The 71,054-nt window shown below is 45.8% G+C and overlaps 2 protein-coding genes across 3 annotated transcripts in view; both read left to right on the forward strand.

Moving 5' to 3' along the window:
* The first annotated feature begins 2,766 nt into the window (after positions 1-2,766).
* On the forward strand, positions 2,767-41,257 carry RPH3AL (rabphilin 3A like (without C2 domains)). Of its 2 annotated transcripts, XM_087925015.1 has the most exons (10): positions 2,767-3,057; positions 3,406-3,493; positions 12,726-12,842; positions 14,612-14,755; positions 17,216-17,345; positions 23,189-23,278; positions 29,409-29,595; positions 35,958-36,071; positions 37,717-37,878; positions 39,891-41,257. In XM_087925015.1, the coding sequence occupies exons 3-10, from the start codon at positions 12,766-12,768 to the stop codon at positions 39,923-39,925; spliced, it is 939 nt and encodes a 312-aa protein (XP_087781141.1). In that variant the 5' UTR covers positions 2,767-3,057; positions 3,406-3,493; positions 12,726-12,765; the 3' UTR covers positions 39,926-41,257. The 2 variants fall into 2 exon arrangements, with proteins under 2 accessions (XP_087781141.1, XP_087781135.1); XM_087925009.1 differs by lacking the exon at positions 3,406-3,493.
* A 19,814-nt stretch (positions 41,258-61,071) lies between these two features.
* The window catches only part of DOC2B (double C2 domain beta), a 138,335-nt gene continuing 128,352 nt past the window's right edge, over positions 61,072-71,054 (forward strand). The window contains exon 1 of the mRNA XM_087924972.1: positions 61,072-61,673. Within this exon, the coding sequence (XP_087781098.1) occupies positions 61,199-61,673 (475 nt within the window). The 5' untranslated portion in view covers positions 61,072-61,198. The remainder of the gene's footprint in view (positions 61,674-71,054) is intronic.

Consider the following 71,054-nt stretch of genomic DNA (forward strand, 5'->3'; position numbering starts at 1 on the left):
ACAAACAAGCCATGCCCACCCAGTTACATGATCACCAGACCACACCCACAAATTAGACCATGCCCACAGAACCAGTTGTTAAGAAATTTGAAGCCCACAGAACCGGTTGTTGAGAAATTTGAAGCCCACCCCTGTTGCAAGGTCCCTGGGTTGATGAATTGATCCTCAGGGAAAGTGCCGTGTGTTTAATGAACTGGAGTTTGAGCTGTGGAGATCTATGGCCCAATTAAAAAGTCAAATCTTTTAAAAGTTAAAACTTGATAACAGATGCTTTTCCCCTCGAGCTCCGTTGGAGTGCAAATCCCTGCATTTTGAATTCCCCCCAGGGGGTCCTTTATAATAAGAACAGACATTTGGGAGACATTTGTAAACTGTCTGCATATGAGGAACATTGGGATTCAGCAAGCGAAAATTTGCAACCGCACAATTGCTGTGTAGGGCAGCTGTCTCAATAAGATTCACGGAGTGGACAAAATGAACCCAAATCTGGCTTTCTGTTGGTGCCCTAACATGAATGTGGGTTAAATGCATAACAAGTTAGCTACGTGCCCAGAAACCTTTGATATATATTTATTTATTGAATTTATATTGCCACCTATTCGCCCATGGTGAGTCGAGGCGGCTTACACAATGTAAAATCATATTTAAAATAATGAATAAATAAATAAAACAATAAAACCTAACAAAAAGAATCAAATAAATTAATAAAAGTACAATAGAACAAAATCTGGAAAAAATAAAATATACAGGTAGTCCTCAATTTACAAAAGTTTCCAGTAGTGGATTTCCATTTTTTTTAACTTACGGGTTCTGTGGGCGTGGCTTGGTGGTCATGGCAGGGGAAGGAAAATCTCCATTCCCTCCCCACCCCACTTAACCTGCTTTCCAGCTCCGTTCTCCTGTGCAAATCAACCAAAGAAGACCCAGCCAATCAGCTGGGACTTGGGAGGCAGAGAATAGATGGGGCGGGGCCACTCAGAGGTGGTATTTGCCAGTTCTCCGAACTACTCAAAATTTCCTCTACCGGTTCTCCAGAATCACTCATAACTGGCTGAATTCACCGCCTCTGAACCGTTTGTTTAGTGATTACGTTCAAAATTAAGACGGCACTGAAAAATGTGGCTTCGGATCGTTTTTCAGAGTTACGACCATTGCAGCATTCCCACACGGTCAATGGGTTCAAAATTCGGATGCTTGGCAACTAACTCACATTTATCACTCTTGTGGTTAAGGTTATGTGATCCATTTTTGCGACCTCCTGACCAGCAAATCAGTGGGGAAAATTAGATTCATTTCACAAGCGGCTTACTAAACTAACCATCTTCAGGGATTCACTTAACAATTGTTGCAAAATGGGGCAAAACTCACTTAACAAACTGTAGTAGCTATGGAGATCCTATAGATGGCGCCAGATGCTAGCAGCAAACTGCAGTGTTTAAAACTTATATAGGCTCCCTTGGCTACTTTCAGGATCTCATTCCCTATATCTTGGTGAAGGTGGAAAGTCCCTGACTTTCCAGACATATATATAGGTGATCTCATTTTACTAACATCACCACTAGTCTTAAGGATTGTTTGGGAGGTTGTGCCAATGTGGTTGAGAGGTTTCACCCATGTGAGATCTATTCTCCAATCCTAACGCTGTATCTATGTTATTCTTCCTTGCGTGTAAAAATGGTATAAAAGAATAAACGCTGCCCAAGCAGTCAGACATCTTGGCGCCTTGCACAACGACTGATCTTTGAAATCCGTCAACAAACCTGTCTTACTTAACAACAGGAATTTTGGACTCAGTTGTGGTCATAAGTCAAGGACTACCTGTATTTACTTTCAACCATAAATCGTATGTGAGAGGACGTGAGAGATTAGGAAACCTGGGGAAATGTGCTCCCGTTTTTGGTTTTAATTTTAAAAGGAACAACTAGATTAAAATAGCTACTTCTTCCTTTTAAAATTAAAACTAGATTTTTTTTTGTGTGAGTTCCAATAGAAGAGAATATACAGAAACATCTTGAAAGCTTCACAATATTTTTCCTTCTCTTTTTCTAATACCAAAAAAAAAGTCAAAGAGAGGCAATCTTGATTTTCTTTCTCACTATTTCCTGTTTTCCTGGGTTAGTCTTCAGTTTTTATAATTTGTTTTATTTCTACTGTAGATTTTCTCCCAAGGTCATCTCTAAAAATAAATTGTACCTAGTAAGCGGTTAATACAGGGTAGTCCTCGACTTACAATTTTGTTTAGTGACCATTCAAAGTTACAATGGCCCTGAAGCAAGTAACTTACGACCATTCTTCACACTTACGACCCTTGGAGCGTTTCCCCATGGTCATGTGATCAAAATCCATCCGTTTATCAGTTGGCTCGTATTTACAGCAGTTGCAGTGTCCCGGAGTCATGTGATTCCCTTTTGCGACAAGCCAAGTCCATGCAGAAGCCAGGTTCACTTAACAACTGTGTTACTCATTTAATGACCGCACTGGTTGACAACTTTTGCAAAAAAAAGGTCCTTAAAAAACTCACTTACAAATTGTCTTGCTTAGCAACGGAAATTTGGGGGCTCCATTGTGATAATAAGTCGAGGACTCCCTGTGAAATATGATATTTATTTTCTTCCCTTGCAAGGAAAGGATTTAGCACCTCCATGAACTTATTTACAATAAGAGGAAAAAGAAAATGGAAGTCCACCCCTTTGAGTCACTTTTCCTTCTTTCTGCCCGGCCGGATCTGGCCTCTTCCTTTTTGGCCCCTCTGCACAGCTGTCACACACTCGCAACAACACACAACTGGGCTGGGTAAGCCGACCTATCTCACCTGGCCTTTCCTGACAGCTGCAATCCGTTCCGGGAATCCAGCCCGGAGTTTGCCACCCGCCCAGCCACTGTCCGCCTTTTGGACGGTTGGCCCCTGTATTTATTTAATGGTTAGCAGCCTTGGTTATTACTTTTTCTTTTGCTTTTTGCGAAGCGTTGCTGTCGTGTGTGTGTGGGGGGGTCTTGCACGCTCCTGGTGCTCCTGGACGACACCCTCCCTCAGGCAAACAACTCTCCAGCCTTCAGGTGAGTGTGCAATGCGTGAGAGCGTCAGGACGTTGCAAAATTCCAACTTTCCGCCCCTTTTCCTTTTCCAAAAGGCACTTTTCTCTCTTCCACATCTGGCGGGACGCCCCCTCCTCTAAATGGTGGGGGGGGCGCCACCTCAGAAAGCCGCCCCCTCAGGCTTAGGTGGTGCAGATGGGAGTGTCAGGCGTGCACCTTTGGCTTTTCCGGTTCTTTTGAAAAGGCACCCCCACCCGTCTCTTGGGGGGGGGGTGGGCTCACCAGCCTTCAGGTTGAGTGTGCTATACATGCGTGTGTTAGGGCCGTGCCAAATTCCTACTTTTCTCCCTCTCTGTCCTTTTCCAAAAGGCACTTTTCTCTCTCCCACATCTGGCGGGACGCCCCCTCCTCTAAATGGCCCGGTGCGGGTTGTAATGCACTCCTCTCCAGCCTTCAGGTGAGCGTGCAATACGTGTGTCAGGGCCATGCAAAATTCCTACTTCTCGCCCCCTCCCCGTCCTTTTTGCAAAAGGCACTTCTCCAAAATGTGGCGGGAGGACGGGACGCCCCCACCTTAAATCACCCAGGGATTTATTTATTTTTTTGTGCACTCTTTGTGCAAAGCGCCCCAAAAACCCTCTTCCTGCCTCTTGCTTTTCTCTCTTAATTTTAATTTTAAAAATAATATTTTAATAAGCAAGAGAAAGTAACGAAAGCTTCGCTTTGCCTTTTTTGCTTCCTTTCGGGACTCTTTCCCCCGTAAATAAAAGGCCCGAATAAAACTCGGGTTTTTATTTGCTCGCTTTTTGTTTTTCCAAAAGTCAAATTTCCTTGTTGGGAAGCAAAGCTTCTCTCTCTCTCTCTCTCTCTCTCCCTCTCCGCCTTTGCAAACCTGTTGCTGCAGGAAAACAAGCCAGGAGGCGGCTGGAGCAACTGAGCTTCAGTAGAGTCGATCAAAGTTCAGCCTTGCAAAGATTATGCAGCTAAACTGATGGGGACAGGAGTCCTTGGGTTACGACCAGGAGTAAGTGTCCCAAGATTTCTGGTGTTAAGCGGGACAGCTGTGAAGCGAGTTTTGCCCCATTGGATGCCTTTCCTTGCCATAAGTTCAGGGAATTGCAGCAGTCGTTCAGTGAGTCCCATGCTTGTTAAGCCAATCGGGTTTCCCTCATGGCTTGTCGGAAGAACACCGAAGGGGATTGCATGACCCCGTCGTAAATATGAGTTGGTTTGCATCTGGATTTCAATCACGCGTTCACGAGGATGCTGAGTTTAGTCCCGTTTGATGATTTTTCTTGCCACAGTTGTTAAGTGGGTCACGGCAGTCATTAAGTTAGTCCCATGGTTGTTAAAGCGAACCGGACTTCCACCATTTCTAAGGAAGGCGTTGGCTAAGTGAGTTGTGCCGCATTTTATGGCGATTCTTGTCACAGTGGTTGAGCAAATCACAGTTCTGAAGCAAATCATGGTTCCTCAGTGAGCTGTCGCCCCATTTTATGACCACAGTTGTGAAACAAATCACCGCAGTCGATAAGTTAGTCACACGGTTGTTAAGTGAATCTGGCTTCCCCATTGTCAGGAGGTTGCAAAAGGGGATCGCACAACCCCGTCATAAATATGAGTCGGTCTGCGTCTGGATTTCAATCACGTGGCCACGAGGATGCTGAGTTTGGTCCCGTTTGATGGTTTTTCTTGCCATGGTTGTTAAGCGGGTCGTGGTGGTTAAATTAGTCCCATGGTTGTTAAAGCGAATCGGGCTTCCACCATTGCTGGGGAGGGGGCTGGCTAAGTGAGTTGTGCCACATTTCACGACGTTTCTTGTCACAGTGGTTGAGCAATTCACAGTTCTTAAGGAAATCACGGTTGCTCAGTGAGGTGTCCCCCATTTTACGACCATAGTTGTGAAGCGAATCACTGCAGTCGTTAAGTGAGTCCCACGGTTGTTAAGCAAATCCAGCTTTCCCATTGTCAGGAGGTCGCAAAAGGGGATACACTGTGACTGTCGTAAATACGAGTCAGTTGCCAAGTGTCTGTGATGGATTTCAAAGACCAGTCATTGGGCAGGGTGCCAAGATGTCTGACTGACATTTTATAGGGTTTTTACAAGTAGCAAAAGGCAACATAGATACAGCATAAGGATTGGAGAATAGATACCACATGGGTGAAACCTCCCAACCAATCCTTAAGAATAGTGGCGGTGTTAGTAAAATGAGATCACCTATAAGTTTGGAAAGTCCGGAAAGTTCCGACCCAAGATGGAGAATGAGATCGTACAAAAAGCAAAGAAGCCCATATAGGTAGACTCCGCAGTGTGCTGCTCATGCCATCTACAGGATCTTAATGGCTACTACAAATTACTACATGTCTGAATTTTGATCAAGCAAAGAGGGTGTTATGCTGTGACGGTCCTAAAAAACAATCCTAAGCTACTTTTTTTCAGCACCGTTATAACTAAATGAATGATTGTAAGGCAGGACCACTTGTAGCTAAATAAATTATAAAATAAAACACGTTCAGGAGGTGGTGGTGGGGGCGGCAGCAAGGCTGTAGTCATGCAAAAGCCAATGAAGAGACAGAATAAAAATGGCAGTGCCGGGTTTTATCTCTGTGACCATGTTTTTCTACTCTCCTTAGAGCTATGCTTCTGAAAGTGAGCCTCTGGGACTGCAACTCCCAGAATCCCTAGCTTTCCATTTCTTGGAGATTCTGGGAATTGCGGTCCAAGCACCTGGAGATACCATTTCATGGGGGTGGGGTGAGGATGAATGTCTGGTCCTTCACTCTAATCTCCTGGCTGCTTGTTGCTGTGGCCTCTTCCTAGCAACCAGGGCTTGTTTGTCCAGGTTGCCATGGTTACTTCCTGGCATAATCATAGTTGCCCAGGTATTGGCAAGGAAGCTGGGATGGGTAGGTGCAAAACCAGGCCTGGAATTTAGTCTGGGTAGATTCAAGTTTTCCATTTGGTATTACCTTACCTGTCTTCCTGTCCTGGCTTCCCTCCCTCCTTTTTCCATATTTATTCTTCCTTTTTTCTGACCTCTATCTCTTCCTGTCCTTCTTTCCTCCCTATTTCATCTTCTTTCCTTCCTTCCTTCCTATTCCTTTTTTTCTATTTTTGTTTCTTTTCCTTCATTCTTGTCTTTCCTCCCTCCCTCTTTCCTTTTATTGGCTTCCTCTATTCCTCTCTCCCTGCCTGTCATTTTCTTTCTTTCTTTCTTTCTTTCTTTCTTTCTTTCTTTCTTTCTTTCTTTCTTTCTTTCTTTCTTTCTTTCTTTCTCTTTCTTTCTTTCTTTCTTTCTTCCTCCCTTCCTTCCTTTTCCTCTCTTTCTTATTTCCTTCCTTCTTTGTTTTTTCATTTTCTTTTTTCTCTTTCTTTGTCTCCCTTTTTCTTATATCTTTCGCTTTCTTTCTTTTCTTCTCTTTCCTTCCTGCCTTCCTTCTTTTTCTTTATTTTTTCCTTTTGCTTCCTTCTTTCTTCCTTCTTTTCTTTCTCCCTCTTTCTTTCTTGTCTTATATTTCTTTTTTCTTCCTCCCTCCCTCCCTCTTTCTTTTTTTCTTTTTTCCTTTTCTTTCTTTCCTTCCTTCCTTCCTTTCCTTCCTTCCCTCCCTCCCGTCACCTGCTTTAAAAAGCAAAAGATAATTCAATGAAGAGAATTATAAGGTCTCCCCAGTCAAAGATGGGGACGTCTAATATCTCAAAACTAATATATTCTACACCAATGCAGGATAGAGACAAACCATGCAAAATTAATTTGATGGGTTCCCTTTCTCCACTGCGTGACTAAAGCTGCTTGATTTTCTGGCTGGTGTGTCTGTCCTGCGAGACTCTTGGCTTTTATTCCAAGTAATAAAAGGTCAACATCTCCTTTACTCTGGCCTCAGTTTCTACTAACTTCCCTTTGAGTTTAAAAGCCAGAGGAAGCTAGTTTGCTAAACTCTGTCCTTTGGCATCCTGTTTATTTCCAAGAAGGCCTCCTACTCATCCTTTGGGAATATAAAACCCCTTTCTGCCCCCTAAAAAATAAATAATGGTAGGGTGAGGCTGCAAAAAGATGAAAAAAGGCCATTTTGAGGTCATATTTAGGAGGAGGGATATTTGCTGAGAAAGGTGAGCCCCATGGGACGTTGTGACGAAGCAGGTCATAACAATTTATTTATATGCCACCCATCTTGACCACAAGGTGACTCTGGGCAGCTTAAAGTGGTAAAATTGGTGGTAAAATAACGAAAGTAATAAGCTGAGGAGAATTCTGCCAGTTTCTCCCGTCAAGATGAAACCACATAAGCCCCGCGGCCTCTTAAACCTGCACTGCACTCTCATGAGGACTACAGCCTTACGCAGTTTTATTTTCCACAGGGTTTTTAGGGAAATAAGCATGCCGGCTGAGGAATTCTGGGAGTAGAAGTCCAGCCATCTTAAAGCATGCCGGCTGAGGAATTCTGGGAGTAGAAGTCCAGCCATCTTAAAGCATTCCGTCTGAGGAATTCTGGGAGTAGAAGTCCAGCCATCTTAAAGCAGGCCGGCTGGGGAATTCTGGGAGTAGAAGTCCAGCCATCTTAGAGCATGCCGGCTGAGGAATTCTGGGAGTAGAAGTCCAGCCATCTTAAAGCATTCGTCTGAGGAATTCTGGGGAGTAGAAGTCCAGCCATCTTAAAGCAGGCCGGCTGGGGAATTCTGGGAGTAGAAGTCCAGCCATCTTAAAGCATTACGGCTGAGGAATTCTGGGAGTAGAAGTCCAGCCATCTTAAAGCATGCCGGCTGAGGAATTCTGGGAGTAGAAGTCCAGCCATCTTAAAGCATGCCGGCTGAGGGATTCTGGGAGTAGAAGTCCAGCCATCTTAAAGCATGCCGGCTGAGGAATTCTGGGAGTAGAAGTCCAGCCATCTTAAAGCATGCCGGCTGAGGAATTCTGGGAATAGAAGTCCAGCCATCTTAAAGCATGCCGGCTGAGGAATTCTGGGAGTAGAAGTCCAGCCATCTTAAAGCATGCCGGCTGAGGGATTCTGGGAGTAGAAGTCCAGCCATCTTAAAGCATGCCGGCTGAGGGATTCTGGGAGTAGAAGTCCAGCCATCTTAAAGCAAGCCGGCTGAGGAATTCTGGGAATAGAAGTCCAGCCATCTTAAAGCAGGCTGGCTGGGGAATTCTAGGAATGGATGTCCACACATCTTAAAGTTGCCAAATTTGTAAAACCCTGTTTTAAATTTAAACATTGTAAGTAGCACAGTCCTCCTGTTTTGGTCTTGTGTGATGGAAGGGTGCATTTTTGGTGCTGGGAATCAGGGGCTAAGATTCTCTCTCCTCACTTCCTTCTGACTGCCAGAATGGAGCCTTTTTCAGCCTGGGAACAGAATAGTCTGGAAAATGTGTTTTTTCCTGTCTGCAAAAGAAACCAAGGACAAACTATTTGTAGTTTCAATGCTGCTCGGGTGAGGCAGTTGGGCAGAAACCGGCCTTGGCCATTTGGAAGAGGAAGGAAAGCTGGCTTTTGAATATTATTTGCCTTTTCCTTGTCAAAAAAGAAAGAATGTGTGAGAATATATTTTTCCACAGGCAAAAATCAGACACCTGAACGAACAAAACAATAAAGTATTTCACGGATACATCTATGTTGGATTTGTGGTAACAATACAGGAAGTGTTCAACTTGCAAACATTCGTTTACTGACTGTTTGAAGTTACAACGGCACTGAAAAAAGTGATTTATGACCATTTATCCCACTTGCAATTCTTGCAGCATCCCTGTGGTGGTGTGATCAAAATTCAGATGCTTGACAACTTTTCCTTCCTTCCTATCTTCCTTCCTCCCTCCCCGCCCTTCCTTCTTTTTTCTGTTCTCCCTCCCTCTGTTTCTCCCTCTCTTCTTCACTTTTCCTTCCTTCCTTCCTTCCTTCCTTCCTTCCTTCCTTCCTTCCTTCCTTTTTTCTTCATTCTCCCTCCCTCCTTTTCTCCTGCTCTTCCTCTTCACTTTTCCTTCCTTCTTCCATTTTTGTTTCTTTCTTTACTTCCTTACACTCTTATCTTTCCTTTATTCCCCCCTCTCCTTTTATCACCTCCCTCTATTCCTCCCTCCCTGCCTCCCATTTTCCTTCCTTCCTAACTTCCATCTTCCTTCCTTCCTGCCTGCCTGCCTTCCTTCCTTCCTTCCTTCCTTCCTTCCTTCCTTCCTTCCTTCCTTCCTTCCTTCCTTCCTTCCTTCCTTCCTTCCTTCCTCTTGCAACTCTTGCCAGGATCCCTATGGTCGTGTGTGATCAAAATTCAGATGTTTGACAACTGACTCACATGTATGACAGTTGCAGTGCCCCGGGGTTACGTGTTCCATTTTTGTGACCTTCTGACAAGCAAAATCAATGGAGAAGCCAAATTCACTTAACTGTGTTATTAACTTAACAACCGCAGTGATTCACTTAACAACTGTGGCAAGATGGGTTGTAAAACCCCTTTAACTGTCTCGCTTAACAACAGAAATGTTGGGGGGGGGCAATGATGGTCGTAAGTTGAGGACTACCTGTTCCCTGCTCTAATGGTGTAAAATCACCCCCTTTTAGGGAAAAAATTATCAAGAAACTGAGGTAAAATTTACTCCGTGCTTATTCCTCCAAACTGTTTTCTTATACAGCTAATCCTCAATTTACAACATTTAGTGACCGTTCAAAGTTACCATGGCACTAAAAAAAGTGACTTACGACCATTTTTCACACTTACGACTTGCAGCATTCCCTTGCTCATTTGATCAAAATCTAGATGCTTGGCCATTGACTCACATTTATGACGTTCACTGCGTCCCAGGGGTCACGTGATCCCCTTTTGCGACCTTCTGACAAGCAAAGGGGAAAAGCCAGATTCACTTAACAACCAGGTTACTAACTTAACAACTACAGGGCTTCGCTGAACAATGGTGGCAAGAAAGGTCATAACATGGGACAAAACTCACTTAACTGTCTTGCTTAGCACCATAAATTTCGGGCTCAATTTTGGTTGTATGTCAAGAACTGCCTGTACTTGTGTGAAAACTTGGTTTATTACAGGGGTCTTTAAACTTGACAGCTTTAAAGACTTGTGGACTTCAACTCCCAGAATTCTTCCTCCAGTCATGTTAGCTCAGGAATTCTGGGAGTTGAAGTCCACAAGTCTTAAAGTTGCCAAGTTTGGAAGACCCTTGGTTTATTGAAATGTTAAAAAAGTGATTGACTCTAGACTCATCACTGGGTATTTTTAAGAAGAGTCTACACCAGGGGTCTCCAAACTTGGCAACTTTAAGACTTGTGGACTTCAACTCCCCAGAATTCCTCCTCCATTCATCTTAGATCAGGAATTCTAGGAGTTGAAGTCCACAAGTCTTAAAGTTGCTAAGGTTGGAGACCCTTGGTCTAGATCAGTGGTCCCCAACCTTTTTTGTGCCGCGGCCCGGTACCGGCATCACAAAATCATCCATGGCCCGGTACCGGCATCAGCACGCATGGCAAGGCGAGCCGAGCGACCGGCCAGCCAGCCGTCCTCCACTTCTCCCCGCCACCTTCAACTCCTCCTTTGTACCTGTGTTGATGGGCTTTGGGACGGTCGCTCGGCTCGCCTTGCCATGCGTGCTGAAAGAATCCTCGCACCTTAGTTTTGTTCGAAGCCACCCCCCCTCGATGAAACTAAGGCGCGAGGATTCCTTCAGCACCCAAACGCCGCTTTCTATCCGGAAAAGCTCACCGGAAGCACTTTTTCATCAAAACAAGATGGCGGCGCCCAGCAAACCGGCGGCCTGGTAGAAATTGTTCCACGGACCGGTACCAGTCCGGGACCGGTGGTTGGGGACCTCTGCTCTAGATAATCACTTTTCTGAAATGGTATAGGTTCTCCTGCTTGAGTAGGGCGCTGGGCTAGAAGACCTCCAAGGTCCCTTCCAGCTCATTCTACTTCTATTGTACTCCATTCTATTCTATTCTATTCTATTCTATTCTATGCTATGCTATTCTAAAAATAACTTTTTCTAAGGTATATATAATTGAATTTAGAAAGGAGCGAGATAATTAAGAGTAAGATTGAGAAAACTAAGGGAAGGGAAAAATTATTGAGAAAATGTTAAATTAGTAATAAGATATGGAACAGAACACAAAGATGAATATGAAATTGAATTTGTGTCTGTATGGAGAAGTGATAACCCGGGACCATGCTATTCTCAAAAAAGAAATTTTACTTGTATTATGTTTTGTGAAAACCCAAATAAAATTTTTATAAAAATAAAAATGACTTTTTCTCTAAAATAATTTATTTCTCTCTCCCTCTCTCTCTCCCCCTCCCTCCCTCTCTCTCTCCCTCCCTCCCTCCTTCTCTCCTCTCTCTCTCCTCTCTCTCCCCCTCCCTCCTCTCTCTCCCCCTCTCTCTCCCTCTCTCTCCCTCTCCCTCCCTCCTTCTCTCCTCTCCCTCTCTCCCCCTCCCTCCTTCTCTCCCCCTCTCTCCCCTCTCTCCCTCTCTCCCTCCTCCCTCTCTCTCTCTCCCCTCTCCCTCTCTCTCTCCCTCTCTCCCTTTTCTCTCCCTCTCTCTCCCCTCTCTCCTCTACCTTTCCCTCTCCCTCTCCCCTCCCTCCCTCTCTCTCTCCCCCTCTCTCTCTCTCCTCTTTCTCTCCCCTCCTCCTCCTTCTCTCCCTCTCCCTCTCCCTCTCTCCCCCTCCTCCTTCTCTCCCCTCTCTCCCCCTCTCTCCTCTACCTTTCCCTCTCCCTCTCTCTCTCCCCTCCCTCCCTCTCTCCCTCTCCTCTCTCTCTCCCCCTCCCTCTCTCTCTCTCCCTCTCCCCTCCCCCTCCTCCTTCTCTCCTCTCCCTCTCCCTCTCTCCCCCTCCCTCCTTCTCTCCCCTCTCTCTCCCCCTCTCTCTCTCTACCTTTCCCTCTCCCTCTCTCTCTCCCCTCTCTCCCTCTCCCTCCCTCCCCTCTCCCTCCCCCTCCTTCTCTCCTCTCTCTCTCCCCCTCTCTCCTCTCCCTCTCCCTCTCTCCCTCCCTCCCTCTCTCTCCCTCCCCTCTCCTCCTTCTCTCCCTCTCTCTCTCCCTCTCTCCTTTTTCTCTCCCTCTCTCTCCCCTCTCTCCCTCTACCTTTCCCTCTCCCTCTCTCTCTCCCCTCCCTCCCTCTCTCCCTCTCCCTCTCTCTCCCCCTCCCTCCCTCTCTCTCTCCCTCCCCTCTCCCCTCCCCCTTCTCTCCCTCTCCCTCTCTCCCCCCTCCCTCCTTCTATCCCCTCTCTCTCTCCCCTCTCTCTCCTCTACCTTTCCCTCTCCCTCTCTCCCCCTCCTCCCTCTCTCCCTCTCCCTCTCCTCCCCTCTTCTCCCCCTCCTTCCTCCCTCTCTCTCTCCCCTCTCTTCCTCTCCCTCCCCTCTCTCCCTCCTCCCTCTCTCTCTCCCTCCCCTCTCCCTCCTTCTCTCCCTCTCTCTCTCTCCTCTCCCTCTCTCTCCCCCTCTCCCTCTCCTTTCCCTCTCTCTCTCTCTCCTCTCTCTCTCTCCCTCCCTCTCTCCCTCCCTCTCTCCCTCTCCCCTCCCTCCTTCTCTCCCTCTCCCTCTCTCCCTCCCTCCCCTCCCTCCCTCTCCTCTCTCTCTCTCCCCCTCCCTCTCTCTCTCTCCCCTCCCTCCCTCTCTCTCTCCTCCTCCCCCTCTCTCCCTCTCCCTCTCTCTCTCCCTCCCTCTCTCTCTCTCCTCCCTCTCCCTCTCCCTCTCTCTGCAGGTTTAACTCCATTTTCCGCAGGCCCAGGGCTGACTGATCCATGGCAGAAACCATTTTTGGCAATGGGAATGACCAGTGGGTTTGTCCCAATGACCGACACCTGGCCCTTCGCGCCAAGTAGGTGGATCTGTAATTTTCTCCCATCCTTTAATCAAATCGTGATCATAATTGGAATTTTTTTCCCCTCATTCCTTCATGGAAACGTGCTCAATCTTGCTTGTAAGGCGTGATGGGGGCGTCTCGGAGACGATCTGCACGTCGTCCTTGAGTTACACCAGCAATTGAGCCCAAAATATCCGCTGCTAAGCGAGATTGTGAGTTTTGCCCCCATTTTACGACCTTTCTGGCCACAGTCGTTGAATGAATCTGGCTTCCCCATTGGCTTTGCTTGTCAGAAGGTCGCAAAATGGATTGTTGTGGTTCGCCGGCAGCCGGTGCGGACGGCAGAGGTATCGGATAGTGAGGACGAAAGGAAACCCGTCAGGGAGTCTGGGGAGGACTCAGATGAGGGTCCTGCATCCTATGCAGGGGGGGGGCCAGGACCATCTGGGAGTGGGGTGCTGCCTTCAGAGCCTTCGGAGTCTGGCAGCAGCGAGGCAGAGGAAGAAGGGGAGCCTGTTCCCAGTGTGCGTATGCGCAGAGCTGCTAGAAGGCAAGAGCAGCTGAAGCAGAAGGAGTGACTCAGGAATAAGGCTGAGAGGTGATTGCCCCTCCCATCAGGGATAAAAGTCAGTCCCCAATGACGAAGAGCTTTGCAGGAAGCAAGGTAGTTCAGTAATCTCCGAGTCCTTCGTGAAGCTCTTCTGAGTTTTTGGGTTTATGTTATGTTGTTATCAATTGTTTATTGATTTGATTTGTCAATTGCTTACAAGATAATAGGTATAAGTATAAACATGAGTAAGAATACAGGAAAGAGGTACGAATAAATGGGGACAATAGGACAGGGACAGCTGGCACGATGGTGCACTTATGCACGCCCCTTTCAGACCTCTTAGGAATGGGATGAGGTCAACAGTCAACAGAGGTTAAAGTTTTGGGGGTTTAAGGATATAACAATAGAGTCAGGTAGTGCATTCCAGGCATTGACTACTCTGTTGCTGAAGTCGTACTTTCTGCAATCAAGTTTTGAGCGGTTGACATTGAGTTTGTATCTGTTGCGTGCTCTTGTATTGTTGCGGTTGAAGCTGAAGTAGTCATTGACTGGTAGGACATTGTAGCAGATAATTTTGTGTACTACGCTTAAGTCCAACCGTAGGCGGCGTAATTCAAGGTTGTCCAAGCCCAACATCTCAAGCCTGGTGATATAAGATATTCTGTTTTGAGCAGAGGAGTGTAGTAATTCTTCTCGCGAAATAATTCTGGACGTCTGTTTCTTGGCAGCATTCAACAGCACTGAACAGCGTGCTCTTATCTGGAAGAACTGTGTTTTATGTGTTTTGGCTAGGAATGCAAATAATTCCCAGCGTGGCATTAAAAAAAGGTTTTACTTTTAAATTCAGTTTGTGTTTTATTAAGTTTGACGAAGCCAGGGTCAGAACGGGGATCACATGACCCTGGGACATTGCGACCATCATAAATATGAGACAGTTGCAAAGCGTCCGAATTTTAGTCATGATGCGACCATCGTTGGGGATGCTGCAGTGGTTTTAATAGAATCACAAGAGTTGGAAGGGACCTTGGAGGTCTTCTAGTCCAACCCCCTGCTCGAACAGGAGAACCCTACGCCACTTCCGACAAATGGTTCTTCAATCTCTTATAGAAATTTAAAAAATGGTCGTAAATTCGAGCCAACCCGCATTTAGGTATGCAAACGCTGCCTTTAAAGAAACAGAAACCCCGATTGGCTGGGGAAAAAAAAATTCAAAACTAGTTTGTTTCCTTTGCAGGCTTCACACCGGTTGGTCGGTGCACACTTTCCAAACGGACCGTCAGAGGAAGATGCAAGCTCTGGATTCGAAAGAAATGGAGGTCATTCTGGCGGTCATCCAAAGAGCAGAGAAGCTGGACATAATCGAGCAGAAGAGAATAGGGTATTTGCCTGCTTGCTTGCCTGCCTGCCTGTCTGTTTTCTTTCTTTCTTTCTTTCTTTCTTTCTTTCTTTCTTTCTTTCTTTCTTTCTTTCTTTCTTTCTTTCTTTCTTTCTCTCTCTCTCTCTCTCTTTCTGTCTCTCTCTCTCTTTCTTTCTGTCTTTCTTTCTCCATCTTTCTTTCTGCTTCTTTATCTATCCTTCTCTGTCTAGTCTATCTATTTATCTATCTTATCTATCTGTATCTATTATCTGTCTCCATCTATCTCTGCCTTTCTCTATCCATCCTTCCTTCTGTCTGTCTGTCTCTGTCTGTCTATCTATCTATCTATCTATCTATCTATCTATCTATTCCTCTCTGCCTCGTCATCCATCCATCCATCTCTCTCTCTACTTCTTCTTCCTCTTATCTCTGCTTATCTATCTATCTATCTATCTATCTATCTATCTATCTATCTATCTAGTCTATCTAGTGTCTATCTGGTGTATATAAATACATATACTTACGCATATATGCGCACCTGCACATAAACATGCATACATGTATGTATGTATGTATGTTTGTATGTATATGTATGTATGTATGTACATTCTACCTAACCAATTCTAACTGTTCATTCTAGTCACGTCGTCTTTTTAATGGATGAGCCAACAGGTCATGAGCTTGTCTGGTTGAAAGATAAATGGCTAAGCTGTGTTTTGTAGCCGGCTTTCTACCTTCTGGAAATAATTGAGATAATAATCCTGCAGCATTCAGCAGGGTTAATGCTCTGCACTATTTGAACCTTTTTTTTTAAAAAAAGCAGCCAGGGTGACAGTTCTAAAAAGAATTAGAACCTTAAAGTAAAGACACCTAGGATTTGCTGCTGAGAAATCTTTAGCCATGGACGGGGTAGCTGCTCCGAGGAACGTTTTTCTTTTCTACTTACTAAGTCCCTGAAAAATTGTATTTTGGGGCGAGGCTAAAGTGACTTTGAATCTTGTGGGTAGAATCCATTACAACCATTTTCCTAGCTGGATTTTTTTTTTTAAACAGGTTTAAAAAAAAAAATCCAGTCACTCATACCTTTTGTAATTGTCTGGGTCTGTGGATGAAAGCTATTTATCTCTTTTATCTGTCTGCTAAAGGATTTGGAAACCTTTTAACGTTCAAGGTCGGTGGCATTAAATCGGGCAGAAGGGATTTGAGAAAAATAGCAGAGATTATTAGTTCTGGCCTGGAAGAAGTAAGCCGTAAAGTCTTGCACGTTCACCCGATTGTGTTTAGACCTCCCATAGGTTGCACACGCTTGTGTGCAATTGGAGATGAAAACAGTTGTTTTATCTGCAGCCTTATAGTGCTTGTGTTGGGAGGGTCTGTTTTTTAATTTAAAAAAATATATATATAATTGCTTTTAAAATAATGACAACACAGGAAAAAGAAAGCTGAGATAATTGGGATATGTGTGTGTATGTACGTGTATATACACACACACACGCTTCAAAGAAAAGGAAGCACATAATTAGGATAAAAATATTTACAATGTCAAAGAAAGAAAAAACACTCATGGAAAGGTTTTTTTTCTTTTTTTAAAGCGAATGAATATAACACAGGACAAAAGAAAATCACGTACCATAGACCGTTTTTAACTGCATAATGAACAGAATAACAGAGTTGGAAGGGACCTTTGAGGTCTTCTAGTCCAACCTCCCCCTGCTCAGGCAGGAAACCCTATATATCCATGATGGTGAACCTATGGCACGCAGAGCCATTTGTGCCAGCATGCGAGCTGCAGGCAAATTTACCTCACTGGGCTTGGGCGTGCCTCACAGCTGATTTTTGGCCCGTTTGAGGCCTTTTTCGGCCTCCCAAAGGCTTGAGGAAGGCTTCTGCAGGCTGAGAAATAGGCCCCTTTCGTCACTTCCTGTTTTTCCAAAAATATCGGAAGTGGCGAAACGGGGCTGGTTTTCGGCCTGCAAACCCTGCAGAAGCCTTCCTCAAGCTTTTGGGAGGCTGAAAAAGGCCTCAAACCGGCTGAAAATCAGCTGTAAGGTGCAGTGCAGGTAAGGGGGCGATGGGGGTGGGCGGATGGGGATTGCATGCACATGCGTAGGGGGTTTGGGAGGCGCCCAGAATTACAGTCGTAACTCCTGGAAGTCATTAAGCAGGTGACTGTCGCATGATTGTCTCAGATTTGCACAGTAGTCCTCGACTTTAGAAGTTTGTTCAGTGACTGTTTGAAGCTCCAACGGCATGGGAAAAAGTGACTTACGGCCGTTTTTCACTCTTACGACCAAAATTCAGACACTCGGCAACTGACTTGTAGTTATGACACTTGCAGGGTCACGTGATCCCCTTTCGCGGCCTTCTGGCAAGCAGAGTCAACGAGGGAAGCCAGGTTTGCTTAACAACTGGGTTCCTAACTTAACGACCGCAGTTGTCGGTTGGATCGGCTGTTTTGACAGGAGTCTCTTTGCCTCGCAGGCGCCTGGTGGAACGGCTGGAGAACATGCAGAAAAACGTCCTGGGCAATGGGTCGTCCCAGTGCCTGCTCTGCGGGGAAGGCCTGGGTTTTTGGGGGAGCACGGCAGTGTTTTGCCAAGACTGCAAAAAGGTAAGTTAGCCCACTTCAACCCCCACCCCCCACCCCCGGTTTCAGGTGTGGCCTAGAAAAATATTTTGAGGTGTCCTTTGGAAACTTATCTTGGCTCGGGCGACTTTTGAAAGGCGCGTTGGGAATTTTTGTTTTGTTTTTTTGCAATCGATTCTGGTAATATGCCGGCCATTCTGCTTCTTCCCACGCCGATCTTAACACAGGTGAGTCCTCGACTTAACAACCCTTTCATTTTTAGCGACCGTTCGAAGATACGGCAGCACTTAACCACCGTTGCAGTACAGGTAGTCCTCGACTCTACGGCTACGATTTATGTTGTTGAGAGAGGCGGTTGATTCGGGGAGTTTTGGCCCCGTTTGATGACCATTCTGGCCATAGCTGTGAAGTGAATCCCTGCAGTTGATAAGATAGTAACCCCAGCTGTTAATTGTCATGCCCCTGTTGGAGTCTGAATCCAAGGAGTGTGGCTCCGTTGGCTGTGGAGGAAATTGGGGAAGGGCAAAGTCAGGCTGGGCAGAGCAGGGGGAGAGGATAGAACAAGGGAGAGGGAGTTCAGAGGAAGACCTAGGCCCACCCCCTCTTCATGTTAGGGTACGCAGGGAGGAACAGAGAAGAGAGCAACGCTGTTTGTGTGGCTTACGGAGGAGGAAAGGGCCCTGATTCCCTTCATTAGCCACACCTGGGAATGAGAGTTTAAAAGAAATGCATGCTGAGTGCAATGGCTGCTGGGAACAAATGTGAGTTTATCTTGTGTTGATTTTGCTTATCTGTGTTCCTGGCGTCCTCCCAACCATGTTGAGTTATTGCTGTGCCTTCACATCTGGAATTCTTGCTCCTGCCTGCCGGACTAATCACCTCATTTTGCCTTGATTGGACTTATAGTTACAGTTTTTGTTGACCATGTTTTGGACTTGATTCTCTGCAGCCCAAGGCTGTTCCTGGGAGAGTTTTTCTCCAGCCCAGAAGGTAACCAGGACTTTGGGGGCAAAGTTGGAGCTAATAAAGGGACTCCTACTGATTATCTGACTGGGTTGCCTTTGTGCCACACCCCTTTGGGTCATCACATTAAGTGAGTCTGGCTTCCTCATTGATGTTTCTTGTCAGAAGGTCGCAAAAAGGGATCATATGACCCCCGGGGACACTGCTATGGTTGTAAATATGAGTCAGTAGCCAAGCAACTGAATTATATCATGTGACCATTGGGTGGTGACAAAGGTGGTAACTGTGAAAAATGGCCATAAGTCCCTTTTTTGCAGTGCCGTTGTAACTTGGAATGGTCGTTAAGCTATTGTAAGTTGAGGACTACCCTGTATTGCTTTAGTCAATCTTGAGCTGGTTAGGATTGAATTGTTCTGACCCAGCCTTCCCGAGATCATGAGGCCAACTCCTCGTTCCGATAAAACCCTTTTTATTTAGGTTATTAAAGGAAATTCCTCTCCGGCCAAGTCCCGGCAAACAGTCTTTCAAGAGATTTCACAATTAACAGACCTTGATCAGGCTTGGAGAGTTGCCAGGCCAATATCTTCCGAACGCCACTCTGTAGCAGGCAATACTTGGAAAAGGAGTCAGGAACGGATGTTCCCCCTAATGAATTGAACTAATTGTTTCCTGCAAACACCCCTCCCCTTTTGCTCCTCTTTTATTCCCTGTGGGAGGGGCCATTCACCGTCCACCTGAGCCTTTACTCCCAAGTCAACCCTTGTTCCTTAGCTGTTCCCTTCTCCGGGCAGCTCTGTGCATGCGCACCCTGGGAACAGGCTCCAGCTGTTCTTCTGCCTCACTGATCTCTGACTCCAAAGGCAACTGATAACTGTCGGACAGCTCCATCTCTGCCTCTGACGCAGACCCCTCCTCAGAGCCTTCCCCAGACTCCAGGACTGGCCTATGTTCCTCCCCAACCTCCTCACTCTCCGAGTGGATGAGCAGGTCTTCTAGCCATTTTCCTGTGCCTCTTCCTGCTCCCCTCCTTCTGACAGCCGATATCAATCAAAGCAGAAATTCTGCAGTTAATTAGGCTACAGATTAACAGCCTTCTAATTATTCTTGGTCCTCCCGTTGAACTGTTAAAATTAACATTTCGGATGATCCCCGAGGCTATTTTATTTTGTTCTATTTTTTATTTTGTAAAAAATAAATAAATGGCGTTTTAATTAACTGTCAATAATCTCCGGGCAGAAATGTTATTTATTGATTTATATTTATTTATTCTCTCTGTCTGGCCTTTCTGAAGGGAAGGAAAAGTGCTGTTTCTGGGGTGATACGGCAAGGTTTTTTTTTTTTTAATGCTGTATATATAAATAATAATGACAAAGGAAAAAGGGTTAGTGGATTTCCCAATTTTATAAGCTCCACAAGAGGGAAGGCTTGGTATCCAGATGCAATTTAGCACGATCGTCTTTTGACAGAGATAATAAGCAAAATTAGAAAACTGGAATTGGGTTCTGAACAAGAGGGCAAAATCATTCAGGAAGCTGTCTGAATTTGCTTTCACCGCAGCCATTCATTTAGTAACCGAGTGGTGCAGTGGCTCCATTTGGTTGCTCAAAATTCACTGTCTGGAAATTTCTCCTTAGTTCTAGATTGCATCTCTCCTTGACTTGTTTCCATCCATTGGTCTTGTACCATCCATTGCTCTGGAGAATAAATTGACCCCCTCTTCTCTTGTGGCAGCTCCTCAAATATTGAAATACTGCTATTGTGTCTCACCTAGTACTTCATTGCACTAAACTAAGGTGTACCCAATTCCTGCAGTTGTTCTTTATATGTTTTAGCCTCCAGTCCCCTAATCCTCTTTGTTGCTCTTCTCTGCGCTCTTTCTTTCAACATTTTTCTTTTTTACATCGTGAAAACAAAACCTAAGGACTGTTGTGCTGTCCAGACAGTTTATAGGTAATGGGAATTGAGACAGTTAATTAGGAATTGGGAGCTGTCCCCTTAAGAGAATGCATCACGGTAAATGTAGTTAAGGCATCCTGGGAAATGTAGTCCATGTCATGGGGTTCACATCTGTAATCCTGATTGGTCACTGAATTGAGCCTTGGTGGGTTGGGGGAGGTTCCTTCATTCTTGCCTGGACCCCAGCAGCCTTGCTCCATCATGTGGGAATGAAAAGAGCACGATCCTTTTACACTATGAATTCAGCTATGCAAAGATTTGGACGTCGAGATGACTCTCGACGTAACCGTGAGTTATGTATGAGGATACCCGATGACCCAATAAAGAAACTTTGTATGGATGCTTTGTAGAGTTATCTGTCTGCCTTATATTCAGCTAGTAGTAAATAAGGGGCAGAACAACGGTGTTGACTTTTTGGCTGCTGCAGCACACGGCTGGCTCATGTTTAAGTGATTGTCCGCCAGGATTCCCAGACCTTGGAGTTGTCGAGCTTGTCAAGCTATTCTTCAAAGCCCCTGAAGGCAGGACAAGAAACAACAGATGGAAACTAATCCAGGAGAGAGAAATGTTAGGAATATAAGTCACCCAACAGGTATTTGGGTTAGAAATATATAAACCAGGATAAACATTTTAAAACTGTAACTTTAAGAAAATGCAAAACTGTAATTAGGTGTGGTTTTTCAAACAGCCATAAGATGGAGCCAGAAACTTGTATTGTCTTAGTCTTAGTCTCAGAAGAGAGTGAGTATCTCTGTTTCCTTCTGTTCGAAAGTATTGCCGTTGCTCCGTTTCTTCTAATTGACTGATATTACTGGATTTGATGTAAGTTTGTTACTGAACTGTTTTTGACACTGGACTTTGTTATTGAATTATCCCTGGATTGAAAAACTGACTGATTTACTTGTGAATGACTTTGGATTGCTTATTTTGGACTTTGCTTAAACCTTTCTGGAAGTAAAAACCTACATTTACTGTACAGTGTATCTGTGTGCTGTGTGTGTATTATTCAAACACTTCTCTCAGATACGTCTCCCTGTATGCGCTCATTCTCCTAAAGGGGAATTACCTCAACAAGAAGCAACCTAGAACTAAGGAGACATTTCGTGTCAGTGAGAACCGTTCATCAGTGGAACAACTTCTCTCCAGAAGTTGTAAATGCTCCAACACTGGAAGTTTTTAAGAAGAGATTGCACCACCCTGTATATGAAACGGCCCTCGTAGTCTGTATTCTGATCCCTCTCGCAGTTACTGCTGTTGAGCCATTTGGTTTTTCTTTGCCTAAACCTTTTTTTGGCTGAGACTGCCCACTGGTCGACTCTTTTCAACCTCCTGTGGCTATTCAGCATCCTATCCACGCCTGTTGCGGATACAGCCGGCGGCATTAATTTACAGGTGCTGCGCGAGGGAGATGGCTATTCCACCTCGCTGTGGACATTGATTTATTCTTCTTTTAAATTCTCTTTTTATTGAGCCTTCCGTTTGATTGTATTCCTTCTGTTGGGGACCTGCAGCTCTTTTGAAATCTTTCTGAACTACTTTGCCCCGCGGGCTGGTTCAGCTTGTCCAGATGGCTGGAAAAAAAACAACAACGGCTAGTTCTTTCTCTTTTTTTCGCTGGCTGGTCTTGGAAATCAGAAGAGGGAAAGAGACGGGAAGCACGAAGGCCTTGGTGGTTCGTTCTGGGCTCAGTCCGATTAGGGGAGATCGAAATTTCATTTTAACGTGTGTGTCCGTGGGAGATTCTCAAATCATCCAGGTCTTGGTTGTCCCAAAGGTGCTTTTTTCAAGAGGCAACTGGACTTTCTGGCTTTTCCTTGAAGACATTTCGCTTCTCATCCGAGGAGCTTCTTCAGTTCTGACTGGATGGTGGGGAATGGAAGGATTTATACTCCTTGCAGACAGCTGGTCATTTGCATCCTTTTAGAAAGTCATTGAGGCCACTTAGAGGTTTATCTGTGTCCTCGGGGTAACCTTAGTAGTGCAAACTAGATATCCCGCTTTCTACATCACAGTCCTTTCAGCAGTTCCAAGAAGGCTCCGCACCTATTTGCACCACTCAGGTGACCCTGAGGACACAGATAAATAAATCTCCAGGTGGCCTCAACGACCCTCTAAAAGGATGCAAATGACCAGCTGTTCCATTCCCCACCATCCAGGCAGTGCTGAAGATTCTTGGATGAGAAGTGAAACATCTTCAAAAAAAAAATGAAATGTTGTAAGTTGAGGACTACCTGAATTTGAGTCTCACACAAGGGTACCTCAGGTGCATTGTGGAAAAATATGTTGGGGTTGAAGTTCCAATATCTAGAAGGAAACTTCAGATCCGAGGTTAATACAGTAGTCCTCGAATTACGACCACAACTGAACCCCCAATTTCCGTTGTTAACCAAGACAGTTTTTAGAGTTTAGTGACCATTCGAACCTACAACACTGAAAAAAAAAAAGACTTATGACCATGTTTCAGAATTATGACTATTCTAGCATCCCTGTGGTCACCTGACCAGTTGGGCACTTGGCAACGGGTTCGTATTTACGACGGTTGTAGCGTCCCATGATCCCCTTTTGTGACATTCCCAGCCAGCTTCCGCCAAAGAAACCAGATTTGCTGAAGGACCACACGATTCACTTTAAACGAGTGCAGTGATTCGCTTAACAACGGTGTCCAGAACAGTGGTAAAATGGGGGAAAAACTCGCTCAAACACTGCCTTGCTTAGCAACAGACATTTTTGGGCCCAATCGTGGTTGTAAGTTGAGGACCGCCAAGAAACTTGGAGGGAAATCTGGGGTGGTTTTTTTTTAGCAATTAATATTTATAGATTTCAAATTCTTCCTTGGCAGGAGGCAGGGCATCTTCCCGCAATTTTAGAGATTGATGCTTTCTCCTCCACGTCCCACCTGGTATCACCAGGTTTTAGAATTTTGATTTTTTTTTCTTCTGTCTCCCCAGAAAGTTTGCACAAAGTGTGGCATAGAAACGCCGGGGGGTCCCCACAAACGGCCCATTTGGTTCTGTAAGATCTGCAGTGAGCAGAGAGAGGTGAGTTGTGCGACGGGAACCCAATTCTGCTGATAATGGTTGCGGTGATGGTGGATATCTGCATTGGCTGCATTGTCAGTGGGGATTATTTTGATCGGTTTCTCAACCTTGGCCCCTTTAAAGATTGGGTGGACTTCAACTCCCAGAATTCCCCAGCCAGCAATGCAGTGGGGAATTCTGGGAGTTGAAGTCCACCCCTCTTAAAGCATGCTGGCTGGGGAATTGTGGGAGTGGAAGTCCGTCCATTTTAAGGCATGCCGGCTGGGGGATTCTGGGACTGGAAGTCCACCCTCCCTTAAAGCATGCCGGCTGGGGGATTCTGGGACTGGAAGTCCTCCCCTCTTAAAGCAGGCTGGCTGGGGGATTCTGGGAATGGAAGTCCACCCTCCCTTAAAGCATGCCGGCTGGGGATTCTGGGACTGGAAGTCCTCCTCTTAAAGCAGGCTGGCTGGGGATTCTGGGAATGGAAGTCCACCCTCCCTTAAAGCATGCCGGCTGGGGATTCTGGGACTGGAAGTCCTCCCTCTTAAAGCATGCCGGCTGGGGATTCTGGGACTGGAAGTCCTCCTCTTAAAGCAGGCTGGCTGGGGATCCTGGGAATGGAAGTCCTCCTCTTAAAGCATGCCGGCTGGGGATTCTGGGACTGGAAGACCTCCTCTTAAAGCAGGCTGGCTGGGGATTCTGGGAGTGGAAGTCCTCCTCTTAAAGCAGGCTGGCTGGGGATTCTGGGAATGGAAGTCCACCCTCCTTAAAGCATGCCAGCTGGGGGATTCTGGGACTGGAAGTCCTCCTCTTAAAGCAGGCTGGCTGGGGATTCTGGGAGTGGAAGTCCTCCTCTTAAAGCAGGCTGGCTGGGGGATTCTGGGAGTGGAAGCCCTCCCTCTTAAAGCAGGCTGGGTGGGAGATTCTGGGAGTGGAAGTCCGCCCCTCTTAAAGCAGGCTGGCTGGGGGATTCTGGGAGTGGAAGTCCTCCCTCTTAAAGCAGGCTGGCTGGGGGATTCTGGGAGTGGAAGTCCTCCCTCTTAAAGCAGGCTGGCTGGGGATTCTGGGAATGGAAGTCCACCCTCTTAAAGCAGGCTGGCTGGGGATTCTGGGAGTGGAAGTCCTCCTCTTAAAGCAGGCTGGCTGGAGGATTCTGGGATGGAAGTCCTCCCCTCTTAAAGCATGCCGGCTGGGGATTCTGGGACTGGAAGTCCTCCCTCTTAAAGCAGGCTGGCTGGGGATTCTGGGAGTGGAAGTCCTCCCCTCTTAAAGCAGGCTGGCTGGGGGATTCTGGGAGTGGAAGTCCTCCCCTCTTAAAGCAGGCTGGCTGGGGATTCTGGGAGTGGAAGTCCTCCCCTCTTAAAGCAGGCTGGCTGGGGATTCTGGGAGTGGAAGTCCTCCCCTCTTAAAGCAGGCTGGCTGGGGATTCTGGGAGTGGAAGTCCTCCCCTCTTAAAGCATGCCAGCTGGGGGATTCTGGGAGTGGAAGTCCACCCTCCTTAAAGCCTTCTGGCTGGGGGATTCCGGGAGTGGAAGTCCCCCCTCCCTTAAAGCATGCCGGCTGGGGGATTCTGGGAGTTGAAGTTCACAAGTCTTAAATATGCCACATTTGAAGACCTCTGCCTTAGATGGCAAGAAATGAACGAAGCGTATGACACATTGGCCTGGACTCCTTTGGGGATTGAATAATAATAATAATAATAATAAATCATGTCTCTGAGAGTTGTTTCTTACCATGATATCAGCTACACGTTTATTTCTCCATGCTGTCTTTTCCTGTCCAATTTTAAAGGATAAATATCTCGAGGCTGGAAGTCAGTCTGTTCTAATCCGTTGAGCATCGATTCACATTTTATTTTTTTCCGAGATGGAAAAATAAGTTTCTCACGGGGGAGAAAATGTCTTATCTGGCACAGTTTCCACAGGTCTAAGACTCTTGGTGTGTGTGCATGTGTGTATGTGTGTGTGTTTGTGTTTAAAGTGTGTTCTCTGATGATCTCGTGGAGTCTTTGATGAGGTTTTGCCGGCGGGCAGAAATTAAATTGAGTTTCAGGATTTTGCCTCCCTTTCTGTGACAACTGCTCTTCCTTTTGTGCGAGGCTTTTATAGATTAAAATATGTTTTAATAAGTTCCCTTGGTCCCCAATCACTGTATTAAAATCTAAATTGGAAGGAAAAGTGCGCTCTCTCAAAAAACGACCCGGGGTGAAATTGGTGACCAACGTTCACGTCCTCTTATCATCTGTGAGGTTTTGACCCTCTTTTAAACTGAAATTACTTTTCTCTTGGCTTGAATGCGTTTTCAGCTGAAAGTCCCCAAAAATGTCCTCCTTGGCTTTCTATTGAATGCATTTACAGCTAGTCCACGACTTAAGACCACAGCTGAGACCAACATTTTTGTTGCTAAGTGAATGAAACAATCGCTAAGTGAGCTTTCCCCCGTTTTGCTACCTTTTGTGCCACAGTTGTTAAGTGAATCACTGTGGTTGTTAAGTGAGCAACGCCGTCGTTAAGCGACTCTGGCTTCCCCATTGACTCTGCTTTGTCAGAAGCGGATCTCCAGGGGTTACGCAACTGTCATAAATGTTGAACCAATTGCCAAGCATCTTAGAACAAGTTTATTGTCTCTTTGAATATACACTAATCGACATATATTAAAATGAAATTTCATTGCCTATGTCAACTCATAAGATATTTCTCTGGTCTTTTTAGTGTTGCCAATAGAAAGAGAGGGGGGAGCATTGCAGCTGCTTGCAAACTGAAACTGCATTCCATAAATATTTTCAAAGATAGTAACTAGGTGACAGAAGTTTCTGTCATGCAAAATTCTACCTGGAGAGCATGATTGATGACTCTGGGCTATGTATGTGTCCCATTGGAGAATATGAATTACGATACACCCAGAGGGTGTGGGGAAAACCAGGGTCAAGGGTGACAATGAATTATGTGCCTCAGAGTCAGCTACACCCGGGCAATGCCGGCATGTTAACTCACAATAAATCCTTTTTAAGTTTTGGAAGTTTGGCTCAAGACTCATGATTTAAATGGGGGTAACTGCCGGAATCCTGACAGCCCACAGCTCTCCAATATACACTAAACAAACATGACTAAATAAATAAAAAGTTATGCATATACCCGGCTATATTACCCTCTTCCCCTGAAAATACGACCTTCCCTGAAAATAAGTCCTAGCTTGATTTTTACACATGTGCCCAATATAAGCCCTCTCCCCAAAATAAGCCCTAATTAAGATCCCGCCCACTCCAGGGTGCACGTGTAAAAATTAAGCAAGGGTGGGGAAGGGTGTGTGTGGAGCTGCCCTACTACTTACCTTTGGACAGTTGTAGCCAGGCCTCGCACACCCTGACACCTGCCTTGCCGGCCCATTTCTTCTGCAGCCAGCAAGGCTGGTAAGGCTTTCCTGAAGGCCTCTGCAGCTGAGACCAAAGCTCTGGATCGATCCTGAGGTCTGTTATTGGCTGCAGAGGCCTTCAGGAAAGCCTTGCCGGCCACAGGAGAAGTTCCTGAAGGCCTCTGACCGCGAAAAGGAGGCCGGGTGCGATGTGCGCAATTGAGGCTAGTCAGTTGGATGACATCCCCTGAAAATAAGACCTGGTGCCTTTTTTGGTGGCAAAAATAGTATATGACATGGAGACACAACACAGTCTAGTTCGGATATTTGAATTTTGATCACATGACCACGGGGACACTGCAACGGTCGTTAAGTGTGAAAAGTGGTCCTAAGTCACTTTTTTCAGTGCCATTGTAACTTCGAACGGTCAGTAAGTGAACTGTTGTAAGTTGAGGATTCCCTGCATCATGTAGCCCCACCCAATCTTGAAATGTTGTTTTGTCACGGTTGCTAAAAGACAAATGGTAATTTCCGGAATACTTGTATATATATCTCTTGAAGTTTGGAACAGACAACTGCTTGTGCCTTGGCACACATGTGCGCAAACTGGGAATGAATATCGAGGTCTCTTTTTCTGCCCAGCCTCCCAAATTCAAGGTCACAATTTGGAATTATTATTAAATCATTATAATATTACAATACACTATTCATATTTTAAATTTTTATAGCCACCCAGCCTGGGGGAGATTAAAATAAAATTTAAATAATAACAACCACAGAAGTTCACAAACACTTTTTTTTAGAATTGGGTTGTGTCTTCATCGGTGTTTCTGCCCCCCAAAATTTATTTTTTTTAAAAAATTTTATTGAATAAACCTTAAAAACAATTGAACACAGTGTGACTTTCTTGGGCATCATTTTGGCCATATAAGCTATAGCAGGGGTCGCCAACCTTTTGGACCTCTGGGACCACCAAACTCCTAATTTTAAATCCCAGGGACCACTAACTGGTTCTGTGGGTGTGGCCTAATTTGTGGGTGTGGCTTGTTGGTCATGTGACTGGCTGGGCATGGCTTGTATGTAAATATTATAAATATTTATATAAATATTCAATTTTTTATAAAAAAGAGCAACTTTTACCCAAAATCAGGCAAAGCAGGCAGTTTGAGTTGCTCACAGAATCACAGATTCATTCAGAGATCTATCTATCTGCCATCGGCTAGCTCAGTCTGTCACATAAAATTTTCTTGCAAGCAAACTCATAAAATTTGCTTGCAAGCAAACTCACAAAATTAACTCACAACACACCATGTATGTAAAAATTTTTTTTTTTATAAAAAAGAGCAACTTTTACCCAAAATCAGGCAAAGCAGGCAGATTGAGTTGCTCACAGAATCATTCAGTGATCTGTCTATCTGCCATCGGCTAGCTCAGTCTCTCAAATTTGCTTGCCGTGAGTCTGCACTGAATTTGCTTGCAAGCAAGACTTCAGTCCTAAGGGAGGTTCGGCTGTGCCGAAGTAGTCTAAAGACTAGCTAGAAAGCAAGAAATCCAACCATTTCCTGCTTCCTAGCTAATCTAAATCTCCTGGCAGAGCAGAACAGAGGATGGGCGGAAAAAGGAAAAATAGCAATTTAGCAGGCAAGTTTATCGGGTAAGGATTGAGTGGGCGGGGAGGGTTCCCGCTGGCCATGTGGGCAGCGCAGCCTGGATTAATTGCTTTGGGAGGGTGCTCTGGGGGTGAGATTTCTCCGCGGCCCACCAACACTTTCTCACGGTCCACCAGTGGGCTGCGGCCCACCAATTGGCAACTGCTGAGCTATAGTATAGAAATACATATAACAGTTAATTTTCCTGAGCTATAGTTTAGAAATACATATAACAGTTAATTTCCCTTTTCCCCTTATGTTATTAGCATAGTGCTAGTTGCATATTGCTTCTATTTACATTTATCTACATTTATGATTACAATTATGTACATATTTACAACCGTCCTTTATGCCCATGCATTAGTATCATATCACATTTGTCCATTTTATTCCATTCTCTCTAGTTTACAAAACTTTAGCTTTCATTCCTATGAAGCGTCAACACTCTCTTTATTTTTCCTTGACTCTAGCCATTGATACATTTTACTCCACACTTGATAATACTCTGTAATACTCACCCTTATGTTTGATTTCTAAAGTTAGTCCGTCCACCTCTGCACAGACTAATATTTTCCTTATTATTTCAATTTCTGTAGGGGTATCTTCATTCTTCCAGTTTTGGGCATACACCAATTTCGCAGCTGTTATTATATGTATCATTAAATATATTGTTCCTTTACTCATTAATAATACCCAGTAATAACATTTCTGGTCTAAACTCTACTTTCTGTTTAACCATCTCTTCTATCCAAACCTTTATTTTCCACCAGTATCTTTTTGCTTTTATATATTCCACACACACACACCCTCCCCCCCCGTGCTATTAAAAAAAGGAACAACATTAATCATTACTACAAAATGCTTCAGGGATGCAGCTAGAGAAATTTTGTTTGCATGGTTTTTACCCTGGTTCACCTACAGACAAATCCGTTTTTGCAAGATTCTGTGAAGGCAGCTTTAACAATGAAGTAAAATTATCTCATCTTGTTGCGTTTGCTCCGTGTGGGAAGGCTGACATTAATTTTGCAAGCCTGAAAGCAAATGAATATTAAAGGAATATTAAATAAAGTGAGAAAATAAATAAAAGTAAAGGAGCAGTCAGAACAAAGGACTCCCCTTTTTTTAAAAAAAATAAATGTCTTCCTTAGGTCTGGAAGCGATCCGGAGCCTGGTTCTTCAAAGGCCTCCCTAAATGCATCCCGCCATTAAAAGAGACCAGTGCCGGCAAAGCCAAGGAAATCCGCCTTCGGCCCCCTCCTTCTCGTCTGGAACCATCATCCCTGGAGCTCCGGGGCAGCAGGATGGATCACACCTATACCTGGGCCAGGGGAAAAGGTGAGCCTCCTTGGCCCCTTTAAAGATGGGTGGACTTCAACTCCCAGAATTCCCCAGCCAGCAATGCAGTGGGGAATTCTGGGAGTGGAAGTCCATCCCTCTTAAAGCATGCTGGCTGGGGGATTCTGGGAGTGGAAGTCCACCCCTCTTAAAGGATGCTGGCTGGGGGATTCTGGGAGTGGAAGTCCACCCCTCTTAAAGCATGCCGGCTGGGGGATTCTGGGAGTGGAAGTCCACCCCTCTTAAAGGATGCTGGATGGGGGATTCTGGGAGTGGAAGTCCATCCCTCTTAAAGCATGCCGGCTGGGGGATTCTGGGAGTGGAAGTCCTCCCCTCTTAAAGGATGCTGGATGGGGGATTCTGGGAGTGGAAGTCCATCCCTCTTAAAGCAAGCTGGCTGGGGGATTCTGGGAGTTGGAGTCTTCCCTTCTTGAAGCATGCTGGCTGGGGGATTCTGGGAGTGGAAATCCACCCCTCTTAAAGCCTGCTGGATGGGGGATTCTGGGAGTGGAAGCCCTCCTCTCAAGGCATAATGGCTGGGGATTCTGGGAATGGAAGTCCGTCCATCTTAAAGGATGCTGGCTGGGGGATTCTGGGAGTGGAAGTCCACCCTTCTTGAAGAATGCCAGCTGGGGATTCTGGGAGTGGAAATCCACCCCTCTTAAAGCATGCTGGCTGGGGATTCTGGGAGTGGAAGTCCACCTCTTAAAGCATGCCGGCTGGGGGATTCTGGGAGTGGAAGTCCACCCCTCTTAAAGGATGCTGGATGGGGGATTCTGGGAGTGGAAGTCCATCCCTCTTAAAGCATGCCGGCTGGGGATTCTGGGAGTGGAAGTCCTCCCTCTTAAAGCAAGCTGGCTGGGGATTCTGGGAGTTGGAGTCTTCCCTTCTTGAAGCATGCTGGCTGGGGATTCTGGGAGTGGAAATCCACCCTCTTAAAGCCTGCTGGATGGGGATTCTGGGAGTTGGAGTCTTCCCTTCTTGAAGCATGCTGGATGGGGGATTCTGGGAGTGGAAGCCCTCCTCTTAAGGCATAATGGCTGGGGATTCTGGGAGTGGAAGTCCATCCCTCTTAAAGCATGCCGGCTGGGGATTCTGGGAGTGGAAGTCCACCCTTCTTGAAGAATGCCAGCTGGGGGATTCTGGGAGTGGAAGTCCTCCCCTCTTAAAGGATGCTGGCTGGGGGATTCTGGGAGTGGAAGTCCACCCTTCTTGAAGAATGCCGGCTGGGGGATTTGGAATGTTTGGACTTGAATTACATCTCTTGCTTGAGCAAGGGGGCTAGACTAGAAGACCTCCAAGGTCCCTTCCAACCTTGTTACACGATGTTCTAAGCAATTCCCTGTTTTACATATTCCCATCCAGAGGCCCCTTTCATGGGGCCAGCCTGCAAACTAAATTTAGCTCAAAATTAGACGATAAGGGAGGCACTTAGATTGGCAAGGGACTTTAAATTTTTCCTCTCCGTAATCTCATCTTCCCATCCCAACAGCTGCCTTCTACAGATTTCCTCGCGGCAGGCTGCTTAAATAGCAGAAGGGAGGGGGCAGAGTTTTGATTCCCACCCCCCAATGCAAAGTGGGAACAATTTCCCACTTCAAATAACCCTCCCCCCCAGTGTCTTTTGTCAACTAAATTGAGGCTTGTACCTTTGCTGGTCTCCCTTCGATTGAGTTTGCAAGAAAAAGCAGAAACGCCAGATGGGAAGTGGGTAGGAAGCCTCCTAATGAGGTTTAGTGCTAATACACTCTTGTAGTTTTGGGGGTAGATGGAAGGTGGTGGTTTCCTTTCCTTTTATTTTTCTTTTATTAAAAAAAAGAACATCGGAATTGATTTAACAGCCACCATATGCACGTTTGAGTCACACTCCGCTTGTGACGGCTGCAAAGTCTCTGCAGGTTTCTGTTTTGTGTTTTTTTTAAAGGGATTTTTTTAAATGAAGTTTCCCCCCAAAAAACCCCAAAAGTTAAAATACAAAGCTTCTGCAGATTTCTAGTTTTTTTTTTTTAAGGATTCTATGAAATTCCCCAAATTAAAAAAAAAAAAGTTAAAATGCAAAGTCTCTGCAGATTCCTAGGTTTCATTTTTTTAAAACGAATCTATGAAGTTTCCAATTTTTTTTTTAAAAAGTTAAAATACAAAGCTTCTGCAGTTTTCTAGTTTTTTTTTTTTTAAGGATTCTATGAAATTCCCCAATTTTTTTTTTAAAAGTTAAAATGCAAAGTCTGCAGATTCCTAGCTTTCATTTTTTTTAAAGGAATCTATGAAGTTTCCAAATTTTTTTAAAAAAAGTTAAAATACAAAATTAAAGGTGAAGATAAAAGGTTCCCCTCGCATATCCGTGCTAGTCGTTTCCGGCTCTAGGGGCTGAGTGCTCCTCTCTGTTACAAAGCCGAAGAGCCAGTGCTGTCCAAAGGCATCTCCGTGGTCATGTGGCCGGTATGACTAAATGCCAAAGGCACAGGGAACGTACCTTCCCACCAAAGCGGTCCCTATTTTTCTACTTGCATTTTTTTTACATGCTTTTGAACTGCTAGGTTGGCAGAAGTTGGGACAAGGAACGGGAGCTCACTCCGTTACGCGGCGCTGGGGATTCCAACCGCCCAACTGTTGACCTTTGTGATCGGCAAGCTCAGCGCCTTAGTCCCTGAGCCACCGTGTCTCTGCAAAATACAAAATTAAGAGAGGATAAAAAGGGATAAACAGGGTGAAAGGCCAGTGATGCAGGCCATCCTCAACTTACAATGACAATTAATTACACCCCAAATTTCAGTTGCAAAGCAAGACCGTTGTTCAGTGAGTTTGGGCCCATTTTACGACCTTTTAGGCCATGGCTGTTAAGTGAATCACGGCAGTAGTTAAGTTAGTAACACGGTTGTTAAGTGAATCTGGCTTCCCCATGGACTGTCATGCCCTTGGTAGAATCAGACTCTGAGGGAGAGGAGGAACAACCGACAGGGAGTGGAGGTGTGGCTCCAGAGGTTGTGGAGGAGGCTGAAGAAGGGCTGAGGCCGGCTGAGCAGTCAGAGGAAGAACCAGGCCCATCCCCTCTGCATCCTAGGAGACGCAGGGAGAAAAGGAGAAGGAGAACAACTTGGCTTGCGAGAGAGGAAGCGGCCATGATCCCCTCATTGGTTGCAGCTGGGAGGACAAGTATATAAGAGAGACAGTTAAAACACAGGTTGCCAGAAGCAAGTGTGTTTTATTCTGGTCTGAAGTTATCTTGGTTGGCGTCCTTCCAACAGATTGTGCCTTGTTATCTCCTTGAAGTTGGTAATTCCTTATCCTGGTCTGTTGTGGAAATTCCTTCATTGTAGTTTGTTTTGATTTTTTATTTCACCTCTATCTGCTCTTTAAGTTCGGACTGTATTGCTTCCTTTTGAAGACTATTTTTGAGTATATTTTATCTCCAACTGAGTGTTATTGAACAATGGGGCCAAGTTGGAGGCATTAAAGGACATTTATTTATGTTTTGGATTTTGTTATGTTTGTGTTACACTTTGAGCCATCACATGGACTTTGCTTGTCAAAAGGGGATCACATGACCCCAGGAAACAGCCATTGTCATAAATATGAGTCAGTTGCCAAGAGTCTGAATTTTGAACACTGGGGATATTGCAACAGTGATAAGTGTGAAAAATGGTCATAAGTCACATTTTTCAGTGCTATTGTAACTTTGAATGGTCACCGAACGAATGGTTGTAAGTGGAGGCTTATCTGTACATCATTTTACAAACATTTTCTTTCGAATTGTAATTCAGTGTAAAGTTCAGTCTGTTTGTCCACCTATTTTCCCAATTTTCAAGCAGGATATTCTTCCAATACAACAATTCATTCAGTAACCATTCAAAGTTACGCCATGACTGAAAAAAACGACTTATGAGCATTTTTCACACTTACGACCGTTGCAGCATTCCCATGGTCAAGCGATAAAATTCAGACGCTTGGCGGCTGACTCGTATTTATGACGGTTGTAGCGTCCCAGGGTCACGCAATCCCCTTTTGCGACCTCCTGACAAGCGAAGTCTATGGGGAAGCCAGATTCACCTTCACAACTTGAGTTGACTAACTTAACAACTGCAGTGATTCACTTAACAACGGTGGCCAGAAAGGTTGCCAAATTGAGGCAAAGCCCGCTTTGTTAGTTGTTTGTTCCACTTCGTTAGTTGACAGTTGTTAAAACTGTCTCACTTAGCCACAGAAATGTTGGGCTCCATTGTAGTCGTAATCCGAGGACTACTGTACCTTTATCTCCAAAACATCTTGCCCGCTTGAAGCATAAAATCTGGAAACATAGTCATCTCCCTGATTCATTGTCAATAACCGTTTATGTAACTTGGCAATAACAAGTGCCTGAGTCTTTTTCAAAATGGGTTCTTTTCATCTGTCAAAACAGAATTCTTTTTTTAAATCTACTTTTCAAACAATTGAGTGTATGTAAACCATTGACCTTCTTGAGATTTGTCCTTGTTTTTCCACACAGGATCTTTTCCGATGAACGTTACTGTGTTCCCCCAAAATAAGACCCTGTCTTATATATATTTTTTTGCCACCAAAAAAAGGCACCAGGTCTTATTTTCGGGGGATGTCATCTAACTGATTAACCTTACTTGTGTGTGTCGTACCCGGCCTCGTTTTTGCGGTCAGAGGCCTTCAGGAACTACTACTTCTGCGGCCGGCAAGGCTTCACTGAAGGCCTCTGCAGCCGATAAGTGAGCTCTGGATCGATCCAGAGCTTTGTTCTCAGCTCCACAGGCCTTCAGGAAGGCCTTGCCAGCCTTGCCGGCTGCAGAAGAAATGGGCCAACAAGACAGATGTGATGGTGTGCGAGGCCTGGCTACCACTGTCCAAAGGTAAGTATAGGTCAGCTCCCACCACCACCCATCCACGCTAGCTTAATTTTTACCCGTGCACTCTGGAGTAGGTGGGATCTTAATTAGGGCTTATTTTGGGGGTAGGACTTATATTGGGCACAGGTGTAAAAATCAAGCTAGGGCTTACTTTCAGGGTAGGTCTTATTTTCAGGAAAACAGGGTAATAGCTCGGCATAAGTCAACCAAATGGGATTAATTTTCTCCTAAAGAGAACAGAACTTCGGTGGTTTTTGTCTATGACTATTCCAAGTGCTAAAAAAAACCCTTTAAAAAAGCACTACTTAAAATTGACATCAATCCTAACTTTATCATACCATAAGAAGCCGTGGCATCCAAATTTCAAGTCACGTGCGCCTATTTCTAATACAGACAGTCCTCGACTTACAACAATTTGTTTAGTAACCACTCAATGTTAGAACAGCCCTGAAAAATGTGACTTGCGACCATTTTTCACACTTAACGACCATTGCAGCATCCCCATGGTCACATGATCAAGATTCTGGCGCTTGGCAACTGGTTCATATTTATGACAGTTGCAGCGTCCCGGGGTCACATGATCCCCTTTCACGACCTCCTCAAGGGGGAAGCCTGATTCACTTAACAACTGTGTGACTAACTTAACGACCGCAGTGATTCGCTTAACCATTTGGTAAGAAAGGTTGTAAAACGCGGCAAACTCACGTAGTAACTGTCTCACTCAGCAACGGAAATTGTGGTTCTAAATGGAGGTCTAGCTGTTCTATTAACTATTACCCCGTTTCCCCAAAAATACGACCTACCCTGAAAGTAAGTCCTAGCTTGATTTTTTTTACACGTGTGCCCAATATAAGCCCTACCCCCCAAATAAGCCCTAATTAAGATCCTGCCCACTCCAGAGTGGATGGGTAAAAATTAAGCTGGGGAAGATGGAGGGGTGGGGCTGCCCTACTACTTACCTTTGGACAGGTGTAGCCAGGCCTCACACACCCCGACACCTGCCCGGCCGGCCCATTTCTTCTGCAGCCAGCAAGGCTGTTAAGGCTTTCCTGAAGGCCTCTGCAGCTGAGACCAAAGCTCTGGATCGATCCTGAGCTCTGTTATTGGCAGCAGAGGCCTTCAGGAAAGCCTTCCTGGCCGCAGAAGAAGAGTGTTTCTGAAGGCCTCTGAAAGCGAAAAGGAGGCCGGGGGTGACGTGAGCAAGTGAGGTTAGTCAGTGGATGACGTACCCCGAAAGTAAGACCTGGTGCCTTTTCTGGTGGCAAAAAATATAAAATAAGACAAGGTCTTATTTTCGGGAAAACATGGTATTATTAACACCAGCAAAAGTCCACAATTTATAACTCTCTTTTTTTTTAAAAAAAGGGTGTTGGGTAAATATATCCACAACGTGTATAGGTAGTCCTTGTTTTACGAGCGCAATTGGGACCAAATATTTTGTCATTAAGCAGTGCAATTGTTAGGGGGGCCAATTAACCTTCACTTCCTGCCCTTTTCTTCGTTTTCCCGCAGTTGTCTCCAGTGACAGCGACAGTGATTCTGAGATCAGCTCCTCCAGTTTTGATGATCGGTCCTTGTCCGTGGGATCAAAGGGTTTCCAGATCAGGAAGCACCCAGCAGACTCCAGTGAGCAAACCTACTGTTAGAGAACGTGCAAATAGTTGTAATTGTGACCTCACACTTCTTGCGGTTACTGAATTAATCCATTGGGCGAGTTTACAGAAGATGGAAAATGATTATATGAAATCCTTGATTTACGACAAACAATTGATCCCAAAATTTCTGGGGTCTTGGGTTTTTTTTTGCATGGACAGTGGAGATGGATTTTGGTTCCTTCATTCCTTCATTCCTTCATTCATCACGGACGGTAGCGCAGTGGTTAGGATCAAGTATTGCAGGCCAACTCTGCCCACTGCCAGGAGTTTGATCGACTCAGCTTTCCATCCTTACAAGGTCGGCAAAATGAGGACCCAGATTGCTGATGGCCATATGTAAACCGCTCAGAGAGTGCTGTAAAGCAGTCCAAAGCAGTATATAAGTCTAAAGGCTATTGCCACTGCTGTTCAAGTGGTCAATAAATGAGTGGTTGTAGGTCAAAGATTACTTGTACACAGGAATCTAGTCAGCTAACAGTCAGCACCAAATTGATGCTAGATAAAAGTCAGTGGACTTGAAGAAGGGTTGAACTTAGACCATTTGTGGGAACGTAACAATTCCAGGCTGATTTCTTTCTTGACTCCACCCACCCACCCACCCAAGGCTCCGCCTCTCTTTCTATTTGAAGTGAATGAAGTGATAGTTCCACTATTGTGCCTGAAGGAACCATAGTGGTTAGAATGCAACTGTCAACTAAAAAATACTACTTTGGTCTTTTTAGTTGCCAGCAAAAAGGGAGTGGGAGAAATAGTGCATTCCTTGAATGCTTCAGACAATGGCTAGATAGCCGGAGCTGTTGGTGCGCAAGATTATTACTGGAGAGCATGATTGATGATTCTTGGCTATGGATGTGTCCCATTGGAGAATATACATCCAGGGGGTGTGGGGAAGACCAGGGTCAAGGGGGAAATGAATGATGTGTTCTTAGAGTTGGCTGGCTGTCAGGGCTCTGACAAATCACCCCCATTCAAATCATAAGTCTCTAGCCACATCTCTCAGTAAAAAAAAATTGATTTATTATGAGTGAACATGTCGGTGTTATCTGGGTGCAGTCGACTCTAAGATACATCATTTCACCCTTGACCCTGGTCTTTCCCCCACCCCGTGGATGTATAATCTCCAATGGGACACATCCATAGCCAAGAGTCATCCGTCATGCTCTCCAGTAACAATCTTGCGTGCCAACACCTTCGGCTCTCCTAGCAATTATCTGAAGCATTTAAGGAATGCACTGCTTCTCCTACTCCCTTTCTGCTGGCAACCAAAAAGACCAAAGACGTTTTTTTTTAGTTGACAGCAGCATTGCAGGCTAACTCTGCCCATTGCCATCAGCTCGATCCTGACCGGCTCAAGGTCGACTCAGCCTCCCATCCTTCTGAGGGGGGGTCAAACGAGGGCCCAGATTGTCAGGGGCAAGAGGCTGACTCTGTAAACCGCTTAGAGAGGGCCGTGAAGCACCGCGAAGCGGTAGGTAAGTCTAAGCGCTATTGCTATTCCATTTAATACTCACCGGGATTTTGCCCTACTGGCTTCCTGTCCGGCAATAAGGCCCATTTTCATATGCGAGATCACGTTCAATTTTTTAAAAAATTATTATTATTTCTGCTTCCTCCAGTTTCCAGCGGCGAGGCTGCCCGGTTGCCAAGCGGGAGCACCGGTCGGACTTTGGGAAGCACCAAATCCGAAAGCCAAAGCAGTCTGGGCAGTGAGCGATACAGTGCCCCGGAAGGCTACCAGAGTGACCGTGAAGACAGCGATACCGTCCGAAGCGCTCCTGGTGAGTGGAGGCAGAGTTTGCAAAAGGAAATTACCATTTTTTTTTTCCCCTGAGTAGGGATGGAATTAAAACACGGACTAGATTTGGTTGGGAGGAAAATTGCGCCTCACAGGTAGTCCTCATTTTAGAACCACAGTTGAGTCCAACATTTCTGTTGCTGTGACCCCCTTCCTGTGTCAATCACTGCAGATGTTAAATGAATCATTTGGTCATGAAGTGAGTTTGGCTTCCCCTGTTGACTTTTTGTGTGTGCCGGAAACTGGCAAGGAAGGTCACACATGGTGATCACATGACCCCGGTATGCTGCAACCGTCATAAATACATGCCAGTTGCCAAACACCCACATTTTGATCACATGACCCTGGGGGACATTGCAGTGGCCAGAAACGTGACAAACGGTCATAACTCATTTTTTTTTACTGCCCTCGCAACTTCGAACTGTCACTGAAATGAGTGGTTGTAAATTGAGGGATAGCATATTTCCCCCGAAAATAAAACCCAACCCAAAAAGTAAGCCCTGGCATGGGGTTTCAGGATGCTCCTAATACAAACCCTACCCCCAAAATAAGCCCCAGTTAAGATTGTCAGCCAGACAGATGGATTTAGTACTGTATTTCTCTAAAAATAAGACCTAACAGGAAAATAAGCCCTAATGCATTTTTTTTTGGAGCAAAAATTAATATAAGATCTGGTCTTATTTTTGGGGAACACGGTAGCTGCCTTGAAGACCAGCTGGAATAAAATCCTGTGACGGTTTGTCCTTTTTTGGAAATGATCTAGCTATCTTAGCTGGGGTGGCTACTTCGACTTGTGAATTTTTACACACAAAGCATCCTTTTTTTTTGCCAAGTGTTGTGGCAGCAACCAGGTGCCCAGGCAGTTCATTCTTGTAGATCCAGAGACAAGGGATTTTAAGCTTTATTATGAGCTCAAGCAAACAGAGATAAAAAACATGATATAAAAAGTTTCCAGGCCAGGTGATGACGATGGCAGAGATATCCCCATTTTTCTCTGCACTCAGTGCTGGCTTCTGCGCAGTAATCCTCACAAGGAACACAACCTAAAGGTTTTTGTTGAAGGTTGGTACCTGGACTTCGCGGCCCTATTATAGTCGGGAGTTTCCCAAGTCTTTTGTGCCTAAGGAGGGACTAGAACTCACTGTCTCCTGGTGATTGGCCCAAAGTCTCCCAGCTGGCTTTCATGCCTAAGGCTAAACTAGAACTCACCGTCTCCTGGTGATTGGCCCAAAGTCACACAGTTTTCATGCTAAGGCGGGACTAGAACTCACCGTCTCCTGGTGATTGGCCCAAAGTCACACAGTTTTCATGCCTAAGGCGGGACTAGAACTCACTGTCTCCTGGTGATTGGCCCAAAGTCACCCAGCCGGCTTTCATGCCTAAGGCTAAACTAGAACTCACCGTCTCCTGGTGATTGGCCCAAAGTCTCCCAGCCGGCTTCATGCCTAAGGCTAAACTAGAACTCACTGTCTCCTGGTGATTGGCCCAAAGTCACACAGCTTTCATGCATAAGGCGGGATTAGAATTTCCCGTTCTCCTGGTGATTGGCCCAAAGTCACACAGCTTCCAAGCCTTAGGAGAGACTAGAACTCACTGTCTCCTAGTGAGTGGCTCAACATCACTCATGTGATGTCTCAGACAGAACTGGAACTCAGTCTCCTAGCAATTGGCCCAAAGTCACCCAGCCAGCTTCCCTGCCTAAAGCCTCACTAGAACTCACAGTCTCCCGTTTTCTAGTCTGGTGCCTTCACCACTCAACCAAACGTGTTCTGGAGGCTCATTAGAAGCCATCAGGATTTGGAGCAAGAGTTGGTTATTCAACTGCCAGCTTAGAAAACAGGTCACAACATTTTGGACCCACAAAATGTTTGCAAGTGACCTGCGGGGCAGCTAAAACCTCTCCCCCCGCCACTTCCAATAGCCAAACACAGTTGTTGTAATTCCCAAAATCTGTCCGTGCGCTGATTGGTTTCCTGTTTTCCTCTTCTTAAAAAGCGAGAAGACGCGTCTTAAAATGTCGCTGGCGATGACGGATCTCCAAAGCCTGTTGCCGCCTTCACCCTTACTCGCCTTCTGCGTCAGACTCAAGACGGGCGTTCAACCGAGGACTCGGAGGAAGAATTGCAGACCGTTGCCCTCATGGCGACAACAACCCTAGTGCTTGGTTGCTCCTCTGCCTTTCGCGGTTGCCAGCGGATCGGTGATTTTTGACACCCAGGAACAGCCGAAAAAAAAGGGGGTCTTAAAAATTCTTGCAATTGGATTTTTCCAGCCGGGGTGTGGAAAGAAATGTGGATTTACCCCACAGAGGGAGATTTCCTCTTATGTTCCCCCAAAATATTTAATTTTCTTTGAAAATGGCGTGGAAGAGAGATTTGGAATATCGCCTCACCTCTGCACACTCACAAAATTGCCAGCCTGATTTTTTGTCCTGGGTAACAAGGTGGATTTTTTGTGTGTGTGTGTGGGTTCCTCTGCAGGGCAGGGAGGGAGGGTTGAAGATGGACGGACCCACAATCACACCTGTGACGGAGAGGATGAGGAAAGGCAGGTGTTCCTCACTAGGAGATCGGTGGGATCTAGAACATCTGGCAGGAAGAGAGAGGAGGGGGAGGTCCGTTCGGGGCCTAGAATGGGGAAAATCTGGATTTCAGAAATAATTCAGCCGCTGGATTGTGTTTGATTTCTGCAAATTAGGCTCTGTTGGTCAAAAATGGTGGAAGTAGAACTTTTCCTTTAAAATAGGGGTGGACTTCAACTCCCAGAATTCCCCAGCCAGTCATACTGGGGTTGTGATTTGGGGAATTGTGGGGATTATGGCTGGGAGAACGATGGGAAGCCATACTGGAGTTAACCATAAGGAGTGGTGCGGTGGCACTAGGAGGTGGAGCTCCCCAACTCACAAACCGGAGGCTGTGCGTTCAATCCTGGGCGGAGGCAGATATATTTCTCTCTCTCTCGGCACATTTGAGTATATATCTGCTGGACAAAACTCTGCATTGGTGACAGGAAGGGCATCCGGCCAGTAAATACTCTGCTAGCTGTATTCGGTTGCCCAGGCTCCACCCCACAAGGGATTGTGGGGTCGTTAAATGAGGATGAGGATGATAATGATACTGGAGGTAGCCATGCATTCAACTCCCACGTTTCCTCATACTGGCTGGGGAATTCTGGGCGTTGATATCCACCCCTTTTATAACGGCTCAGGTTGAGAAATTCTGTTTTAATTATGATGGATCCCCGAGAATTTCACCCTTTCTTTGTTTTAAATCCTTGTTGTTGCACTGGAGGTCTCTTCAAACTCCTCCCTGCATATCTTATGTTGTAATCTTGTCGGTTTCCTATAAAGTATTTTTTATTATATGGAGGTTTGCTCTCAGGATGGTCCTTACATCGAATAGCTGAGATTGGCTATAATTGAACCGGGTGGGATGGTATTTTCAGGCAAGACTCACTGGCCAGGTCTAAGCACCCCGAGGGCAGGATCCAGCCCACAGGCCTTGAGTTTGACACCCCTACTGTATAGAACCGGGATGGCGAACCTATGGCATTGCCATCGCCCCAGATCAGCTCCACTGCATACGCGCACGCCTGTCTCCCGCTGGCCAGCTGGTCTTCAGGTCTGTGCCATGCACGCGCAGGGGCGGGGTGTGAACGGGGGTCATGCACACAGGCATGGGGGGTGGGGGCACACATACAGGGAGTCATGTGCGTGTCAACTAAAACGTTTTGTGTACACGTTGTATAGTCGACAACAGAAAGAGGAGGAGGGAGTTTCAAAGAGAAGATGGCAGTGTGGAATCGAAAGCACATTCCATTCATATTTTCTTTAAAGACTGATCAGATGACTTGAAGCATCTGCCGCTCAAAAATCTAATTGGAGAGCATGATTGATGACTCTGGGCTATGGACGTTTTTCGTTGGATGATACACCCAGAGGGGTGGGGGGGGGGAAAGCAGGATCAAGGGTGACAGTGAATTACATATCTCAGAGTTGGCTACGCCCAGATTAGTGCCGGGACGTAGAATGGTAGCTTCAAATAAATCCTCTTTAGTTTTGGGAGTGTGGCTCGAAGCTCATGATTTAATTGGAGTAACTGCCGGAACCCTGACAACGCATGCGTGGAGGGCAGGGTGCATGCACGGGGCACGGGGGGTGGGGGTCGCATGCGCATACATAGGGGGTAGGGCACATGCACGGGGCACGCACACACGTTGCATTTTGGGGATGCGCGCATGCACACTTTGGGCCCTTGTTGCCGGAAAGGTTAGCCGTCACTGGTATAGAAAGTGGTGAGGACAGTGGGAGGAAGATGTACTTTTCTCATGCGACGCAGAAAACACAGGCACTCCTGTGCCGGCTTCAACCATGTTTTACTATTGAGCAACCAAGCTAGCCTAGATCTGACCTAGAACTAAGGAGAAACTTCCTAACAGCGAGACCTATTAACCAGTGGAACGGCTTGACTCTGGAAGTTGTAGGTGATTCACCCCTGGAAGTTTTTTAAGAAGAGATTGGACAACCACCTGTCTGAAATGGAATAGGATCTCCCAGTGGTGGAATTCAACTGGGGTATCAAGTGGTTTGAGGGGCGTGCACGTAGTATTTAAAAACCACTTATTTTCAGCTCTAAAACTTTACTTTAAAAAAAAACAAACAAATTTTATTGATTTTTTAAAGACGAACAAAAGATAGGATATAAAGGCATAAAACCTCCTTTCTAAAAATTACTTATAAGTTTTAACAAGGCACATAAAACATTACTTTTTAAAGGCATAGTTCCAGATTATCACATTTCCATTTAAGCACATATATCTCTTTTCCAAATTTCTCATTATTTCTCCCTTCACTCTTACCCAATTATATTTCTTTCTATCAAGGTTTTATTAATTCTCAATCAAATATAAACATTTATACAGCACAGTTCCAAATTATCACATTTCCACTTAAACACCTATATATCTTTTCCGAATTTCTCATTGTTTCTACGCAGTTTCTAAAACTTTACTTTTTACTGCAGCACCCGGAGAGTAAAACAACTGAGGCATGGCCGACCACCATGCTGCGCGAATCAGCTGGGCTGCAAAACAGAGAAGGATAGGACAGACTAGGACTAGGGTGGCAAACCTTTTCGGCACTGAGTGCCGAAATGGGAGCGCATGCGCCGCAAACCAGAAGCGCAACTCCCTGGCGGGCCACACCGGGAGTGCCAGAAACTAGGAGATCAGCTTCCTGGCGCACGCATGTGCGCCAGCCACCTGGTCTTCCGGTTTCTAACACACCTGCGCATGGGAAGACTAGTTTGACAGCGCATGCACGCGTGCCAGGGATCTGCACTTCCGGTTTCCGGCACTCCCGTGTGTGCAAAGACCAGCTGGCCCCATTGTGTGTGCAAAGCCCCAGCTGCATGCGCACACAAATGCCAGCTGGCCAGTGCATGCACACACAATGGGGATCTGCCCTTCCAGTTTCCGGTGCTCCCGCATGCGCGAAGACCATCTGGTGGGAACCCGGAAGAGCAACGGGTGACGGCTAACATGCTCGGAGAAATGGCTCTGTGTGCCACTTCCTGGATTAGGGCCAGGGCGAGTGGGCGGGGCCAACTAATCGCCAGAGCTACCAGTTCGCTCCAGCCGGTCTGAACCAGATGAATTCCCAACCCTGGGATCTCCTGCTTGAGCGGGAGGCTGGACTAGAAGACCTTCAAAGTCCCTCCCAGCTCAGTTCAGATTGAGCGATGGAGTCACATTTGGAGACGACCTTTTGTGTTTCTCGAGTTGCCGTCTTTCCACCCAATTGTGTTCCAACGGATCTCTTCGCACAAAGGAAGACGAGGAGGCCTGGATCCTCTCCATTGGAACTTAGGGCGCCTGCCGAGAAGCCCACCCGCCCAGGATGATGGATTTCAAGGTCTCTTCCCCGCCATTGCCTCTTGCCTCCTTCCACCGCGGTGCCACCAACGTTAACGTGTCTCATCTTTCTTCCACTTCTCCGTCAATGCTGCTTTTGTTAGTATTTCTCTCCACCCTGGCCCCTTTCCCCGTTGGGTAGAAAGCCCATCCAGGATAATGCGGCACTTAATCATCATCGCAAAGTTGTCTTTTGTGGCTTGCAGCTTGTCATCATCGTCTGGTATTGTACGCGTAGCTTCTCCACCGCACCGGTGAAGAAAAATCTTGGCATTGTTTGCACGCCGCATCCGGCAAGCGCTCTCTCTCTCTCTCTCTCTCTCTCTCTCTCTCTCGGCACCTTTTCATCTGCATTCAATCTCAAGGTTTTTTAAATAATTGCCTTTCCGCTTCCCCCTTCATCCACCCGCCACCGTACGTATCGCCTTTTTTAAAAGTTCTGTGCAAAAAAATTACATTTGCAATTGGTTTTCGCCTGGCAGTCGCCACCGTGTTTGTTGCAAACATCTGCCTTCCCCCCCACACACACACAAAGCCCGGATTTCTGGTGTTTTTTTTTAAATCAGATTACAGATTAACAGAGTTGGAAGGGACCTTGTAGGTCATCTAGTCTAACCCCACACCCAAGCAGGAGACCATACACCATTTCTGACAGATGGCAGGCTAATCTCTTCCTGAAAGCCTCCAGTGATGAAGCTCCCATAACTTCTACAGGCAACTTCTGTTCCATGGGTTGATTGTTTAGACTATCAGAAAATTTCTCCTTATTTCTAGGTTGAATCTCTCCTTGTTTAGTTTCCATCCATTATTCCTTCTCTGGCCTACAGGCACTTTGGAGAACAGCTTGAGCCCTTCCTCCCTGTGGCAGCCCCTCAAATATTAGAAGACCGCTATCCTGTCTCCTCTGGTCCTTCTCTTTACTAGACCAGCCAGGCCCAGTTCTTGCAACCATTCGTCATATGTTTGAGCCTCCAGTCCCCTCATCATCCTCGTTGCAGACCGGAGATAAGTTTTGCTAATCTCCACATTTTGGGGTGAAAACCTCCAATCTACTTTTGGGGGGCTATTTTGGGGGGAAATGGGGCTGGAGAAGGAGTAGATTTGGGGTGGTTCAGGAGCAGGCAAGTTTTGGGGGTGAAGAAAATGAAAAAAAAAAAAAAAAAGCAAGATAACAGCCACAACCACAAGATGGCATGTAGTCCTTGACTCGTTAGTTTAGTGACCGTTTGAAGTTGCACTGGCACTGAAAAAAAGCGATTTGTGACCGATCCTCACACTCAAGACCATTGCAACAGCCCCCCCATCCGCAGTCATGTGATCAAAATCCGATTGTTTTATGACATATATTTATTCATTTTATTTTGTCAAGAGATTATAAGATAACAGGTATAAGTATAAACATAGTTATGAATAATGAAATGGGTACATATAAGAAAAATAAAAATAAACAATAGGACAGGGACGGTAGGCACGTTGGTGCGCTTATGCACGCCCCCTACAGACCTTTTAGGAAAGGGGTGAGGTCAATAGCAGACAGTCTAAGGTTAAAGTTTTTGGGGTTTGGGGAAGAAACCCCAGAGTCAGGTAGAGTCTTCCAGGCATTGACCACTCTGTTGCTGAAGTCGTATTTCCTGCAATCAAGTTTGGTGCGATTAACCTTGAGTTTGTATCTATTGTTTGCTCTTGTGTTGTTATGATTGAAGCTGTATTCATTTGCAGATAGGACATTGCAATGTATGATTTTACATACTATATTTAGATCAGACCGAAGACTGCGTAATTCAAGGTTTTCTAGGTCTAGAATTTCGAGTCTGGTGGCCTAAGGTATTCTGCAACGAGTAGAGGAGTGGAGAACTCTTCTTGTGAAATATTTCTGGACTTTCTCAACTGTGCTAATATCAGATACATGACATGGGTTCCAGACTGATGAGCTGTATTCGAGTATTGGGCTAGCAAATGTTTTGTATGCTCTCGTTAGTAGTATGATATTACCAGAGAAAAAGCTATGTAGGATTAGGTTAACAATTCTTAATGACTTTTTGGCTATGTAGTTACAGTGGGCTCTAGCACTTAGATCATTAGAGATGAGTATTCCAAGATCCTTGACAGAGTTTGGATCATCAACAGGGTCTTGACTATTCAGCTTGTATTTTATTTTCTGATTTATTTATTTTGCCAAAATGTAAGACAGAGCATTTATTTGTTGAGATTTGAAGTTGCCATTTGTTTGACCATTCTGATACATAGTCAAGATCTTTTTGAAGGGTAGCAGTATTGTCTGTGGTATTGTACAGCTTTACATCGTCAGTGAAGAGAACGCAGTTGCTCTTAATATGACCACAGAGGTCATTTATGTAGAGTATGAAGAGAGTTGGTCCTAGAACACTGCCTTGGGGATCACCCTTGTTGACAGTCCCCAGGTCAAGTAATCTTCTCAGATGGCATCCGATGAGCAAAGTTGATAAGGAAAGTTGATTTGCTTAAGGACTGCAGGATTCACCTCACTTCCAGTGTTTCGCTTATGTGATGACCCAAAGGGGCATGGCACAAAGGCAACCCAGTCAGATAATCAGTAGGAGTCCCTTTATTAGCTCCAACTTTGCCCCCAAAGTCCTGGTTACCTTCTGGGCTGGAGAAAAACTCTCCCAGGAAGAGCCTTTGGCTGCAGAGAATCAAGTCCAAAACGTGGTCAACAAAAACTGTAACTGTAAAGTCCAATCAAGGCAAAAGGAGGTAATTAGTCCGGCAGGGCAGGAGCAAGAATTCCAGACGTGAAGGAACGGCAGTAATTCAACACGGTTGGGAGGATGCCTGGAACACAGATAAGCAAAGTCAACACAAGATAAACTCACATTTGTTCCCAGCAGCCATTGCACTCAGCATGTATCTCTTTTAAACTCTCCTCTCAGCTGTGGCTAATGAAGGGAATCAGGGCCCTTTCCTGCCCCGTAAGCCACCGCAAGCAACGTTCCTCCCTGTGTGCCCTAGGATGAAGAGGGGGTGGTCCTGGGTCTTCCTCTGAGCTCCCTCTCCCTTGTTCTACCTCTCCCCCTGCTCTGCCCAGCCAGATTTTGCCCTTCCCCAGTTTTCTCCCAGCTAACAGAGCCACGCTCCCACTTCCCATCCGCTGTTCGTCTTTCTCCTCAGATTCAGACTCCATCAGGGGCATGACAGCTTAACAACCGTGGCAAAGAAGATCATTGGGTGCGGTTCACTTAGCGACCGCTTTGTTTAGCCGTGGAAATTCTGCTGGTAAGCCAAGGGCCACCTGGATTCCTTTTTTTATGAGCAATTCTGCTTTTCTTGGAAGATCTTAGAAAATTTTTTTCTGCTGATCAAACTCTTACTTTCATCACTTCTCATTCCTTTTTCTCTCTCTTTTCAGAACTTTATATTTTTCCCCTTTCTCTTGGATAACTCTTCTTCTGTCTGACACCCCCGTTTATTTCTTTCCCACCTCCCCCAAACACCTCATCTCTAATTCTCTCTAATTCTCACATGTCGAGTCACATTTTCGCTCCCACCTCTCACGCGAGAAAGAAAATGTATTTAAATATCTTTTTTTCTTTCACACTTATCCACCTGTAATATGAATTCTGGTCTTTGTTTGGGGTTGAGGTTTTGAGGGTCCTTTTAGATCACTTTTAGATGAACAGAGTTGGAAAGGAGCTTGTAGGTCATCTAGTCCAACCCCCTCCGCCCAACCAGGAAACTCTACACCAGGGTCGCCAACCTTTTGGACCTCAGGGACCAACAAACTCATAATTTTAAATCCCGTGGACCAGAGACCCTGGGAAAATCCCCCCAAAAAGTCTGCAGGAAAATTTCCCACCCCATTTTCCTACCGATCAATCATTCTTTATTTGGGATTGCAGGATACCGTCTCCAGCTCCATTCTCAGGGGGAGAGAGAGAGAGACTTTTGGCTTCATGCAAGGAAAGCAGCAGAAGCTGCAGAAGTCTTTCTTTCTCTCCCCCAAACCCCACCAGAAATGAGTCTTTGTGAGACTTGTTGCGCTGGCGCAGCCTCTTGGAGCAGGAGGCCTTGCAGGGTCACAAAGACGCTGTGGAAAGAAGCAGCCCAGGGGCCACACGAGGCATGTGGGACGAGTGGGGCAAGTTCCCTCCCCCTCTGCCTTTCCCCCCCCTCCTCTCACTACCTCGTGTTGTTCACAAAGAAAGCGACGCAAGCCTCGTGTCCCCACAGGCCATGTATTCCCGCACGGCCTGGATTAATTGCTTTGGGGATGACATTTCTCTGTGGACCCACCAAAATTTTCTTGTGCACCACAAGTGGCCCCCGGACCACCAGTTGGCGACCACCGCTCTACACCATTTCTGACAGTCCAATCTCTTCTTGAAAGCCTCCAAGTGTTTGAGTGCATTTCTCTAGTTGGATACTATAGAAATGATCTCTGAAAGTAGAGTTGTCAGAGGTTGGAGGAAAATCTCACTTAACGCTGTTCTGTTGGACAGGAAGATAAACGCTAAAAAAATATTAGATGGGGTGAAGGGACGCAGGCTCCCTGAACAAAAAGATTGGAAAGTAGAGTTAATTTCCCATCATTGCTGTTGTTGTGGGCAAGATATTTCTACTTCAATTCTTTAACGCGGTGTTTTCTCAACCTCCGCAACTTTATGGGTGGACTTCATATCTCAGAATTCTCCAGCTAGCATCCTTCAAGAGGGGTGGACTTCCAACACCTAGAATTCCCCAGCCTGCATGACTTTAAGATGCCAAGTTTGAAAGATGCTGGATTATATTATACTGCAACTGGCACAATTCTGAGAGATGCCTCCTTGCGCACTGGCTATTTCATCTCGTAGAAGATAGAACCATAGGGATGCAAGGGACATTGGAGGTCTTCTAGTCCAACCCCATGCTCCAGCAGGAAGTCATACCAGTGAAGACAAATGGTTGCCCAATCTCTTCTTGAAAACCTCCAGTTTTGAAGTACCCGCAACTTCTGGAGGCAAACAATGCAGACAAACAAGCTAACATCCTATCCTATGCTATCATTCTATTCTACTCTATTCTATTCTGTTCTGTTCTGTTCTGTTCTGTTCTGTTCTGTTCTGTTCTATTCCTATTTCTATTCCTATTCCTATTCTATTTCTATTCCTATCCCTATTCTATCCTCTTCTATTCCTCTTCTAATAAGTTTCTATTCTATTCCTACTTCTATTCTATTCCTATTTCTATTCTATTCCTATTTGTATTTCTATTGCTATTTCTATTCTATTCCTATTTTTATTCTATTCTATTTCTATTCTATTCTATTCCTATTTTTATTCTATTCTATTTCTATTCTATTCTATTCCTATTTGATTCTATTCCTATTCTAATATATTTCTATTCTATTCCTATTTTAATGTACACTGGTCAAAAAAATAAAGGGAACACAAAAATATGACATCCTAGATCTGAATGAATGAAATATTCTTATTAAATACTTTGTTCATCCTAGATCTGAATGAATGAAATATTCTTATTAAATACTTTGTTCATTACATAGTTAAATGTACTGACAACAACATCACACAAAAATTACCAATGGAAATCAAATTTAGCAACCCATGGAGGTTTGGATTTGGAGTTACACTCAAAATTAAAGTGGAAAAAAACTATAGGCGGATCCAACTTTGATGTAATGTCCTTAAAAAATGTCAAACTGAGGCTCAGTAGTGTGTGTGGCCTCCACGTGCCTGTATGACCTCCCTACAACGCCTGGGCATGCTCCTGATGAGGTGGCAGATGGTCTCCTGAGGGATCTCCTCCCACACCTGGACTAAAGCATCCCCCAACTCCTGGACAGTCTGTGGTGCAATGTGGTGTTGGCGGATGGAGTGAGACATGATGTCCCAGATAAGCTCAATTAGATTCAAGTCTGGGGAACAGGCGGGCCAGTCCATAGCATCAATGCCTTCGTCTTGCAGGAACTGCTGACACACTCCAGCCACATGAGGTCTAGCATTGTCTTGCATTAGGAGGAACCCAGGGCCAACCGCACCAGCATATGGTCTCACAAGGGGTCTGAGGATCTCATTTCGGTACCTAATGGCAGTCAGGCTACCTCTGGCGAGCACATGGAGGGCTGTGCTGCCCCCTAAAGAAATGCCACCCCATACCAGTACTGACCCACTGCCAAACCGGTCATATTGGAGGATGTTGCAGGCAGCAGAACGTTCTCCATAGCATCTCCAGACCCTGTCATGTCTGTCACATGTGCTCAGTGTGAACCTGCTTTCATCTGTGAAGAGCACAGGGCGCCAGTGGCGAATTTGGCAATCTTGGTGTTCTCTGGCAAATGCCAAACGTCCTGCACGGTGTTAGGCTGTAAGCACAACCCCCACCTGTGGACGTCGGGCCCTCATACCACCCTCATGGAGTCTGTTAAGTAGCCACATGCACATTTGTGGCCTGCTGGAGGTCATTTTGCAGGGCTCTGGCAGTGCTCCTCCTGTCCCTCCTTGCACAAAGGCGGAAGTAGCTGTCCTGATGCTGGGTTGTTGCCCTCCTACGGCCTCCTCCACGTCTCCTGATGTACTGGCCTGTCTCCTGGTAGCGCCTCCATGCTCTGGACACTACGCTGACAGACACAGCAAACTTTCTTGCCACAGCTCGCATTGATATGCCATCCTGGATGAACTGCACTACCTGAGCCACTTGTGTGGGTTGTAGACTCCGTCTCATGCTACCACTAGAGTGAAAGCACCGCCAGCATTCAAAAGTGACCAAACCATCAGCCAGAAAGCATAGGAACTAAGAAGTGGTCTGTGGTCACCACCTGCAGAACCACTCCTTTATTGGGGATGTCTTGCTACCTGCCTCTGCTTTCCACCTGTTGTCTATTCCATTTGCACAACAGCATGTGAAATCGATTGTCAATCAGTCTTGCTACCTAAGTGGACAGTTTGATTTCACAGAAGTGTGATTGACTTGGAGTTACATTGTGTTGCTTAAGTGTTCCCTTTATTTTTTTTTGAGCAGTGTATTTCTATTCTGTTCCTGTTTCTATTCTTATTCCCATCCTTGTGTTTCTGAGAAAAACAAGACACACCCAATCATCTCTCAAAGTGACAGTTACTGCTGAGTGATGCATCACAATTAGATGGAATTGATCTAATAAGGGCTGATGAAAGATAGCAGCTCCCTACCCGAGTCTTCCTGCACAGAACACAGCTTAATCAAGTTTTACACTTGAGCTTCAAAAATGAAGCTACAGACTCTCTCAAAAGCCTTGCTTCTTTGTCTCTTTTTTAAATGTGTGTGTGTATCCACACACACACATTGAATCTGGTTTCCCCACTGACTACTTGCCAGAAGTGCCATTGCAACTTTGAATGGTCACTAAACAAACTGTTGTTAAGTCAAGGACAATCTGTAATGTGGGGAACATATACGTGTGTGTGTGTGTGTGTGTGTGTGTGTGTGAGAGAGAGAGAGAGAGAGAGAGAGAGAGAGAGATGACCCAGGGTGGGATACAAAATAAAGTCTCAAAAACAGACAAAGCCCCTTTTATTCCTTCACTTTGCTTCCAAGCTCCAAATATCCTTGACTGGAGACAAAAAACTCCCCCACAAGCAGTTACGAAAAGGAGGAAATGCCGTTTAAACTAAAAATGCCTATAAATTATAAATAGCAAAAACAACACAAACCACACTGAGGTAATTAAGGGAACCAGGCAAAATAAGGGCTTGAAGATGTCCACAGATATCGGAACACACACCGGGAAGGACGGCAAACTCAGAGAGGAACGACAGACTAGAGATATTTCCACGCTTTGTTTCCTGCACTGGCCCATACGCATGTCCGTCCTTTTAACCAGTTCTCACAGCTGCAGCCCATGAAGAGGATCAAGGCCCTTTCCTCCCCCGCAGACCACGCCATTGACGTTTCTCCCTTATCCTCTCCTCCCTGCGTGCCCTAGGATGGAGAGGGGATGGACCTGGGTCCTCCTCTGACTGCCCAGCCGGCCTCTGCCCTTCCCCAGCCTCCTCCACAACCTCCAGAGCCCCACTTCCACTCCCTGTCGGCTGTTCCTCCTCTCCCTCAGAGTCAGTCTCCACCAGGGGCATGAAATACATACATACATACATACATACATACATACACACATACGTACATACACATATGTATGTATATGTGTGTGTGTGTATATAAGTGTGTGTGTGTGTATACACACACACACACACATGTATATATTCCCCACATTACAGATAGTCCTCGACTTACAACAGTTTGTTTAGTGACCATTCAAAGTTGCAACGGCACTTCTGGCAAGCAAAGTCAATGGGGAAACCAGATTCACTTGACAGTTGTGTTACTCACTGAACAGGTGCAGTGGTTCACTTAACAACTGTGGCAAGAAAGGCTGTAAAATGAAGCAAAACCCACTTCACAAATATCTCTCTTCGCAACAGAGATTTAGGACTCAATTGTGGGCGTAAGTCAAGGACTGCCTGTACCGAAGGTTCAATTTTTTTAAAATAAACATAACTAACAGAAAATGCTCAGGGTGGAACTGTGGGGTCCTTGGTGCTCTCTGAGCCTGGTGATATTTTTACAAATGTTTCAGTACCCAACTAGGTAACACCATCAAGTCTGGAAAGGAGTGGCATTTGTGGAGTGGAAGGGAAAGGGGGAGGAGGAGGAGGAGGAGGAGGAGGAGGAGGAGGAGGAGGAGGAGATAGAAGGGAACGTAGAAGTTCTTGGTGCTCTCTGAGCTCTGTTGTTTTCTTGCAGACATTTCATGACCCAACTAGGTAACAACATCAGTGCTAGACAGGGGAAGGAGGAGGAAGAGAATTGTGGGGGTCCTTGGTGCTCTCTGAGCTTGTGGCAACTTTGTGGAAGCTTAGCTCGAGACTCATGATTTAATTGGGGTGCTGGAATCCTGACAGCTTGGTTGTTTTCTTGCAGACGTTTCATGACCCAACTAGGTAACATCATCAAGTTTGGAAAGGATTGGCATTTATGGAATGGAAGGGAAAGGCGGGGGAGGAGGAGGAGGAGGCAGAGAAAGAGAAGGAGAAAGAGGAGAAGGAGAAGGAGAAGAGGAGGACTGAGACCTCCTTGGAGCTTTCTGAGCTTGGTTGTTTTCTTCCAAATGTTTCATGACCCAACCAAGTAACATCATCATGTCTGGAAAGGAATGGAGTTAGCAGGATGGAAGGGGAGGAAGATGAGGGAAAAGAGGAAAAGAAAGGAAGGAAGGAAGGAAAAGGAAAGAAGGAAGAAAGAGAAAGGAAAGAAAAAGAAAGAGAAAGAAGAAAGAAAGAAAGAAAGAAAGAAAGAAAGAAAGAAAGAAAGAAAGAAAGAAAGAAAGAAAGAGGACTGAGAGATCCTTGGTGCTCTCTGAGCTGGGTTGTTTTCTTGCAGTTAATGATAGAATTTTATTGAGTTTTTTTTTTTCTTTTAGACCACAATGTGAAAGACTTGCAAACATACCTCGTCACAAAGGAGAATAAATAGACAAATAAATAGAACGATGTACGAAGGGAAGGATTCATTTGAACCTCAAGCAACAAAGATGGTGCAGAGGCAGGAATGGCTTACAAAACAAACACAGAATAGCAACTGGACAAAAAAAATTAGAATTATTAGTTTGCATTTGAATGCAGCGTCAGCCCAAATTCCAGATTTTCAAACCAGCACATAAATAGAACTGAGTTATCATTCCGCGTTCACAGCTCCCTCAATTTTTGCAATGTTGACAATTGGAGGGGAAAAAAAAGTCATCTTGGTGAAAAGACTGTACCGAGAAGTCACATTCACGAAAAGAATATGCAAACAATTAAAAGTATTCTGGGATTTTAAAAATCGTATAGGCAGCGACAAACGTGCATTTTGAAAAAAACGAACACGCATACGCACCCCCCCTCCTGCGAATGGCAATTTTTTCTTTAAATGAAAGAAAGCCTTAGGTGCAGCAAACAGAACTTGACAGATTTGCCAAACTGAGAACCTGAGGGAAAAAAAAAATACAGCATTTTGACACGTACACAAAAGATGAGAAGCTGACAAAACCCAAAATTTGACACCTCTTTTCCATGCTTAAAACTGAATATTTTCTTTGGGGATCTGAAACTCAGCATGGGAGTTGTCACACGGATAGTCTTTGACTTACGATCACAATTCAGTCCAAAGTTTCTATTGCTAAGCGAGACAGTTTGTCAACTCATAAAACATTTTGTATACACGTTTTATAGTTGACAATAGAAAGAAGGAGGGCGAGAGTTTCAAAGAGCAGGCAACAGTGTGGAATCGAAAGTACATTCCATTCATATTTTCTTCGAAGACTGATTAGATGACCGAAGCTTCTGCCGGGAAAATAATCTAATTGGAGAGCATGTGCTGTCCAGCCAGTATATAGTTAATGGGAAGTGGGAAAGTTAGTTAGCAATTGAGAGCTGTCCCCATCATGGTAAATGTAGTTAAGGTATCCTGGGAAATGTAGTCCATATCATGTGGCCACATCTGTAATCCTGATTGGTCACTGAATTGACCCTTGGTGGGTTGGGGGAGGTCTCTTCACTCTTGCCTGGAACACAGCAACATGCTGCTGCCTCAACCCCTTGCTCCTTCGTTTTGGGGATGAAAGATTACCATCCTTTTACGCCAGAACGTCAGCTATGCAAAGAGTTGGACATTGAGATGAATCTCGACATAGCTAAGTTATATTGAGGATGCCAGATGAGCCAATAAAAAGAGTTTGTATGGATGCTTTGTGGAGTTAATGTTAGTCAAGTGATGGCACTCCCACAACTTCTGAAGGCAACATCTGTTCCATTGGTTGATTGTTCCCACTGTCAGAAAATTTCTCCTTATTTCCAGGTTGAATCTATCTCCTTGTTCAGTTTCCATCCATTGTTCCTTGTCTGGCCTTTGGCTGCCTTGGAAAATATAAACAGTTTCCGACATTTTTTTAACCGCAGTTATAAATGCATTTATATTTTATCCGTTCGCTAACGCTGGAGTTCAGCTCGCTGCTTTCCATATATGAGCCTTTCTAATCACCAAAGCCATCAATCACATGTTCATTTTTCTACCTTTTCAGCAAAAAGCCCGTAACTGGTTTTCCCCGTCAGTGTCAAAGGTGCTAAGTTGTTTTTTCTTCCAACCAAACAAGTTAATTTTGCCAGCTCTGCAAATCCTGCCATCTTAAATCACCCCTGCCTCCCAGGGGGGCATTTAAATTTTTTCCACCTTTCTGCACGGAATAATCTGGCGGCGATTAACCGAAAACAATTTTCCATCAATCCTTTCTCGGTGTGCCCATCCATGACAAGTAGTCCTTCACTTACAATACTTCATTTAGTGACCGTTCAAAGTTACAACGGCATTGGGGAAAAAAAAATCGACTTACGACCATGTTTCATACTGACGAACCATGGTACGATCCCAAGCATGTGAACAAAAATCGGACGCTTGGCAACGGATTCGTATTTATGATGGTTGTTGTCATGCCCCTGTCAGAGTCTGAATCCGAGGAGGAAGATGAACAGCTGACAGGGAGGAGGAGCGTGGCTACGTTTCTGTGGAGGAAACTGGGGAAGGGTAAAGTCCAGCTGGGCAGAGCAGGGGGAGAGGTAGAACAAGGGAAAGGGAGTTCAGAGGAAGACCCAAGCCCAGCCCCTCTTCATCCTAGGGCACACAGGAAGGAACGGAGAAGGGAGCAACGTAAGTTGTGTGGCTTACAGGGGAGGAAAGGGCCCTGATTCCCTTCATTAGCCACAGCTGGGAAGAGAGTTTAAAAAAATATGCAAGCTGTGTGCGGCAGCTGCTGGGAGCAAATGTGAGTTTATCTTGTGTTAACTTTGCTAATCTGTGTTCCTGGCATCCTCCCAACCATGTTGAATTACAGCCGTTCCTTCACATATGGAATTAAATTCTTGCTCCTGCCCTGCCGGACTAATTACCTCCTTTTGCCTTGATTGGACTTATAGTTACAGTTTTTGTTGACCATGTTTTGGACTTGATTCTCTGCTCTCTGGGAGAGTCAGGGAGTGGAAGTCCATCCATCTTAAAGCATGTTGGCTGGGGAATTCTGGGAGTGGAAGTCCACCCCTCTTAAAGTATGCTGGCTGGGGATTCTGGGAGTGGAAGTTCACCCAACATAAAGCATGCCGGCTGATGAAACACAAATCTAGATTGTTGTAGCATTTGTCGGCCCCTACAGGTAGGGCTCAGCTCCGGACCCACAACTGAAGGCCCCTGGCCAGGCAGGGCAAGGGAAAGGAACCTGGAGATGCATTTATGGCCTTGCACACGTGTGCAGGGAGGGCTGGGCTGAGTCAGCCCTGTATCAGAAGCAACAGTTCTGACTCACAACAACGATCCATACAATCTTCTCTTGGAAATACAGCCAAACCATCTCGCTGGGAACGAGGGAGGACGAGGAAAGTCCCAACGCCAAAAGAAAAACGGACAGCCACGGCTTTCAGAAGAAGAGTCTGGGCTGCCATTTGTCAGGAATGGTGTAGTGGGGTGCCTCCTGCTCGGGCGGGGGGGGTTTAGACTAGATGACCTCCAAGCTCCCTTCTGTTATTCTGTGGTCTGAGATCCATAGTCAAGCTAAGGAGAAGCGTGGGACGGCTTGTCTCCAGAAATTACGGGTGCTCCGTCACTGGAGGTATCGGAAGAAGAGGCTGGATACCGTTTTGTGTGGAATAGCATAGGGTCTCTTGCTTGAGTAGGGGTTGGACTAGAAGACCTCCAAGGTCCCTTCCACCTCAGTTCTTCTGTATTCGGAGATCCGTAGTCAAAATAAGGGAGAATTTGCTGGCAGTGAGAATAGTGGAACAGCTTAACTCCAGAAATTATGGGTGCTCCCATCACTGGAGGTTTTGAAGAAGAGACTGGACACCTGTTTGTCCAGATTGGTAACATCTCCTGCTGAAGCAGCGGGTTGGACTAGATGACCTCCAAGATCCCTTCTGACTCTGTTCATCTAAACTAAGTCGAAGTGGCTGCCCTAAAACTAAGCTTGTCTGCTGAACTTCTGCTCCTATGAAAAGCACTGAATCTTTTTTCTCTCCCTCTCTCTTCTATTAATTTAGTCCTCGACTTAGCAATGGTTCACTTAGTGACCATTCGAACTTCCAACGGCGCTGAAAAAAGTGACTTAGGGCCCTTTTTCACATTTAATGACCATTGCAGCATCCCCGTGGTCCCGCGATTTACAGTTTGACAAGTGACTCACCTTTATGACGGTTGTAGGATGCCATGGACTCATGCGATTTCCCCTTTTTGCAGCTGACCGATGAGCCAAATCAAAGAGGAATCCAGGTTCGCTTTGCGATGGGATCACTAATTTAACCACTGCCGTGACTCCCTTAACAAATGCGGCGAGAAAAGTCATCAAATGAGGCCAAAGTCGTTTAACAAATTTCTCAGATAGCAACACAAATGTCAGGGTTAACTGTGGTCGTATGTTGAGGACTATATGTCAGGATTCCAGCAATTGCCCTAATTAGATCATGATTCTCGAGCCAAACTTCAAAAAAACCTTCAAAGGGTTTATTAGAGGCGACATACTGGCACTGCCGTGTATAAAGCCAACTGTCATGGTGGAGACTGACTCCGAGGGAGACCAGGAACAGCCGACAGGGAGTGGACGTGGGGCTCCGGAGGTTGTGGAGGAGGCTGGGGAAGGGCTAAGGCCGGCTGGGAAGTCAGAGGAGGACCCAGGCCCATCCCCTCTCCATCCTAGGGCACGCAGGGAGGAGAGGATAAGGGTAAAATATGGTCTACTTGTGAGGAAAGGGCCTTGATCCTCTTCATGGGTTGCAGGTGTGAGATTTGTATGAGAGTTTGGACCTGTGTGCTAAGACCCTACACCATTTCTGACAGAGGGCAGTACAGTCTCTTCTTGAAAGCCTCCAGGGATGAAGCTCCCACAACTTCCAAAGGCAACTTCTGTTCCACAGGTTGATGGTTTCTCATGGTCAGAACGTTTCACTTCCTACCCTCTAAACGACGCTATAGAGCCCTGCACACCAGAACAACTATTAGACACAAGAACAGTTTTTTCCCAAACGCCATCACTCTGCTAAACAACTAATTCCCTCAACACTGTCCAGGTATTTACTAAGCCTGCATTACTATTACTATTAATCTTCTCATCACTCCTCATCACCCTCCCATTTGTGACTGTATGACTGTAACTTTGTTGCTTGCATCCTTACGATTTCTATGGACTGTTTCCTAGTATGATTTGATTGCTTATTGTGCCCTATGACTATCATTAAAAAAAAAAAATCTCCACAGACCATTGTCATCCTGGTCATTCATATTTCCAACTGTTACCATCAGGGAAACATTATCGGTGTCTTAAAATGAGGACTAATAGACTGAGAAACAAGTTTCTTTTCCAAGGCAATAATTGTGTTGAATCAAACAGCGCATTTGTGATCTAGTCCTATGTATACAGTGGCATTTTTAAACTATTTAACTTACTAATTGTTTTAGATAGGTTTTAGACTAGGTTTTTAATTATTATTATTTTAATTATTTTAATTTTTAAATACTTGTGGTGTGATTGTGATGTGTGGTTTGTGGTGTGATTGTGATGCGTGGCTTTCAAATTTCATTGTATTCGTGGGATGCAATGACAATAAAGGTAAAATTCTAAAAATTCTAAATTTATTAGGTGTTGTACCTGATGATTCTTGACTCTTGAGGAATGTATTTCTTCTTTTTATGTACACTGAGAGCATTTGCACCAAGACAAATTCCTTGCGTGTGTAATCACACTTGGCCAATAAAGAATTCATTCATTCATTCATTCTCCTTATTTCCAGGCTGAATCTCTTCTTGATCAATTTCCATCAATTATTCCTTTTGTCTGGCCCTCGGGGGCTTTGGAAAATAGCTTGACCCCCTTCCTCCTCTCTGTGGCAGCCCCTCAAATATTGGAAGGCTGCTATCCTGTCTCCCCTGGTCCTTCTCTTCCCTAGACTAGCCATGCACAGTTCCTGCAACCGTTCATCCTATTTTTTAGCCTCCAGTCCCCTCATCATCCTGGTTGCTCTTCTCTGCCCTCTTTCCAGAGTCTCAACCTCTTTTTTTACAAGTCTGCCCCAACGCCGTCCTTCCTGTCGTCCGCCCGCTACGAGCCTCCAGCGCCAGCAGCAGTCTATCAGGGGAAGCTCCAGCCCCGAAGCTGCATTGGGCGAGCCGATCTCTCTCCCGTCTCTCTTTAGCGAGGCAATGGAGGGCTAGAAAGGCGAGGCGGGGGGAAGCCAGGGGTTGGATGTCTGGAGAAGCGAGAGCGGCGCTTCCTTCGAGCCTCCAGCTGCAGCAGCAGTTTATCCCAAAAGTTCCAGACAGAAGATGAAGACGCTCGCTTGCCTTCCCGGAGGCTGGCCGGCCCGATCTCCCTCCTCTCTCTCTAGCGGCTCAGGGTGGAGGTGCCTTCAGCGAGGCCCGTCCTCGGACTGTTCCCTGCCCGGCCCCTTCGTTCATCTTTCGAGCCTCCAGCTCCAGCAGCAGTCTATCCCGGAAAACGTCGTACATAACGAAGCGCGAAGATTGCCCGCTTGTCTTCCTCGAGGCTGGCTTGGCCGGGCCGGGCCGATCTTCCTGCCTAGTCTACGACCCAGGGAGTAGATCTTTAGCGGGGAAGGGAACAGGTCTCTAGCCCGCTGCCCGGCCCTTCTTTTCATCCTTCGAGCCTCCAGCTCCAGCAGCAGTCTACCCCGGATTACGACACTCTCCCGCTTGCCTTCCCAGAGGCTGGCCGGCCCGATCTCCCTCCCCTCTTCAACGGCTCGGGTGGGGCGGGGCTCTGCTAGAGAGCCTTAAGCGACTCCCCCTCCCCGAGCCTCTTCCTTGCCCTGCCCTTCCTCCGAGCCTCCAACTCCAGCAGCAGTCTACCCCCTTTGCCCGTTTCCCTGCCCGGCCGGCCGGATCTCCCTCCCCTCCCCTCCCCTCGCGGCTCAAGGAGGGTGGGGCTCTGCTAGAGAGCCTTAAGCGACCCTGCCACCCCCGGAGTCTGTTCCTTGCCCTGCCTTTCCTCCGAGCCTCCAGCTCGGGTAGCATTCTATCCCGGAGTACAAATCTCGCCTGTTTGCCTTCTTCCCCGAGACTGGCCGGCCCGATCTCCCTCCCCTCTCCAACGGCTCAAGAGTCGGGGGTGGGGCTCTGCTAGAGAGCCTTAAGCGCCCCACCCACCCCGGAGCCTCTTCCTTGCCCTGCCTTTCCTCCGAGCCTCCAGCTCCAGCAGCAGTCTACCCCCTTTCCCGTTTCCCTGCCCCGAGACTGGCCGGCCCGATCTCTCCCTCCCCTCCGGCTCTAGCGGCTCAAGGAGGGTGGGGCTCTGCTAGAGAGCCTTAAGCGACCCCCTCACCCCCGGAGCCTCTTCCTTGCCCTGCCTTTCCTCCGAGCCTCCAGCTCCAGCAGCAATCTACCCCCCTTTCCCGTTTCCCTGCCCCGAGACTGGCCGGCCCGATCTCTCCCTCCCCTCCGGCTCTAGCGGCTCAAGGAGGGTGGGGCTGCTAGAGAGCCTTAAGCGCCCCCGCGCCTCTTCCTTGCCCTGCCTTTCCTCCGAGCCTCCAGCTCCAGCAGCAGTCTACCCCACTTGCCCGTTTCCCTGCCCCGAGATTGGCCGGCCCGATCTCTCCTCTCCTCCGGCTTTAGCGGCTCAAGGAGGGTGGGGCTCTGCTAGAGAGCCTTAAGCGACCCCCTCACCCCGCGGAGCCTCTTCCTTGCCCTGCCTTTCCTCCGAGCCTCCACCTAGGACAGCAGTCTATCCCGGAGTACAAATCTCGCCTGTTTGCCTTCTTCCCCGAGACTGGCCGGCCCGATCTCTCCCTCCCCTCCGGCTCTAGCGGCTCAAGGAGGGTGGGGCTCTGCTAGAGAGCCTTAAGCGACCCCCGGAGCCTCTTCTTTGCCCTGTCCTTCCTCCGAGCCTCCAGCTCCAACAGCAGTCTACCCCCCTTGTCCGTTTCCCTGCCCCGAGACTGGCCGGCCCGATCTCTCCCTCCCCTCCGGCTCTAGCGGCTCAAGGAGGGTGGGGCTCCGCTAGAGAGCCTTAAGCGACCCCCCTCCCGCCCCGGAGCCTCGCCCGTCCCTTTGCTGGCCTCGCCTGGGCAGAGCCGGGCTGGGCTGGGCTGGGCGAGCTGGTGACATCACCCTGAACGCCCACCCACCCACCCAGCCCCCCGCCCCCCACCCCACCCCGCCTGTGTGCCCAGCGCTGCCCGCTGCCGCTGCCGCCAGCCTCCCTCCCTCCTTCCCTCCTTCCTCCGCCTCCAGCAGCAGCGTGCCGGGACGCTCGGCGCGGCAGGGCCGGGCTGGCGACCGGCTCTCCGGGCTCCTGTCGGCAGCAGCAGCAGCCTCCGCCGCCTCCGCCGTCCCCGCAGCCTCCTCTTTCCTCGGGCGCCGCCCGCATGAGCCTCCGCAAAGGCGACAAGCCGCCCATCAGCATCCAGGAGCACATGGCCATCGACGTCTCGCCCGGTCCCATCCGCCCCATCAAGCAGATCTCCGACTACTTCCCGCGCTTCCCCCGAGGCCTCCCCGCCGCCGCCTTGCTCAGCCGGAGCCAGAGCCAACAGCAGCCGCCGTCGCAGCAGCAGCAGCCGCCGCCGCCGCGCCGCCGCCTCTCGTCCACCTCGGCCTGCCCGACCAGCCCCAGCCCGTCCGGGACGCCCCCTCCCCGGGACGACGATGAAGACCTGGACCAACTCTTCGGCGCTTACGGCACCGGCCAGGCTGGCCAAACGGCTCCGACCGAGCAACGGCCCCAGCAGCAGCAGCAGCTTCAGCTGCAGGACCCCACGACCCATCATCCGCCGCCCGCGACGGCCCGCCCGGAGGAGGAGGAAGAGGAGGCGGCCGACGGCTACGAATCCGACGACTGCAGTAAGTTGGGCTGGCTTGGCGGGTGGGGTGGCGGGTAGAATCCAAAAAGGTCAGGTAACAGGTCGTCAGAGTTGGAAGGGACCCGGGAGGTCATCTAGTCCAACCCACACGCGGGCCAAGCGGGTCGGGCGCCTGGGAGAGGTGCCGTTGTCGTCGGAGGTGGGACGGGGGTGTCCGCAGGCGCGCCCGGAGCCTGGGAAGGAAGGAAGGGAGGGAGGAAAGAAGGAAGGAAGGAAAGAAGAAAGGAAGGAAGGAAGGAAAGAAGAAAGGAAGGAAGGAAGGAAGGAAGGAAGGAAGGAAGGAAGGAAGGAAAAAAGAAAGGAAGGGAGGGAGGGAGGAAGGAAGGAAGGAAGGAAAGAAGAAAGAAGGAAGGAAGGAAGGAAAGAAGAAAGGAAGGAAGGGAGGGAGGGAGGAAAGAAGGAAGGAAGGAAGGAAGGAAGGAAAGAAGAAAGAAGAAAGAAGGAAGGAAGGAATGAAGGAAAGAAGAAAGAAGGAAGGAAGGAAGGAAGGAAGGGAGGAAAGAAGAAAGGAAGGAAGGGAGGGAGGAAGGAAGGAGCTGTGGGGGGATGCCAGGAGGAAACCTGGATGGTGAGTCGGGGAGGGTCGGGGGAGGAAAGGTGTGTGCGTTGACCCGTGTGTCCGCGAGTGTGAAAGCACATCTGTGCAAGAACGATGGGTGATTTTTTCCAGGGGAGGTTTCCCCCCCACTCCCCCCAAGAAGAGACCGGACAGCCATTTTGTCCCGGGACTGGTAGAAGGTCTTCCTGCTTGAGTAGGGGGGTTGGACTAGAGAACCTCCAGGGTCCCTTCCAACTCTGTTATTCTGAAATCCATAGTCAGAATAAGGAAGAATTTGCTGGCAGTGAGAATAATGCTACGGCTTATCTCCAGAAATGATGGGTGCTCCCATCCCTGGAGGTTTTGAAAAAAAGAGACTGAACACCTGTTTGTCCGGATTGGTATAAGATCACCTGCTTGAGCAGCAGGTTGGACTAGATGACCTCCAAGGCCCCTTCCGACTCTTGTTATTTTGCTTTCCCTTAAAGCCCTTCTGCTTCATGGCTGGGTGCAAGGATAAGACCCCCCCTTGGTAGAAAACCTGGGGGAGAAACCCCCCCCCCACCAACCTCTTCAAAGCCGCCGGGATGATGGTTAGTGGCACCACAGCCAGCCAGATGTTAGCCGGGATTTGGCATCTGTGCACCGCCCCCCCCGTCCACCCCCCCCCCAGTCCTTCCCAAAGACTGAGAGCACCAGATGCAGTTTAATAATATTATCGGGATGGTTGCAGGATGTCGGCTGCTCCAAATCAAGTTGCCACCTGCAATTGACTGATAGGAGATTTGGTCAATGCCAGCGGTGTTCAAGGGATGCTCCTAATGTTTTGGCGTTGTTGCCATCTTTCTCCCTCCTCCAAATCTCTGGAGTGGCCTCCTTGTCTGGCACCCATCAGTGTTCTTGGGGTCTCACACACAAGCCAAAGGTGCTTTACCTCTTAGGAATGGTTTTCTTGTTGTTATTATTATTAATAATGATTATTAATAATAACGGTATGATCATGAATACTGTTAGAATAGATGATAAACAAGGTAATTCTTCTAATACTCTAATTAACAGTATGAATAATATCCCTTTTCCTTCTTGTCATCTTCTTTCCTACCCTCTCTGTTTGGCTTTCACGACGGCGCTGGGGATAAAATTTGCCGCTTTGCGCCGTACACTTCTCCAATTTCCTCGTGGGTCTAAAGCAACACTTGGCCAAATAAACTCTTCAAGAAGAGACTGAACTGCCATTTGTCAGAAATGGTGTAGGGTCTCCTGCTTGGGCAGTGGGGGCGGGGGTGGGGGTTGGACTAGATGACCTACAAGGTCCTTTCCGACTCTGATTATCTCTTCATCTGTTCTCATTCTGAGCCTTTGAAAAGAAAAGAAAAATCCCTTCCAGGTTTCTCAAATACCTCCGAACTCTTGGAGTGGGCATCCCTCCCCAGTTGTTATTCGCTCTCCCCTCCTCAATTCTCCCCTCCCCTCCTCAATTCTCCCAGCCCCTCCCTCCCCCCCTCCCCCCCCTCATATCGTCTCCTCTATGTCCTTGCAAACACGAGAAAGACCACCTTGGGCAGGCTAAGGCTGGCAAAACACTGCAGCAAGCTGTCACTGCAGCAGGGAAACCCCCCCTAAAACCCCCATTTCCCAGCATTCTCCTTTTTTGGACCTGGGAGGAAGGGATCTCTCCCCCCACCTAACCCCCTCCTCAACCCCCCTTTTAAGGCCTGGGATTTTGCTTGGAAAACCTCCAGTTTTCTTTGCAAAATCAACAATGCACAATGCCCCGCAGGTATGTGTGGGTGGGTGGGTGCACCCAGAGCTGGGAACAGGAGGAGGGGAGATAAAAGGGACGAGGGTGCAAACGTGCAAGAGTGCCGCTGGTGAGGATGATGGGATGGGTGGTCCTCTGAACCAGTGAGGATCCATGCCAGGTTTTGGGGAGTTTGTGTTCCTTAGTGGCGGAGATCAGGAAAACAGGTGTGCAAGCTAACCTGTGCAGAGCATCGGGGTGTGAGGTGTGTGGGGTGTTTAAAGCAAGGAGGTCTCAACACCCAAGAGATTGGAGAGGGGGGGGTCTCTTAAGACCCCCCCAACCCTGGACAATCCCATGCGCAGAGATTCTGGCAAAGCAGAGCAAATCGGGCTGAATTTTTTATTTTTTTAATGAAACACCGGGATGGACACAGACGCTAAGTATTGAGGGGGAAAAAACGAAACCACGAAATTTAACATTTTTTGGTTTCTTCCTTGTTTTGATCCTGTCGGCTAAGAATGTCGGCAACCCTAGATACGAAGGGAGTCTGGCAGGAAGGAACCTGGATTGGGAAAGGGAGAAAGGAGGAAGAAGGTGTTTTTTTTTTTGAAGAAAAGAAAAAGGGGACTATTTGGAGTTTGGAGAGAAAGGGATCTGGACTTTTTAAGACAGCCACTTTGATATAATGGTTACGGTTTGGATAGATGGACTGAAGAAGATGGAATGGAATGGAATGGAATGGAATGGAATGGAATAGAATAGAATAGAATAGAATAGAATAGAATAGAATAGAATAGAATAGGGAATGGGAATGGGAATAGACTAGGAATAGGAATAGAATAGAATAGAATACAACAGAACAGAACAGAATAGGAATAGGAATAGAATAAAAATATATTAGAAGAGGAATAGAATAGAATAGAATAGGAATAGGAATAGAATGGAATAGAATAGAATAGAATACAACAGAACAGAACAGAACAGAATAGGAATAGAAATATATTAGAAGAGGAATAGGATAGAATAGAATAGGAATAGAATGGAATAGAATAGAATAGAATAGAATAGAAATATATTAGAAGAGGAATAGAATAGGAATAGACATAGAATAGGAGCAGGAATAAATAGGAATAGGCATAGAATAGGAATAGGAATAGAATAGGAATAAATAGAAATAGGAATAGAATAGAAGTAGGAATAGAAAAGAAATATATTAGAAGAGGAATAGAATAGGAATAGAATAGAATAGGAACAGAATAGGAATAGGAATAGAATAGAATAGAATAGAATAGAATAGAATAGAATAGAATAGAATAGAATAGAATAGAATAGAACTAGGAATAGAATAGAGTAGAGTAGAGTAGAGTAGAACAGAACAGAACAGAACAGAACAGAACAGAATAGAATTCTTATATTGGCCAAATGTGATTGGACACACAAGGAATTTGTCTTTGGTGCAAATGCTCTCAGTGTACATAAAAGAAAAGAGACATCCGTCAAGAGTCCAGAATCTTAAGGTACAACACTAGTCATAGGGTACAATAAGCAATCAAATCAAATCATACTAGGATCCAGGTTTTATTTTTATTTTTTTTACATGTCGCCTTTTATCATTTTTATAAATAACTCAAGGCAGTGAACACACACACACACACACACACACACACACACACACAAAATGTTCCCTCATCCTCCTACTTTCCCCCGTTAACAACAACCCTGTGAGGTGTGTTGGGTTGAGAGAGAGGGATTGGCCCAGTTGAAGTTTACTTACTCTCTGAAATCTCATTTGGGTGTGACTGGGGCTGGTCATCCTCCCTCAGCTCGTTCTACCTCACAGGACTGTTGTGATTGTGGGGATAAAATGTAGAAGGATCACCCAAATGAGTAGAAGGTGAATTCGGGGAGAAAATGTAAAAGCGAAACAAACACAGATACAAGTATCCGTTTTATCTGTGTATTTTTGTCTCACCTTTTCTCTCTAGTTTTTCCCCCCCTCAACAACAACAACCTTATAGGGTAGGATGGGCGACTGAATAGTATGGATGTTACTTCCTTTCCATCTGTGATTAATTTTAATAATTTTCATTGTGACATTAATCATTCTAATCGTTCTTTGAATTAAGATTGCATCCTCCTCAATTAAACAAACCTTTTCAGCCTCTTGTCTTAAAGGCAGAAATTCACTTTCCACAATGTTGTAGCGTTACAGTTCTCGACTTACAACCATTGATTCATTTTATCGACCCAAGTTCGAAGTTCCAACAGCACTGTAAAAAAAAAAAAAAGACCGACAACTGGTCTTCGCACTTACAACCGTCGCAGCATTCCCACAATCCTGGGGTCAAAATTTGGAGGCTTGGCAACTGGCATGTACTTATGACAGTTGATGTATCCCAGGGTCATGTGATCACCATTTGTGACCTTCCCAGCCGGCTTCCGACAAGGAAAGATTCATTTAGCGACCATGTGGTTTGCTTAACGACCGTGGGGGGGGAAAACCCCTCATAAAATCAGAATCGCCTCACTTAATAACTTGCCTAGCTTAGCAATGAAAATTCTGGCCCTGATTGTGGTCATAACTTGAGGGTTACCAGTCATAGAGAGAGCCTCACCTGTTGAGTTTCTCTTTGATTTTGGCAACACTTTATTGTTTTTTTTCATTTATACATAATACCATTACTAATTGAACAATACTGTGACAATATATATACATTTATACATCCTATCCAATCTTTCAATACCCACTGCTTCCATACCCTCATAACTATTATATACCATTATTTACATTTTCTATTCTTATGTCTATTGTCAATCCAGATATACCATGTTTCCCATATTGCATCGTATTTCATGTCAGCGTTCCCTTTTTGTTCCATAGTTAATTTATCCATTTCCACACACTTGAAGATTTTTTAAAATTCTTAATAGAATAGAATTAGAATAGAGTTGGAATGGAATGGAATGGAATGGAACGGAATGGAACGGAACAGAATAGAATAGAGTTGGAATGGAATGGAATAGAATAGAATAGAGTTGGAATGGAATGGAATAGAATGGAATGGAATGGAATGGAATAGAATAGAATAGAATAGAATAGAATAGAATAGAATAGAATAGAATAGAATAGAATTAGAACGGAACGGAACAGAATAGAATAGATACTGGAATGAAGAATAGAATAGAATAGAATAGAATAGAATAGAATAGAGTTGGAATGGAATGGAATAGAATAGAACAGAACAGAATAGAACAGAATAGAATAGAAGACCTTTCTTGCCACAGTTGTTAAGTGAATCACTGCAGTTGTTAAGTTTCTCACACCGTTGTTAAGTGAACGTGGCTCTCCCCGTTGACTTTGCTTAATTAGAAGGTCCCAAAGGGGGATCACGTGCAATGGTCAAAAGTGTGAAACATGGTGTTTTTTCCCCAGTGCTGTTGTAACTTTGAACAGTCACTAAATGAACCATCGTAAGTTGAGGACTAACTGCATTTGCAAAAATCTCTTTAAGTCTGCAGCCCAAGCAGTGACAAAACCAACAGTTAGCAGGAGATAAAAACTCGGCTTTAGATCCTGGAGAGATTCTTTGGCTTCAAAAGCTATTTTTTCGCAGTTGGGTTTATTCAAGGCGCCGGTCCTCAAGGAAGGGTTTTCAAAGGCTGGGTCTCTTAACTACCGTGGCAGAAAGCAGAACTCGCCGCAGAGGTTCCAGATCCGAGTCTTTTCCTCCCCTCAAGAGGATTAAGAGCTTAGCTTTTCTTTTTTAAGAAAGTTAAGACACCGTACAAGGTTCGTTGGGATTGCAAGCTCGGTGTGACAACCCAAAGGGGCGTGGCACAAAAATAGGTAAAGTCCCTTTAATTCCTCTAACTTGGCCTCCAATGTCCAGTTATCATCAGCTGAAGAAAAAAAAACTCTCCCAAGAACAGTTTTTAAAGGGAAGAAATTCCGTCCAAACTCAAAGGACATCTAAATTATAAATAAAAACCAACACAAACCACGCAGACAGGGCAGGATAAGGGATTGAAGACATCAGAAGATAACGAAATACACACACACTTGGGAGGACACCAGAACTCAGACAAGACTTGACAAACCAGAATAATTTCATGCTTTGCTTCCAGCAACTTTGCCATGCGCAACTTTGCCCTTTTAAACAGTCTTCCCAGCTGCAGCCCATGAAGGGGATCAGGGCCCTTTGCTCCCCCGTAAACCATGCAACTCACGTTGCTCCCTTCTCTGTTCTTCCCTCTGTTCTTCCCTAGGATGAAGAGGGGGTGGGCCTGGGTCTTCCTCTGAATGCCCAACTGGACTGTGCCCTTCCCCAGTTTCCTCTACACCCCCCACTCCCTGCCAGCTGTTCCACCTCTCCCTCAGAATCAGATTCCAACAGGGGCATGACACTCGGTGTCTCCTTGGATCGGCCGACATTCAGCTTCTGAAAAGTTGTCACTTTTCACTGCCAAACACAGGCAGTGTAAGTCAAACGCTTGACTTACAACCGATTGTTGAGTGACCCATTCGAAGTTACAACGGGACTGAAAAGTGACATAGGACCATTTTAAAAAAAACAAAAAACAATTAGGGCCATGGCAGATTCCTTGGAGTCATGTGATTAAAATTCAGGCGCTTGGCAATTGGCTCCTATTTATGATGGTTGCAGCGTCCCGGGGTTATGTGATTCCCTTTTGTGTCCGCCTGAGAAGCAAAGTCCATGGGGGGGGGGGGAGCCAGGTTCACTTAATGACCATGTTACTAACTTAACAATGAAGGGTCCTCGGTGCTCTCTGAGCTTGATTATTTTCTTGCAGACGTTTCATTACCCAGGTAGGTAACATCATCAGTGCTACCCCATAGTCATCGTCCTCTTCCTTCTCCTCTCCGCAAACCCTGCTGCCTTGGTGATGTTACCTAGTTGGGTAATTTGCAAGAAAACAACCAGGTTCATAGAGGAACAAGAACCCCACAGTCTTTTTCCTCCTCTTCCTCTTCTTCCTCCTCCTCTTTCTCCTCTTCCTCTTCTTCCTCTTCCTCCTCCTCCTCCTCTGTGCAAACCCCTCTCCCTTCTATCTCTGATGACGTTACCTAGTTCGGTCATGAAACGTCTGCAAGAAAACAACCAGGTTCATAGAGTAACAAGGACCCCACAGTTTTTTCCCTCCTCTTCCTCTTCTTCCTCTTCCTTTTCCTCCTCCTCCTCCTCCTCTTCTCCTCTTTCTTCTCCTCCTCCTCTCTGCAAACCCCACTCCCTTCTATCTCTGATGCCGACCTAGTTCAGTCATAAAACGTCTGCAAGAAAACAACCAGGTTCATAGAGTAACAAGGGCCCCACAGTCTTTTTCCTCCTCCTCCTCCTCTTCTTCCTCCTCCTCTTTCTCCTCCTCCTCCTCTTCCCCCTCCTCTTTCTCCTCCTCCTCCTCTCTACAAGCCCCCCTCCCTTCTATCCCCGATGACGTTACCTAGCCAGGTCATGAAACGTCTGCAAGAAAACCACCCAGCTCAGAGAGCACCAAGGGCCCCCTCATTCCAACCCCCACCCTCCAACTATTCTCCTTGATTGGCGACTTAACAACCGCAGCGATTCGCTTGATGACCACAGCCAGAAAGGTGTTTAAAATGGGGCAAAATCTCACCGCAACCCCTGTCTCGCTTAACCCTGGAAATTTTGGGCCTCGCTCGTAAAAAACGGAGCCTGTGTGTGCGCGCGTGTGTGCGTCTACTCACTTCTCTGGATTTCACAGTACCTCCGCCCCCTCCACCCTTCCCCGCTTCTAATCCATCGCCTCTCTGGCTGCCAACCTCCTGTTCCTCCAAGGAGTTGATGAATGGGTCCAGCTGCCAAGCAAGGAGAATCGTCCAAGGATGTACGGGGATGTTGGAGCAACCTTTCCATTATGCATGCAGGGTGTTTATTGCCCGTCTTGGCTGCCGGCCGAAGCAGGAGAGGTTGTTGTAGCCTGGCATTTGGCAGGAGCTCGGAGTTTCAGGGATGGCGTTCCCAGGAGCCCGTGGGAATTTTCCCACGTTTGGGTTTGGGAGGTTTAGCCTGAAAAAGGCGTGAGGTTAAGGGGAGGGGGAACATATATAACCTTTGGAAAATATGGTTTGGTTCAGGACTGTCCCCGGAGGGATCCTTGTCGGCAAGCTTTCTAGTTCCCATTCATCAGTTTTGCACTTTATATTTGTTTTACTTTATTTTATTTTCCTTTTTTTTATTGTATTAATTTAATGTAATTTTTATTATTCTAATGTTATTTTATTTTATTTGTTTTCATTTCACTTCATTTCTATTTTATTTTATTTCTATTTTACTTTATTTTATTTTATTATAATATTAATTTAATGTAATTTAATGTAATTTTATTATTTTAATGTAATTTTATTTTATTTATTTTCATTTCTATTTTATTTCATTTCTATTTTACTTTACTTTTTTAAATTATTTTATTTTATTTTATTAATTTATATATTTATTTATTTTATTAATTTATTAATTAAATTTTATTATTTTAATATAATTTTATTTTATTTATTTTCATTTCATTTCTATTTTATTTCATTTCTATTTTACTTTATTTTATTTTTTATTTTATTTTATTAATTTAATGTAATTTATTGTAATTTTATTATTTTAATATAATTTTATTTTATTTATTTTCATTTCATTTCTATTTTATTTCATTTCTATTTTATTTCATTTCTATTTAACTTTATTTTATTTTTTATTTTATTAATTTAATGTAATTTATTGTAAATTTATTATTTTAATGTAATTTTATTTTATTTATTTTCTTCATTTCGTTTCATTTCATTATTTCATTTTATTTTATTTTATGTTTTTTATTTTATTATATTATTTATTTTATTATATATTTTATTATTTTATTGCTTTCTTCTGCTTTGTTCACTTTATTTTGTTTTGTTTTATTTTTTCATATATTTTACTTCATTTTCTATTCTATTCTATAGTTTATTTTATTTTATATTTTATTATTTTGTTTTATATATTTTGTTATTATTTTATTAGGTTTTTTTTTAAATCCCACCTTACAAATCCATCAAGGCGGCGAACACACCC

Source organism: Pseudonaja textilis, chromosome 1, assembly GCF_049901715.1.
Source record: "Pseudonaja textilis isolate UNSWEBS1 chromosome 1, rPseTex1.2, whole genome shotgun sequence".
NCBI lineage: Eukaryota > Metazoa > Chordata > Lepidosauria > Squamata > Elapidae > Pseudonaja > Pseudonaja textilis.

Coding starts and splice junctions, on each gene's coding strand:
- RPH3AL (XM_087925015.1), top strand. CDS start 12,766: ATGGCAGAAACCATTTTTGGCAATGGGAATGACCAGTGGGTTTGTCCC. Junction 14,756..17,215: donor ATCGAGCAGAAGAGAATAGG/GTATTTGCCTGC, acceptor TTTGCCTCGCAG/GCGCCTGGTGGAACGGCTGG. Junction 29,596..35,957: donor TACCTGGGCCAGGGGAAAAG/GTGAGCCTCCTT, acceptor GTTTTCCCGCAG/TTGTCTCCAGTGACAGCGAC.